General features: G+C 48.5%; 1 pseudogene; it reads right to left on the bottom strand.

Annotated features, from left to right (window-relative positions):
* Positions 1–26,530: 26,530 nt before the first annotated feature.
* Positions 26,531–37,586, bottom strand: LOC144763554 (vascular endothelial growth factor C-like; annotated as a pseudogene).
* Between the last annotated feature and the right edge of the window lie 34,503 nt (positions 37,587–72,089).

Below are 72,089 nucleotides of genomic sequence, written 5' to 3' on the forward strand. Positions count from 1 at the left end.
ATACATTCATCCCAGTACAAGGATCTGGGCCTAAATCCATCGTTTTTTTGCACTCCACACCACCCTGGGTTAGACACTGGCTATATGCAAATCAGCTCTGACCCTGTGCCTCATGGGAACAGTCCAGTCCGAACTACCAAGCCATGTCTTTCCCAGACCGGAATCAAGCATCCAAGGACCGGTTTCTGGCTATCAGCCTTCATCAGCCTGGATAGCTTGACTCCAGTGGTGTGGAGAGCATGGGACTCACGTCTGAGCATACCCAGCCCACTCGGGGTGAAAATTGCAAAAAACACAGTTGATGGACAGAATGTAGAACAATGTCATACATTCATCCCAGTACAAGGATCTGGGCCTAAATCCATCGTTTTTTTGCACCCCACACCACCCTGGGTTAGACACTGGCTATATGCAAATCAGCTCTGACCCTGTGCCTCATGGGAACAGTCCAGTCCGAACTACCAAGCCATGTCTTTCCCAGACCGGAATCAAGCATCCAAGGACCGGTTTCTGGCTATCAGCCTTCATCAGCCTGGATAGCTTGACTCCAGTGGTGTGGAGAGCATGGGACTCAAGTCTGAGCATACCCAGCCCACTCGGGGTGAAAATTGCAAAAAACACAGTTGATGGACAGAATGTAGAACAATGTCATACATTCATCCCAGTACAAGGATCTGGGCCTAAATCCATCGTTTTTTTGCACTCCACACCACCCTGGGTTAGACACTGGCTATATGCAAATCAGCTCTGACCCTGTGCCTCATGGGAACAGTCCAGTCCGAACTACCAAGCCATGTCTTTCCCAGACCGGAATCAAGCATCCAAGGACCGGTTTCTGGCTATCAGCCTTCATCAGCCTGGATAGCTTGACTCCAGTGGTGTGGAGAGCATGGGACTCACGTCTGAGCATACCCAGCCCACTCGGGGTGAAAATTGCAAAAAACACAGTTGATGGACAGAGTGTAGAACAATGTCATACTTTCATCCCAGTACAAGGATTCGGGCCTAAATCCATCGTTTTTTTGCACTCCACACCACCCTGGGTTAGACACTGGCTATATGCAAATCAGCTCTGACCCTGTGCCTCATGGGAACAGTCCAGTCCGAACTACCAAGCCATGTCTTTCCCAGACCGGAATCAAGCATCCAAGGACCAGTTTCTGGCTATCAGCCTTCATCAGCCTGGATAGCTTGACTCCAGTGGTGTGGAGAGCATGGGACTCATGTCTGAGCATACCCAGCCCACTCGGGGTGAAAATTGCAAAAAACACAGTTGATGGACAGAATGTAGAACAATGTCATACATTCATCCCAGTACAAGGATTCGGGCCTAAATCCATCGTTTTTTTGCACTCTACACCACCCTGGGTTAGACACTTGCTATATGCAAATCAGCTCTGACCCTGTGCATTATGGGAACAGTCCAGTCCGTACTACCAAGCCATGTCTTTCCCAGACCGGAATCAAGCATCCAAGGACCGGTTTCTGGCTATCAGCCTTCATCAGCCTGGATATCTTGACTCCAGTGGTGTGGAGAGCATGGTACTCACGTCTGAGCATACCCAGCCCACTCGGGGTGAAAATTGCAAAAAACACAGTTGATGGACAGAATGTAGAACAATGTCATACATTCATCCCAGTACAAGGATCTGGGCCTAAATCCATCGTTTTTTTGCACTCCACACCACCCTGGGTTAGACACTGGCTATATGCAAATCAGCTCTGACCCTGTGCCTCATGGGAACAGTCCAGTCCGAACTACCAAGCCATGTCTTTCCCAGACCGGAATCAAGCATCCAAGGACCGGTTTCTGGCTATCAGCCTTCATCAGCCTGGATAGCTTGACTCCAGTGGTGTGGAGAGCATGGGATTCACGTCTGAGCATACCCAGCCCACTCGGGGTGAAAATTGCAAAAAACACAGGTGATGGACAAAATGTAGAACAATGTCATACATTCATCCCAGTACAAGGATCTGGGCCTGAATCCATCGTTATTTTGCACTCCACACCACCCTGGGTCAGACACTGGCTATATGCAAATCAGCTCTGACCCTGTGCCTCATGGGAACAGTCCAGTCCGAACTACCAAGCCATGTCTTTCCCAGACCGGAATCAAGCATCCAAGGACCGGTTTCTGGCTATCAGCCTTCATCAGCCTGGATAGCTTGACTCCAGTGGTGTGGAGAGCATGGGACTCACGTCTGAGCATACCCAGCCCACTCGGGGTGAAAATTGCAAAAAACACAGTTGATGGACAGAATGTAGAACAATGTCATACATTCATCCCAGTACAAGGATCTGGGCCTAAATCCATCGTTTTTTTGCACTCCACACCACCCTGGGTTAGACACTGGCTATATGCAAATCAGCTCTGACCCTGTGCCTCATGGGAACAGTCCAGTCCGAACTACCAAGCCATGTCTTTCCCAGACCGGAATCAAGCATCCAAGGACCGGTTTCTGGCTATCAGCCTTCATCAGCCTGGATAGCTTGACTCCAGTGGTGTGGAGAGCATGGGACTCACGTCTGAGCATACCCAGCCCACTCGGGGTGAAAATTGCAAAAAACACAGTTGATGGACAGAATGTAGAACAATGTCATACATTCATCCCAGTACAAGGATTCGGGCCTAAATCCATCGTTTTTTTCCACTCCACACCACCCTGGGTTAGACACTGGCTATATGCAAATCAGCTCTGACCCTGTGCCTCATGGGAACAGTCCAGTCCGAACTACCAAGCCATGTCTTTCCCAGACCGGAATCAAGCATCCAAGGACCGGTTTCTGGCTATCAGCCTTCATCAGCCTGGATAGCTTGACTCCAGTGGTGTGGAGAGCATGGGATTCACGTCTGAGCATACCCAGCCCACTCGGGGTGAAAATTGCAAAAAACACAGTTGATGGACAAAATGTAGAACAATGTCATACATTCATCCCAGTACAAGGATCTGGGCCTGAATCCATCGTTATTTTGCACTCCACACCACCCTGGGTTAGACACTGGCTATATGCAAATCAGCTCTGACCCTGTGCCTCATGGGAACAGTCCAGTCCGAACTACCAAGCCATGTCTTTCCCAGACCGGAATCAAGCATCCAAGGACCGGTTTCTGGCTATCAGCCTTCATCAGCCTGGATAGCTTGACTCCAGTGGTGTGGAGAGCATGGGACTCACGTCTGAGCATACCCAGCCCACTCGGGGTGAAAATTGCAAAAAACACAGTTGATGGACAGAATGTAGAACAATGTCATACATTCATCCCAGTACAAGGATCTGGGCCTAAATCCATCGTTTTTTTGCACTCCACACCACCCTGGGTTAGACACTGGCTATATGCAAATCAGCTCTGACCCTGTGCCTCATGGGAACAGTCCAGTCCGAACTACCAAGCCATGTCTTTCCCAGACCGGAATCAAGCATCCAAGGACCGGTTTCTGGCTATCAGCCTTCATCAGCCTGGATAGCTTGACTCCAGTGGTGTGGAGAGCATGGGACTCACGTCTGAGCATACCCAGCCCACTCGGGGTGAAAATTGCAAAAAACACAACTGATGGTCAAAATGTAGAACAATGTCATACATTCATCCCAGTACAAGGATCTGGGCCTAATTCCATCGGTTTTTTGCACTCCACGCCACCCTGGGTTAGACACTGGCTATATGCAAATCAGCTCTGACCCTGTGCCTCATGGGAACAGTCCAGTCTGAACTACCAAGCCATGTCTTTCCCAGACCGGAATCAAGCATCCAAGGACCGGTTTCTGGCTATCAGCCTTCATCAGCCTGGATAGCTTGACTCCAGTGGTGTGGAGAGCATGGGACTCACGTCTGAGCATACCCAGCCCACTCGGGGTGAAAATTGCAAAAAACACAGTTGATGGACAGAATGTAGAACAATGTCATACATTCATCCCAGTACAAGGATTCGGGCCTAAATCCATCGTTTTTTTCCACTCCACACCACCCTGGGTTAGACACTGGCTATATGCAAATCAGCTCTGACCCTGTGCCTCATGGGAACAGTCCAGTCCGAACTACCAAGCCATGTCTTTCCCAGACCGGAATCAAGCATCCAAGGACCGGTTTCTGGCTATCAGCCTTCATCAGCCTGGATAGCTTGACTCCAGTGGTGTGGAGAGCATGGGACTCACGTCTGAGCATACCCAGCCCACTCGGGGTGAAAATTGCAAAAAACACAGTTGATGGACAGAATGTAGAACAATGTCATACATTCATCCCAGTACAAGGATTCGGGCCTAAATCCATCGTTTTTTTGCACTCTACACCACCCTGGGTTAGACACTTGCTATATGCAAATCAGCTCTGACCCTGTGCATCATGGGAACAGTCCAGTCCGTACTACCAAGCCATGTCTTTCCCAGACCGGAATCAAGCATCCAAGGACCGGTTTCTGGCTATCAGCCTTCATCAGCCTGGATATCTTGACTCCAGTGGTGTGGAGAGCATGGGACTCACGTCTGAGCATACCCAGCCCACTAGGGGTGAAAATTGCAAAAAACACAGTTGATGGACAGAATGTAGAACAATGTCATACATTCATCCCAGTACAAGGATCTGGGCCTAAATCCATCGTTTTTTTGCACTCCACACCACCCTGGGTTAGACACTGGCTATATGCAAATCAGCTCTGACCCTGTGCCTCATGGGAACAGTCCAGTCCGAACTACCAAGCCATGTCTTTCCCAGACCGGAATCAAGCATCCAAGGACCGGTTTCTGGCTATCAGCCTTCATCAGCCTGGATAGCTTGACTCCAGTGGTGTGGAGAGCATGGGACTCACGTCTGAGCATACCCAGCCCACTCGGGGTGAAAATTGCAAAAAACACAGTTAATGGACAAAATGTAGAACAATGTCATACATTCATCCCAGTACAAGGATCTGGGCCTAAATCCATCGTTATTTTGCACTCCACACCACCCTGGGTTAGACACTGGCTATATGCAAATCAGCTCTGACCCTGTGCCTCATGGGAACAGTCCAGTCTGAACTACCAAGCCATGTCTTTCCCAGACCGGAATCAAGCATCCAAGGACCGGTTTCTGGCTATCAGCCTTCATCAGCCTGGATAGCTTGACTCCAGTGGTGTGAAGAGCATGGGACTCACGTCTGAGCATACCCAGCCCACTCGGGGTGAAAATTGCAAAAAACACAGTTGATGGACAGAATGTAGAACAATGTCATACATTCATCCCAGTACAAGGATCTGGGCCTAAATCCATCGTTTTTTTTGCACTCCACACCACCCTGGGTTAGACACTGGCTATATGCAAATCAGCTCTGACCCTGTGCCTCATGGGAACAGTCCAGTCCGAACTACCAAGTCATGTCTTTCCTAGACCGGAATCAAGCATCCAAGGACCGGTTTCTGGCTATCAGCCTTCATCAGCCTGGATAGCTTGACTCCAGTGGTGTGGAGAGCATGGGACTCACGTCTGAGCATACCCAGCCCACTCTGGGTGAAAATTGCAAAAAACACAGTTGATGGACAAAATGTAGAACAATGTCATACATTCATCCCAGTACAAGGATCTGGGCCTAAATCCATCGTTTTTTTGCACTCCACACCACCCTGGGTTAGACACTGGCTATATGCAAATCAGCTCTGACCCTGCGCCTCATGGGAACAGTCCAGTCCGAACTACCAAGCCATGTCTTTCCCAGACCGGAATCAAGCATCCAAGGACCGGTTTCTGGCTATCAGCCTTCATCAGCCTGGATAGCTTGACTCCAGTGGTGTGGAGAGCATGGGACGCACGTCTGAGCATACCCAGCCCACTCGGGGTGAAAATTGCAAAAAACACAGTTGATGGACAGAATGTAGAACAATGTCATACATTCATCCCAGTACAAGGATCTGGGCCTAAATCCATCGTTTTTTTGCACTCCACACCACCCTGGGTTAGACACTGGCTATATGCAAATCAGCTCTGACCCTGTGCCTCATGGGAACAGTCCAGTCCGAACTACCAAGCCATGTCTTTCCCAGACCGGAATCAAGCATCCAAGGACCGGTTTCTGGCTATCAGCCTTCATCAGCCTGGATAGCTTGACTCCAGTGGTGTGGAGAGCATGGGACTCAAGTCTCAGCATACCCAGCCCACTCGGGGTGACAATTGCAAAAAACACAGTTGATGGACAGAATGTAGAACAATGTCATACATTCATCCCAGTACAAGGATCTGGGCCTAAATCCATCGTTTTTTTGCACTCCACACCACCCTGGGTTAGACACTGGCTATATGCAAATCAGCTCTGACCCTGAGCCTCATGGGAACAGTCCAGTCCGAACTACCAAGCCATGTCTTTCCCAGACCGGAATCAAGCATCCAAGGACCGGTTTCTGGCTATCAGCCTTCATCAGCCTGGATAGCTTGACTCCAGTGGTGTGGAGAGCATGGGACGCACGTCTGAGCATACCCAGCCCACTCGGGGTGAAAATTGCAAAAAACACAGTTGATGGACAGAATGTAGAACAATGTCATACATTCATCTCAGTACAAGGATCTGGGCCTAAATCCATCGTTTTTTTGCACTCCACACCACCCTGGGTTAGACACTGGCTATATGCAAATCAGCTCTGACCCTGTGCCTCATGGGAACCGTCCAGTCCGAACTACCAAGCCATGTCTTTCCCAGACCGGAATCAAGCATCCAAGGACCGGTTTCTGGCTATCAGCCTTCATCAGCCTGGATAGCTTGACTCCAGTGGTGTGGAGAGCATGGGACTCACGTCTGAGCATACCCAGCCCACTCGGGGTGACAATTGCAAAAAACACAGTTGATGGACAGAATGTAGAACAATGTCATACATTCATCCCAGTACAAGGATCTGGGCCTAAATCCATCGTTTTTTTGCACTCCACACCACCCTGGGTTAGACACTGGCTATATGCAAATCAGCTCTGACCCTGTGCCTCATGGGAACAGTCCAGTCCGAACTACCAAGCCATGTCTTTCCCAGACCGGAACCAAGCATCCAAGGACCGGTTTCTGGCTATCAGCCTTCATCAGCCTGGATAGCTTGACTCCAGTGGTGTGGAGAGCATGGGACTCACGTCTGAGCATACCCAGCCCACTCGGGGTGAAAATTGCAAAAAACACAGTTGATGGACAGAATGTAGAACAATGTCATACATTCATCCCAGTACAAGGATCTGGGCCTAAATCCATCGTTTTTTTGCACTCCACACCACCCTGGGTTAGACACTGGCTATATGCAAATCAGCTCTGACCCTGTGCCTCATGGGAACAGTCCAGTCCGAACTACCAAGCCATGTCTTTCCCAGACCGGAATCAAGCATCCAAGGACCGGTTTCTGGCTATCAGCCTTCATCAGCCTGGATAGCTTGACTCCAGTGGTGTGGAGAGCATGGGACTCACGTCTGAGCATACCCAGCCCACTCGGGGTGACAATTGCAAAAAACACAGTTGATGGACAGAATGTAGAACAATGTCATACATTCATCCCAGTACAAGGATCTGGGCCTACATCCATCGTTTTTTTGCACTCCACACCACCCTGGGTTAGACACTGGCTATATGCAAATCAGCTCTGACCCTGTGCCTCATGGGAACAGTCCAGTCCAAACTACCAAGCCATGTCTTTCCCAGACCGGAACCAAGCATCCAAGGACCGGTTTCTGGCTATCAGCCTTCATCAGCCTGGATAGCTTGACTCCAGTGGTGTGGAGAGCATGGGACTCACGTCTGAGCATACCCAGCCCACTCGGGGTGAAAATTGCAAAAAACACAGTTGATGGACAGAATGTAGAACAATGTCATACATTCATCCCAGTACAAGCATCTGGGCCTAAATCCATCGTTTTTTTGCACTCCACACCACCCTGGGTTAGACACTGGCTATATGCAAATCAGCTCTGACCCTGTGCCTCATGGGAACAGTCCAGTCCGAACTACCAAGTCATGTCTTTCCCAGACCGGAATCAAGCATCCAAGGACCGGTTTCTGGCTATCAGCCTTCATCAGCCTGGATAGCTTGACTCCAGTGGTGTGGAGAGCATGGGACTCACGTCTGAGCATACCCAGCCCACTCGGGGTGACAATTGCAAAAAACACAGTTGATGGACAGAATGTAGAACAATGTCATACTCTCATCCCAGTACAAGGATCTGGGCCTAAATCCATCGTTTTTTTGCACTCCACACCACCCTGGGTTAGACACTGGCTATATGCAAATCAGCTCTGACCCAGTGCCTCATGGGAACAGTCCAGTCCGAACTACCAAGCCATGTCTTTCCCAGACCGGAACCAAGCATCCAAGGACCGGTTTCTGACTATCAGCCTTCATCAGCCTGGATAGCTTGACTCCAGTGGTGTGGAGAGCATGGGACTCACGTCTGAGCATACCCAGCCCACTCGGGGTGAAAATTGCAAAAAACACAGTTGATGGACAGAATGTAGAACAATGTCATACATTCATCCCAGTACAAGGATCTGGGCCTAATTCCATCGTTTTTTTGCACTCCACACCACCCTGGGTTAGACACTGGCTATATGCAAATCAGCTCTGACCCTGTGCCTCATGGGAACAGTCCAGTCCGAACTACCAAGTCATGTCTTTCCCAGACCGGAATCAAGCATCCAAGGACCGGTTTCTGGCTATCAGCCTTAATCAGCCTGGATAGCTTGACTCCAGTGGTGTGGAGAGCATGGGACTCACGTCTGAGCATACCCAGCCCACTCGGGGTGAAAATTGCAAAAAACACAGTTGATGGACAAAATGTAGAACAATGTCATACATTCATCCCAGTACAAGGATCTGGGCCTAAATCCATCGTTTTTTTGCACTCCACACCACCCTGGGTTAGACACTGGCTATATGCAAATCAGCTCTGACCCTGCGCCTCATGGGAACAGTCCAGTCCGAACTACCAAGCCATGTCTTTCCCAGACCGGAATCAAGCATCCAAGGACCGGTTTCTGGCTATCAGCCTTCATCAGCCTGGATAGCTTGACTCCAGTGGTGTGGAGAGCATGGGACTCACGTCTGAGCATACCCAGCCCACTCGGGGTGAAAATTGCAAAAAACACAGTTGATGGACAGAATGTAGAACAATGTCATACATTCATCCCAGTACAAGGATCTGGGCCTAAATCCATCGTTTTTTTGCACTCCACACCACCCTGGGTTAGACACTGGCTATATGCAAATCAGCTCTGACCCTGTGCCTCATGGGAACAGTCCAGTCCGAACTACCAAGCCATGTCTTTCCCAGACCGGAATCAAGCATCCAAGGACCGGTTTCTGGCTATCAGCCTTCATCAGCCTGGATAGCTTGACTCCAGTGGTGTGGAGAGCATGGGACTCACGTCTGAGCATACCCAGCCCACTCGGGGTGAAAATTGCAAAAAACACAGTTGATGGACAAAATGTAGAACAATGTCATACATTCATCCCAGTACAAGGATCTGGGCCTAATTCCATCGTTTTTTTGCACTCCACACCACCCTGTGTTAGACACTGGCTATATGCAAATCAGCTCTGACCCTGTGCCTCATGGGAACAGTCCAGTCCGAACTACCAAGCCATGTCTTTCCCAGACCGGAATCAAGCATCCAAGGACCGGTTTCTGACTATCAGCCTTCATCAGCCTGGATAGCTTGACTCCAGTGGTGTGGAGAGCATGGGACTCACGTCTGAGCATACCCAGCCCACTCGGGGTGAAAATTGCAAAAAACACAGTTGATGGACAAAATGTAGAACAATGTCATACATTCATCCCAGTACAAGGATCTGGGCCTAAATCCATCGTTTTTTGCACTCCACACCACCCTGGGTTAGACACTGGCTATATGCAAATCAGCTCTGACCCTGTGCCTCATGGGAACAGTCCAGTCCGAACTACCAAGCCATGTCTTTCCCAGACCGGAATCAAGCATCCAAGGACCGGTTTCTGACTATCAGCCTTCATCAGCCTGGATAGCTTGACTCCAGTGGTGTGGAGAGCGTGGGACTCACGTCTGAGCATACCCAGCACACTCGGGGTGAAAATTGCAAAAAACACAGTTGCTGGACAGAATGTAGAACAACGTCATACATTCATTCCAGTACAAAGATTCGGGCCTAAATCCATCGTTTTTTTGCACTCCACACCACCCTGGGTTAGACACTGGCTATATGCAAATCAGCTCTGACCCTGTGCCTGATGGGAACAGTCCAGTCCGAACTACCAAGCCATGTCTTTCCCAGACCGGAATCAAGCATCCAAGGACCGGTTTCTGGCTATCAGCCTTCATCAGCCTGGATAGCTTGACTCCAGTGGTGTGCTGAGCATGGGACTCACGTCTGAGCATACCCAGCCCACTCGGGGTGAAAATTGCAAAAAGCACAGTTGATGGACAGAATGTAGAACAATGTCATACATTCATCCCAGTACAAGGATCTGGGCCTAAATCCATCGTTTTTTTGGACTCCACACCACCCTGGGTTAGACACTGGCTATATGCAAATCAGCTCTGACCCTGTGCCTCATGGGGACTGTCCAGTCCGAACTACCAAGCCATGTCTTTCCCAGACCGGAATCAAGCATCCAAGGACCGGTTTCTGGCTATCAGCCTTCATCAGCCTGGATAGCTTGACTCCAGTGGTGTGGAGAGCATGGGACTCACGTCTGAGCATACCCAGCCCACTCGGGGTGAAAATTGCAAAAAACACAGTTGATGGACAGAATGCAGAACAATGTCATACATTCATCCCAGTACAAGGATCTGGGCCTAAATCCATCGTTTTTTTGCACTCCACACCACCCTGGGTTAGACACTGGCTATATGCAAATCAGCTCTGACCCTGTGCCTCATGGGAACAGTCCAGTCCGAACTACCAAGCCATGTCTTTCCCAGACCGGAACCAAGCATCCAAGGACCGGTTTCTGGCTATCAGCCTTCATCAGCCTGGATAGCTTGACTCCAGTGGTGTGGAGAGCATGGGACTCACGTCTGAGCATACCCAGCCCACTCGGGGGTGAAAATTGCAAAAAACACAGTTGATGGACAGAATGTAGAACAATGTCATACATTCATCCCAGTACAAGGATCTGGGCCTAAATCCATCGTTTTTTTGCACTCCACACCACCCTGTGTTAGACACTGGCTATATGCAAATCAGCTCTGACACTGTGCCTCATGGGAACAGTCCAGTCCGAACTACCAAGCCATGTCTTTCCCAGACCGGAATCAAGCATCCAAGGACCGGTTTCTGGCTATCAGCCTTCATCAGCCTGGATAGCTTGACTCCAGTGGTGTGGAGAGCATGGGACTCACATCTGAGCATACCCAGCCCACTCGGGGTGAAAATTGCAAAAAACACAGTTGATGGACAGAATGTAGAACAATGTCATACATTCATCCCAGTACAAGGATCTGGGCCTAAATCCATCGTTTTTTTGCACTCCACACCACCCTGGGTTAGACACTGGCTATATGCAAATCAGCTCTGACCCTGTGCCTCATGGGAATAGTCCAGTCCGAACTACCAAGCCATGTCTTTCCCAGACCGGAATCAAGCATCCAAGGACCGGTTTCTGGCTATCAGCCTTCATCAGCCTGGATAGCTTGACTCCAGTGGTGTGGAGAGCATGGGACTCACGTCTGAGCATACCCAGCCCACTCGGGGTGAAAATTGCAAAAAACACAGTTGATGGACAGAATGTAGAACAATGTCATACATTCATCCCAGTACAAGGATCTGGGCCTAAATCCATCGTTTTTTTGCACCCCACACCACCCTGGGTTAGACACTGGCTATATGCAAATCAGCTCTGACCCTGTGCCTCATGGGAACAGTCCAGTCCGAACTACCAAGCCATGTCTTTCCCAGACCGGAATCAAGCATCCAAGGACCGGTTTCTGGCTATCAGCCTTCATCAGCCTGGATAGCTTGACTCCAGTGGTGTGGAGAGCATGGGACTCAAGTCTGAGCATACCCAGCCCACTCGGGGTGAAAATTGCAAAAAACACAGTTGATGGACAAAATGTAGAACAATGTCATACATTCATCCCAGTACAAGGATCTGGGCCTAAATCCATCGTTTTTTTGCACTCCACACCACCCTGGGTTAGACACTGGCTATATGCAAATCAGCTCTGACCCTGTGCCTCATGGGAACAGTCCAGTCCGAACTACCAAGCCATGTCTTTCCCAGACCGGAATCAAGCATCCAAGGACCGGTTTCTGGCTATCAGCCTTCATCAGCCTGGATAGCTTGACTCCAGTGGTGTGGAGAGCATGGGACTCACGTCTGAGCATACCCAGCCCACTCGGGGTGAAAATTGCAAAAAACACAGTTGATGGACAGAATGTAGAACAATGTCATACATTCATCCCAGTACAAGGATCTGGGCCTAAATCCATCGTTTTTTGCACTCCACACCACCCTGGGTTAGACACTGGCTATATGCAAATCAGCTCTGACCCTGTGCCTCATGGGAACAGTCCAGTCCGAACTACCAAGCCATGTCTTTCCCAGACCGGAATCAAGCAGCATCCAAGGACTGGTTTCTGGCTATCGGCCTTCATCAGCCTGGATAGCTTGACTCCAGTGGTGTGGAGAGCATGGGACTCACGTCTGAGCATACCCAGCCCACTCGGGGTGAAAATTGCAAAAAACACAATTGATGGTCAAAATGTAGAACAATGTCATACATTCATCCCAGTACAAGGATCTGGGCCTAATTCCATCGTTTTTTTGCACTCCACGCCACCCTGGGTTAGACACTGGCTATATGCAAATCAGCTCTGACCCTGTGCCTCATGGGAACAGTCCAGTCCGAACTACCAAGCCATGTCTTTCCCAGACCGGAATCAAGCATCCAAGGACCGGTTTCTGGCTATCAGCCTTCATCAGCCTGGATAGCTTGACTCCAGTGGTGTGGAGAGCATGGGACTCACGTCTGAGCATACCCAGCCCACTCGGGGTGAAAATTGCAAAAAACACAGTTGATGGACAGAATGTAGAACAATGTCATACATTCATCCCAGTACAAGGATCTGGGCCTAAATCCATCGTTTTTTTGCACTCCACACCACCCTGGGTTAGACACTGGCTATATGCAAATCAGCTCTGACCCTGTGCCTCATGGGAACAGTCCAGTCCGAACTACCAAGCCATGTCTTTCCCAGACCGGAATCAAGCATCCAAGGACCGGTTTCTGGCTATCAGCCTTCATCAGCCTGGATAGCTTGACTCCAGTGGTGTGGAGAGCATGGGACTCACGTCTGAGCATACCCAGCCCACTCGGGGTGAAAATTGCAAAAAACACAGTTGATGGACAAAATGTAGAACAATGTCATACATTCATCCCAGTACAAGGATCTGGGCCTAAATCCATCGTTTTTTTGCACTCCACACCACCCTGGGTTAGACACTGGCTATATGCAAATCAGCTCTGACCCTGTGCCTCATGGGAACAGTCCAGTCCGAACTACCAAGCCATGTCTTTCCCAGACCGGAATCAAGCATCCAAGGACCGGTTTCTGGCTATCAGCCTTCATCAGCCTGGATAGCTTGACTCCAGTGGTGTGGAGAGCATGGGACTCACGCCTGAGCATACCCAGCCCACTCGGGGTGAAAATTGCAAAAAACACAGTTGATGGACAGAATGTAGAACAATGTCATACATTCATCCCAGTACAAGGATCTGGGCCTAAATCCATCGTTTTTTTGCACTCCGCACCACCCTGGGTTAGACACTGGCTATATGCAAATCAGCTCTGACCCTGTGCCTCATGGGAACAGTCCAGTCCGAACTACCAAGCCATGTCTTTCCCAGACCGGAATCAAGCATCCAAGGACCGGTTTCTGGCTATCAGCCTTCATCAGCCTGGATAGCTTGACTCCAGTGGTGTGGAGAGCATGGGACTCACGTCTGAGCATACCCAGCCCACTCGGGGTGAAAATTGCAAAAAACACAGTTGATGGACAGAATGTAGAACAATGTCATACATTCATCCCAGTACAAGGATCTGGGCCTAAATCAATCGTTTTTTTGCACTCCACACCACCCTGGGTTAGACACTGGCTATATGCAAATCAGCTCTGACCCTGTGCCTCATGGGAACAGTCCAGTCCGAACTACCAAGCCATGTCTTTCCCAGACCGGAATCAAGCATCCAAGGACCGGTTTCTGGCTATCAGCCTTCATCAGCCTGGATAGCTTGACTCCAGTGGTGTGGAGAGCATGGGACTCACGTCTGAGCATACCCAGCCCACTCGGGGTGAAAATTGCAAAAAACACAGTTGATGGACAAAATGTAGAACAATGTCATACATTCATCCCAGTACAAGGATCTGGGCCTAAATCCATCGTTATTTTGCACTCCACACCACCCTGGGTTAGACACTGGCTATATGCAAATCAGCTCTGACCCTGTGCCTCATGGGAACAGTCCAGTCCGAACTACCAAGCCATGTCTTTCCCAGACCGGAATCAAGCATCCAAGGACCGGTTTCTGGCTATCAGCCTTCATCAGCCTGGATAGCTTGACTCCAGTGGTGTGGAGAGCATGGGACTCACGTCTGAGCATACCCAGCCCACTCGGGGTGAAAATTGCAAAAAACACAGTTGATGGACAGAATGTAGAACAATGTCATACATTCATCCCAGTACAAGGATCTGGGCCTAAATCCATCGTTTTTTTGCACCCCACACCACCCTGGGTTAGACACTGGCTATATGCAAATCAGCTCTGACCCTGTGCCTCATGGGAACAGTCCAGTCCGAACTACCAAGCCATGTCTTTCCCAGACCGGAATCAAGCATCCAAGGACCGGTTTCTGGCTATCAGCCTTCATCAGCCTGGATAGCTTGACTCCAGTGGTGTGGAGAGCATGGGACTCAAGTCTGAGCATACCCAGCCCACTCGGGGTGAAAATTGCAAAAAACACAGTTGATGGACAAAATGTAGAACAATGTCATACATTCATCCCAGTACAAGGATCTGGGCCTAAATCCATCGTTTTTTTGCACTCCACACCACCCTGGGTTAGACACTGGCTATATGCAAATCAGCTCTGACCCTGTGCCTCATGGGAACAGTCCAGTCCGAACTACCAAGCCATGTCTTTCCCAGACCGGAATCAAGCATCCAAGGACCGGTTTCTGGCTATCAGCCTTCATCAGCCTGGATAGCTTGACTCCAGTGGTGTGGAGAGCATGGGACTCACGTCTGAGCATACCCAGCCCACTCGGGGTGAAAATTGCAAAAAACACAGTTGATGGACAGAATGTAGAACAATGTCATACATTCATCCCAGTACAAGGATCTGGGCCTAAATCCATTGTTTTTTGCACTCCACACCACCCTGGGTTAGACACTGGCTATATGCAAATCAGCTCTGACCCTGTGCCTCATGGGAACAGTCCAGTCCGAACTACCAAGCCATGTCTTTCCCAGACCGGAATCAAGCAGCATCCAAGGACTGGTTTCTGGCTATCAGCCTTCATCAGCCTGGATAGCTTGACTCCAGTGGTGTGGAGAGCATGGGACTCACGTCTGAGCATACCCAGCCCACTCGGGGTGAAAATTGCAAAAAACACAATTGATGGTCAAAATGTAGAACAATGTCATACATTCATCCCAGTACAAGGATCTGGGCCTAATTCCATCGTTTTTTTGCACTCCACGCCACCCTGGGTTAGACACTGGCTATATGCAAATCAGCTCTGACCCTGTGCCTCATGGGAACAGTCCAGTCCGAACTACCAAGCCATGTCTTTCCCAGACCGGAATCAAGCATCCAAGGACCGGTTTCTGGCTATCAGCCTTCATCAGCCTGGATAGCTTGACTCCAGTGGTGTGGAGAGCATGGGACTCACGTCTGAGCATACCCAGCCCACTCGGGGTGAAAATTGCAAAAAACACAGTTGATGGACAGAATGTAGAACAATGTCATACATTCATCCCAGTACAAGGATCTGGGCCTAAATCCATCGTTTTTTTGCACTCCACACCACCCTGGGTTAGACACTGGCTATATGCAAATCAGCTCTGACCCTGTGCCTCATGGGAACAGTCCAGTCCGAACTACCAAGCCATGTCTTTCCCAGACCGGAATCAAGCATCCAAGGACCGGTTTCTGGCTATCAGCCTTCATCAGCCTGGATAGCTTGACTCCAGTGGTGTGGAGAGCATGGGACTCACGTCTGAGCATACCCAGCCCACTCGGGGTGAAAATTGCAAAAAACACAGTTGATGGACAAAATGTAGAACAATGTCATACATTCATCCCAGTACAAGGATCTGGGCCTAAATCCATCGTTTTTTTGCACTCCACACCACCCTGGGTTAGACACTGGCTATATGCAAATCAGCTCTGACCCTGTGCCTCATGGGAACAGTCCAGTCCGAACTACCAAGCCATGTCTTTCCCAGACCGGAATCAAGCATCCAAGGACCGGTTTCTGGCTATCAGCCTTCATCAGCCTGGATAGCTTGACTCCAGTGGTGTGGAGAGCATGGGACTCACGCCTGAGCATACCCAGCCCACTCGGGGTGAAAATTGCAAAAAACACAGTTGATGGACAGAATGTAGAACAATGTCATACATTCATCCCAGTACAAGGATCTGGGCCTAAATCCATCGTTTTTTTGCACTCCGCACCACCCTGGGTTAGACACTGGCTATATGCAAATCAGCTCTGACCCTGTGCCTCATGGGAACAGTCCAGTCCGAACTACCAAGCCATGTCTTTCCCAGACCGGAATCAAGCATCCAAGGACCGGTTTCTGGCTATCAGCCTTCATCAGCCTGGATAGCTTGACTCCAGTGGTGTGGAGAGCATGGGACTCACGTCTGAGCATACCCAGCCCACTCGGGGTGAAAATTGCAAAAAACACAGTTGATGGACAGAATGTAGAACAATGTCATACATTCATCCCAGTACAAGGATCTGGGCCTAAATCAATCGTTTTTTTGCACTCCACACCACCCTGGGTTAGACACTGGCTATATGCAAATCAGCTCTGACCCTGTGCCTCATGGGAACAGTCCAGTCCGAACTACCAAGCCATGTCTTTCCCAGACCGGAATCAAGCATCCAAGGACCGGTTTCTGGCTATCAGCCTTCATCAGCCTGGATAGCTTGACTCCAGTGGTGTGGAGAGCATGGGACTCACGTCTGAGCATACCCAGCCCACTCGGGGTGAAAATTGCAAAAAACACAGTTGATGGACAAAATGTAGAACAATGTCATACATTCATCCCAGTACAAGGATCTGGGCCTAAATCCATCGTTATTTTGCACTCCACACCACCCTGGGTTAGACACTGGCTATATGCAAATCAGCTCTGACCCTGTGCCTCATGGGAACAGTCCAGTCCGAACTACCAAGCCATGTCTTTCCCAGACCGGAATCAAGCATCCAAGGACCGGTTTCTGGCTATCAGCCTTCATCAGCCTGGATAGCTTGACTCCAGTGGTGTGGAGAGCATGGGACTCACGTCTGAGCATACCCAGCCCACTCGGGGTGAAAATTGCAAAAAACACAGTTGATGGACAGAATGTAGAACAATGTCATACATTCATCCCAGTACAAGGATCTGGGCCTAAATCCATCGTTTTTTTGCACTCCACACCACCCTGGGTTAGACACTGGCTATATGCAAATCAGCTCTGACCCTGTGCCTCATGGGAACAGTCCAGTCCGTACTACCAAGCCATGTCTTTCCCAGACCGGAATCAAGCATCCAAGGACCGGTTTCTGGCTATCAGCCTTCATCAGCCTGGATAGCTTGACTCCAGTGGTGTGGAGAGCATGGGACTCACGTCTGAGCAAACCCAGCCCACTCGGGGTGAAAATTGCAAAAAACACAGTTGATGGTCAAAACGTAGAACAATGTCATACATTCATCCCAGTACAAGGATCTGGGCCTAATTCCATCGTTTTTTTGCACTCCACGCCACCCTGGGTTAGACACTGGCTATATGCAAATCAGCTCTGACCCTGTGCCTCATGGGAACAGTCCAGTCCGAACTACCAAGCCATGTCTTTCCCAGACCGGAATCAAGCATCCAAGGACCGGTTTCTGGCTATCAGCCTTCATCAGCCTGGATAGCTTGACTCCAGTGGTGTGGAGAGCATGGGACTCACGTCTGAGCATACCCAGCCCATTCGGGGTGAAAATTGCAAAAAACACAGTTGATGGACAGAATGTAGAACAATGTCATACTTTCATCCCAGTACAAGGATTCGGGCCTAAATCCATCGTTTTTTTGCACTCCACACCACCCTGGGTTAGACACTGGCTATATGCAAATCAGCTCTGACCCTGTGCCTCATGGGAACAGTCCAGTCCGAACTACCAAGCCATGTCTTTCCCAGACCGGAATCAAGCATCCAAGGACCGGTTTCTGGCTATCAGCCTTCATCAGCCTGGATAGCTTGACTCCAGTGGTGTGGAGAGCATGGGACTCACGTCTGAGCATACCCAGCCCACTCGGGGTGAAAATTGCAAAACACACAGTTGATGGACAGAATGTAGAACAATGTCATACATTCATCCCAGTACAAGGATCTGGGCCTAAATCCATCGTTTTTTTGCACTCCACACCACCCTGGGTTAGACACTGGCTATATGCAAATCAGCTCTGACCCTGTGCCTCATGGGAACAGTCCAGTCCGAACTACCAAGCCATGTCTTTCCCAGACCGGAATCAAGCATCCAAGGACTGGTTTCTGGCTATCAGCCTTCATCAGCCTGGATAGCTTGACTCCAGTGGTGTGGAGAGCATGGGACTCACGTCTGAGCATACCCAGCCCACTCGGGGTGAAAATTGCAAAAAACACAATTGATGGTCAAAATGTAGAACAATGTCATACATTCATCCCAGTACAAGGATCTGGGCCTAATTCCATCGTTTTTTTGCACTCCACGCCACCCTGGGTTAGAACTGGCTATATGCAAATCAGCTCTGACCCTATGCCTCATGGGAACAGTCCAGTCCGAACTACCAAGCCATGTCTTTCCCAGACCGGAATCAAGCATCCAAGGACCGGTTTCTGGCTATCAGCCTTCATCAGCCTGGATAGCTTGACTCCAGTGGTGTGGAGAGCATGGGACTCACGTCTGAGCATACCCAGCCCACTCGGGGTGAAAATTGCAAAAAACACAGTTGATGGACAGAATGTAGAACAATGTCATACATTCATTCCAGTACAAGGATTCGGGCCTTAATCCATTGTTTTTTTCCACTCCACACCACCCTGGGTTAGACACTGGCTATATGCAAATCAGCTCTGACCCTGTGCCTCATGGGAACAGTCCAGTCCGAACTACCAAGCCATTTCTTTCCCAGACCGGAATCAAGCATCCAAGGACCGGTTTCTGGCTATCAGCCTTCATCAGCCTGGATAGCTTGACTCCAGTGGTGTGGAGAGCATGGGACTCACGTCTGAGCATACCCAGCCCACTCGGGGTGAAAATTGCAAAAAACACAGTTGATGGACAGAATGTAGAACAATGTCATACATTCATCCCAGTACAAGGATTCGGGCCTAAATCCATCGTTTTTTTGCACTCTACACCACCCTGGGTTAGACACTTGCTATATGCAAATCAGCTCTGACCCTGTGCATCATGGGAACAGTCCAGTCCGTACTACCAAGCCATGTCTTTCCCAGACCGGAATCAAGCATCCAAGGACCGGTGTCTGGCTATCAGCCTTCATCAGCCTGGATATCTTGACTCCAGTGGTGTGGAGAGCATGGGACTCACGTCTGAGCATACCCAGCCCACTCGGGGTGAAAATTGCAAAAAACACAGTTGATGGACAGAATGTAGAACAATGTCATACATTCATCCCAGTACAAGGATCTGGGCCTAAATCCATCGTTTTTTTGCACTCCACACCACCCTGGGTTAGACACTGGCTATATGCAAATCAGCTCTGACCCTGTGCCTCATGGGAACAGTCCAGTCCGAACTACCAAGCCATGTCTTTCCCAGACCGGAATCAAGCATCCAAGGACCGGTTTCTGGCTATCAGCCTTCATCAGCCTGGATAGCGTGACTCCAGTGGTGTGGAGAGCATGGGACTCACGTCTGAGCATACCCAGCCCACTCGGGGTGAAAATTGCAAAAAACACAGTTGATGGACAGAATGTAGAACAATGTCATACATTCATCCCGGTACAAGGATCTGGGCCTAAATCCATCGTTTTTTTGCACTCCACACCACCCTGGTTTAGACACTGGCTATATGCAAATCAGCTCTGACCCTGTGCCTCATGGGAACAGTCCAGTCCGAACTACCAAGCCATGTCTTTCCCAGACCGGAATCAAGCATCCAAGGACCGGTTTCTGGCTATCAGCCTTCATCAGCCTGGATAGCTTGACTCCAGTGGTGTGGAGAGCATGGGACTCACGTCTGAGCATACCCAGCCCACTCGGGGTGAAAATTGCAAAAAACACAGTTGATGGACAGAATGTAGAACAATGTCATACATTCATCCCAGTACAAGGATCTGGGCCTAAATCCATCGTTTTTTTGCACTCCACACCACCCTGGGTTAGACACTGGCTATATGCAAATCAGCTCTGACCCTGTGCCTCATGGGAACAGTCCAGTCCGAACTACCAAGCCATGTCTTTCCCAGACCGGAACCAAGCATCCAAGGACCGGTTTCTGGCTATCAGCCTTCATCAGCCTTGATAGCTTGACTCCAGTGGTGTGGAGAGCATGGGACTCACGTCTGAGCATACCCAGCCCACTCGGGGTGAAAATTGCAAAAAACACAGTTGATGGACAGAATGTAGAACAATGTCATACATTCATCCCAGTACAAGGATCTGGGCCTAAATCCATCGTTTTTTTGCACTCCACACCACCCTGGGTTAGACACTGGCTATATGCAAATCAGCTCTGACCCTGTGCCTCATGGGAACAGTCCAGTCCGAACTACCAAGCAATGTCTTTCCCAGACCGGAATCAAGCATCCAAGGACCGGTTTCTGACTATCAGCCTTCATCAGCCTGGATAGCTTGACTCCAGTGGTGTGGAGAGCATGGGACTCACGTCTGAGCATACCCAGCCCACTCGGGGTGAAAATTGCAAAAAACACAGTTGATGGACAAAATGTAGACCAATGTCATACATTCATCCCAGTACAAGGATCTGGGCCTAAATCCATCGTTTTTTTGCACTCCACACCACCCTGGGTTAGACACTGGCTATATGCAAATCAGCTCTGACCCTGTGCCTCATGGGAACAGTCCAGGCCGAACTACCAAGCCATGTCTTTCCCAGACCTTAATCAAGCATCCAAGGACCGGTTTCTGGCTATCAGCCTTCATTCAGCCTGGATAGCTTGACTCCAGTGGTGTGGAGAGCATGGGACTCACGTCTGAGCATACCCAGCCCACTCGGGGTGAAAATTGCAAAAAACACAGTTGATGGACAAAATGTAGACCAATGTCATACATTCATCCCAGTACAAGGATCTGGGCCTAAATCCATCGTTTTTTTGCACTCCACACCACCCTGGGTTAGACACTGGCTATATGCAAATCAGCTCTGACCCTGTGCCTCATGGGAACAGTCCAGGCCGAACTACCAAGCCATGTCTTTCCCAGACCTTAATCAAGCATCCAAGGACCGGTTTCTGGCTATCAGCCTTCATTCAGCCTGGATAGCTTGACTCCAGTGGTGTGGAGAGCCTGGGACTCACGTCTGAGCATACCCAGCCCACTCGGGGTGAAAATTGCAAAAAACACAGTTGATGGTCAAAATGTAGAACAATGTCATACATTCATCCCAGTACAAGGATCTGGGCCTAATTCCATCGTTTTTTTGCACTCCACGCCACCCTGGGTTAGAACTGGCTATATGCAAATCAGCTCTGACCCTATGCCTCATGGGAACAGTCCAGTCCGAACTACCAAGCCATGTCTTTCCCAGACCGGAATCAAGCATCCAAGGACCGGTTTCTGGCTATCAGCCTTCATCAGCCTGGATAGCTTGACTCCAGTGGTGTGGAGAGCATGGGACTCACGTCTGAGCATACCCAGCCCACTCGGGGTGAAAATTGCAAAAAACACAGTTGATGGACAGAATGTAGAACAATGTCATACATTCATTCCAGTACAAGGATTCGGGCCTTAATCCATTGTTTTTTTCCACTCCACACCACCCTGGGTTAGACACTGGCTATATGCAAATCAGCTCTGACCCTGTGCCTCATGGGAACAGTCCAGTCCGAACTACCAAGCCATTTCTTTCCCAGACCGGAATCAAGCATCCAAGGACCGGTTTCTGGCTATCAGCCTTCATCAGCCTGGATAGCTTGACTCCAGTGGTGTGGAGAGCATGGGACTCACGTCTGAGCATACCCAGCCCACTCGGGGTGAAAATTGCAAAAAACACAGTTGATGGACAGAATGTAGAACAATGTCATACATTCATCCCAGTACAAGGATTCGGGCCTAAATCCATCGTTTTTTTGCACTCTACACCACCCTGGGTTAGACACTTGCTATATGCAAATCAGCTCTGACCCTGTGCATCATGGGAACAGTCCAGTCCGTACTACCAAGCCATGTCTTTCCCAGACCGGAATCAAGCATCCAAGGACCGGTGTCTGGCTATCAGCCTTCATCAGCCTGGATATCTTGACTCCAGTGGTGTGGAGAGCATGGGACTCACGTCTGAGCATACCCAGCCCACTCGGGGTGAAAATTGCAAAAAACACAGTTGATGGACAGAATGTAGAACAATGTCATACATTCATCCCAGTACAAGGATCTGGGCCTAAATCCATCGTTTTTTTGCACTCCACACCACCCTGGGTTAGACACTGGCTATATGCAAATCAGCTCTGACCCTGTGCCTCATGGGAACAGTCCAGTCCGAACTACCAAGCCATGTCTTTCCCAGACCGGAATCAAGCATCCAAGGACCGGTTTCTGGCTATCAGCCTTCATCAGCCTGGATAGCGTGACTCCAGTGGTGTGGAGAGCATGGGACTCACGTCTGAGCATACCCAGCCCACTCGGGGTGAAAATTGCAAAAAACACAGTTGATGGACAGAATGTAGAACAATGTCATACATTCATCCCGGTACAAGGATCTGGGCCTAAATCCATCGTTTTTTTGCACTCCACACCACCCTGGTTTAGACACTGGCTATATGCAAATCAGCTCTGACCCTGTGCCTCATGGGAACAGTCCAGTCCGAACTACCAAGCCATGTCTTTCCCAGACCGGAATCAAGCATCCAAGGACCGGTTTCTGGCTATCAGCCTTCATCAGCCTGGATAGCTTGACTCCAGTGGTGTGGAGAGCATGGGACTCACGTCTGAGCATACCCAGCCCACTCGGGGTGAAAATTGCAAAAAACACAGTTGATGGACAGAATGTAGAACAATGTCATACATTCATCCCAGTACAAGGATCTGGGCCTAAATCCATCGTTTTTTTGCACTCCACACCACCCTGGGTTAGACACTGGCTATATGCAAATCAGCTCTGACCCTGTGCCTCATGGGAACAGTCCAGTCCGAACTACCAAGCCATGTCTTTCCCAGACCGGAACCAAGCATCCAAGGACCGGTTTCTGGCTATCAGCCTTCATCAGCCTTGATAGCTTGACTCCAGTGGTGTGGAGAGCATGGGACTCACGTCTGAGCATACCCAGCCCACTCGGGGTGAAAATTGCAAAAAACACAGTTGATGGACAGAATGTAGAACAATGTCATACATTCATCCCAGTACAAGGATCTGGGCCTAAATCCATCGTTTTTTTGCACTCCACACCACCCTGGGTTAGACACTGGCTATATGCAAATCAGCTCTGACCCTGTGCCTCATGGGAACAGTCCAGTCCGAACTACCAAGCAATGTCTTTCCCAGACCGGAATCAAGCATCCAAGGACCGGTTTCTGACTATCAGCCTTCATCAGCCTGGATAGCTTGACTCCAGTGGTGTGGAGAGCATGGGACTCACGTCTGAGCATACCCAGCCCACTCGGGGTGAAAATTGCAAAAAACACAGTTGATGGACAAAATGTAGACCAATGTCATACATTCATCCCAGTACAAGGATCTGGGCCTAAATCCATCGTTTTTTTGCACTCCACACCACCCTGGGTTAGACACTGGCTATATGCAAATCAGCTCTGACCCTGTGCCTCATGGGAACAGTCCAGGCCGAACTACCAAGCAATGTCTTTCCCAGACCGGAATCAAGCATCCAAGGACCGGTTTCTGACTATCAGCCTTCATCAGCCTGGATAGCTTGACTCCAGTGGTGTGGAGAGCATGGGACTCACGTCTGAGCATACCCAGCCCACTCGGGGTGAAAATTGCAAAAAACACAGTTGATGGACAAAATGTAGACCAATGTCATACATTCATCCCAGTACAAGGATCTGGGCCTAAATCCATCGTTTTTTTGCACTCCACACCACCCTGGGTTAGACACTGGCTATATGCAAATCAGCTCTGACCCTGTGCCTCATGGGAACAGTCCAGGCCGAACTACCAAGCCATGTCTTTCCCAGACCTTAATCAAGCATCCAAGGACCGGTTTCTGGCTATCAGCCTTCATTCAGCCTGGATAGCTTGACTCCAGTGGTGTGGAGAGCCTGGGACTCACGTCTGAGCATACCCAGCCCACTCGGGGTGAAAATTGCAAAAAACACAGTTGATGGACAGAATGTAGAACAATGTCATACATTCACCCCAGTACAAGGATCTGGGCCTAAATCCATCGTTTTGTTTGCACTCCACACCACCCTGGGTTAGACACTGGCTATATGCAAATCAGCTCTGACCCTGTGCCTCATGGGAACAGTCCAGTCCGAACTACCAAGCCATGTCTTTCCCAGACCGGAATCAAGCATCCAAGGACCGGTTTCTGGCTATCAGCCTTCATCAGCCTGGATAGCTTGATTCCAGTGGTGTGGACTGTTCCCATGAGGCACAGGGTCAGAGCTGATTTGCATATAGCCAGTGTCTAACCCAGGATGGTGTGGAGTGCAAACAAACGATGGATTTAGGCCCAGATCCTTGTACTGGGGTGAATGTATGACATTGTTCTACATTCTGTCCATCAACTGTGTTTTTTGCAATTTTCACCCAGAGTGGGCTGGGTATGCTCAGACGTGAGTCCCAGGCTCTCCACACCACTGGAGTCAAGCTATCCAGGCTGAATGAAGGCTGATAGCCAGAAACCGGTCCTTGGATGCTTGATTCCGGTCTGGGCAAGACATGGCTTGGTAGTTCGGACTGGACTGTTCCCATGAGGCACAGGGTCAGAGCTGATTTGCATATAGCCAGTGTCTAGCCCAGGGTGGTGTGGAGTGCAAAAAAACGATGGATTTAGGCCCAGATCCTTGTACTGGGGTGAATTTATGACATTGTTCTACATTCTGTCCATCAACTGTGTTTTTTGCAATTTTCACCCCTAGTGGGCTGGGTATGCTCAGACGTGAGTCCCAGGCTCTCCACACCACTGGAGTCAAGCTATCCAGGCTGAATGAAGGCTGATAGCCAGAAACCGGTCCTTGGATGCTTGATTAAGGTCTGGGAAAGACATGGCTTGGTAGTTCGGACTGGACTGTTCCCATGAGGCACAGGGTCAGAGCTGATTTGCATATAGCCAGTCTCTAACCCAGGGTGGTGTGGAGTGCAAAAAAACGATGGATTTAGGCTCAGATCCTTGTACTGGGGTGAATGTATGACATTGTTCTACATTCTGTCCATCAACTGTGTTTTTTGCAATTTTCACCCCGAGTGGGCTGGGTATGCTTAGACGTGAGTCCCAGGCTCTCCACACCACTGGAGTCAAGCTATCCAGGCTGAATGAAGGCTGATAGCCAGAAACCGGTCCTTGGATGCTTGATTAAGGTCTGGGAAAGACATGGCTTGGTAGTTCGGACTGGACTGTTCCCATGAGGCACAGGGTCAGAGCTGATTTGCATATAGCCAGTCTCTAACCCAGGGTGGTGTGGAGTGCAAAAAAAACGATGGATTTAGGCCCAGATCCTTGTACTGGGGTGAATGTATGACATTGTTCTACATTCTGTCCATCAACTGTGTTTTTTGCAATTTTCACCCCGAGTGAGCTGGGTATGCTCAGACGTGAGTCCCAGGCTCTCCACACCACTGGAGTCAAGCTATCCAGGCTGAAGGAAGGCTGATAGCCAGAAACCGGTCCTTGGATGCTTGATTCCGGTCTGGGAAAGACATGGCTTGGTAGTTCGGACTGGACTGTTCCCATGAGGCACAGGGTCAGAGCTGATTTGCATATAGCCAGTGTCTAACCCAGGGTGGTGTGGAGTGCAAAAAAACGATGGATTTAGGCCCAGATCCTTGTACTGGGGTGAATGTATGACATTGTTCTACATTCTGTCCATCAACTGTGTTTTTTGCACGTTAGTCTCTTAGCACCAATGTTCAGAAATGCGGTCACTCCAGTAGACAATGAGGCCTCCCTTTTCTGGATTCAGGCCCCTGGGCTGCCAAATTTCTTTCTCGGTGCTGACTGGCTCGGTCACAGGTGCTCGTAGGCTCTCAGGTGCTTCGGAAGGCAGTAGCAAACAGAGTCACTATAGTAATAGTTGTTCGGACATCGTGGCCTCCTCCTTGGGCAAGGTAACCTGTAGCAGCTACAGGAGTGAAGGTCGAATTTACTTCCTCTGCGGGTGCAGCCTAGGCTCTTCTCCTGGCACTCGCACTGGCAGCTGTTCATGTTCAGTGGCTTGTTTTTGGGGCAACTCTTCTGGCATACACAGCCGCACTTCTGCTTGTCCCAACCCCAGTCAGGTTTGCAAGAATGTTTCTGTGCATGCTCAGGGCATACACAAGCACATGTGTTGTCCTGGAGGAGCATGGGACGCTCACAGCTTGCATGAGCAACGCCGCTACAGCCGCAACTGCAGGAATCCTCGTGGAAAACTTTGTGATGTTCACAGCTCGATTTGTGAAGGCCATTCTTGCAAATGCAACTACAGGTCTCCTCACTGAACATCTTGTGGGTCCCACACCTTGATCCGTTGAGGGCATTCTTGCAGACCCAGCTGCAGGTCTCCTCACTGAACGTTCTGTAGGGACAACAGCTTGGCCTGTCAAAACTGTTCTCACAGGCACAGGTACATGACTTCTCATTGAACATTTTGGGGGACTTGCAGCTAAATTTGTCAAGGCTGTTCTTACAGACACAGCTGCAGAATTCATTATTGAACACATTGTAAGGACCACAGTTGAAGTTCTCAATGCTGTTCTTACAGACACAGCTGCAGGATTCATTATTGAACACATTGTGAGGACCACAGTTGAAGTTCTCAATGCTGTTCTTACAGACACAGCTGCAGGAATCTTCACTGAACACCCGGTGGGCTCCACACACACCGGATCCTTCTGTTGTATCCCCTAAATTCTGCACTTTCTGATCCTTCATGCAGAGGCTCAGGAGTGGGTCCCAAGACAGACCATTCCTGCAGCTACCATTATGAGTGTTGCATCGTGCATCACCTACTCAGCAGACACTCTTCGCAAATTGGCAACAAACACCCCGGATCTCTGTCTTCATTCAATCTCTCCTGAAGACCCCCATACCAAATGCAATCACTGCACATACAAACGCACGCAGCAGCCTAACCCCAAACTACGGACAGTCAAAATGGCTCTGCTTAACTGCAGGTCACTTCCTAAACACAGCACCGAAATAAACTCACTAATCCAGAATTATGACATTGAAGTGCTGTTTCTCACGGAAACGTGGATCAACTCCGCATCCAACCCAGATATAATCCAAGCCCTCCCCCCATGGTATACAATCAAACATCTGGATAGACCGCAGGGATCAGGTGGCGGACTTGCAATAATCACGAAAGCCGATCTCACCTGCCACTTCAAGGATAGTCCAATCATCAACTGTGAAAATGTTCATTTTTCACTACATCTCTCGCCGGAAAAAACTCTGTCGGGTATACTTATATACAGACCCCCGGGACCCCTTGAACAGTTTCCTAACTCTCTTATAGAAATGGCCACTTCTCTAGCCTGTGTATCGCCCAACTTTACAGTGCTAGGAGATTTAAACATCGACTTCGACGACCCTGAGAACAAAACTGCGGATTACCTCAGGGAAGATCTCTCTGGAATTAGCCTATCACTGAAAAACCTCCTGCCCACTCACAAAAAGGGCAACCTTTTGGACCCCATCTTCTCAAATATCCAAGAACTCTCCACGTCCTCCCCCCTACCTATCCCCTGGTCTGACCACCACCTTATCCTCCTCAGTATCCCTATCTCCTATCAAACCAGGCCCAGCCTTCCACCCCAAGCGCCTTTGCGCCCGTGGAATAAACTCAACACTGATGCCTGGACCCACCAGCTCTTAGCCTCCACTCCTACCTTGAACCAAGATCCTTGTCTAGCAGACATCCAATTTAGAGATTGGATAGATTTGTTGCTGGACGCAGTTCTCCCCGTTAAACAGCTCACTAGTAAGAGAAACTCATTCAAATCCCCCTGGTTCACCTCGGAACTTCTTGACCTTCGCAAAAAATGTAAAAAACTGGAGCGTATCTGGAGAAAAGACTGGACCATGAACAACAAAGAAACCTATAAATCGGTTATGAAACAATATAAAACTCTGATCAAAAAGACTCAAGCCTTCTATTATGAACAGAAAATCTTGGCTGCATCCAACTCCTCCAGGGAAACTTACCGCGTGGTAAAAAGTCTTTTGAAAATCCCTGAGCCGCAGCCAGCCGCTGATCCCACCGGCACCAGGTGCACCCTACTCGCGGAGTTCTTCTCAGCTAAAATTTTAAAAATCACAATGACCTTCCCCAACACTTCTCCTCCAACTGTCCCCCCAGCGGGTCCCTTCAACCCCGACGCACCGACGCTGAGAGCCTTCCTCTCCGTCTCTACTGAGAAGCTGATGGATACTCTCAACCGGGAGAAGAGTGGATCCCCAGATGACCCAGCTCCTATGAGCAAACTTAAATTAATAGCCCCTACTATAGCTTCCCATCTCACGAGACTGATCAATGCCTCCCTCTCCTGCGGCATAGTCCCCGCTAGTTGGAAAAAGGCAGTAGTGCGTGCACTCATAAAAAAACCTCACCTAGACCCATTGGACCCTTCTAACTTCAGACCCATCTCCCTCCTCCCAGGCATCTGTAAAGTGGCTGAGAGAATTGTAAATGAACAACTCTCATCATTCCTAGAGTCTAACAATCTCCTTCGACACTCTCAAACTGGTTTCAGACCTGGACAGGGGACTGATACCGCCCTTCTGGCTGTGACTGAGGAAACAAGGTCCATTCTAGACGCAGGAGGATCAGTGGCAGTGATCCTCCTGGACTTGAGCGCAGCCTTCGACACGGTGGACCATATCATCCTTCTCCACCGCCTCAGAAAAACGGGCATTTCAGACACTGCTCTGGCATGGTTAAAATCCTACTTGGAACACAGGACCTTCCAAGTGGCCGATAGTCACGGCCACTCTAAATCTTTTCCCTTGAACTGTGGAGTCCCTCAGGGCTCCTCCCTGAGCCCCACTCTTTTTAATGTTTACATGGCCCCTCTGGATGACATCGTCTCTCCATTTGGCATAAAAGTGGTCATGTATGCTGATGACACTCTATTAGTTGTCTCAATCAACCAGGCCAATCAATCAATGTATAATCTAGTCTCCTGCCTGCACAACATATCTGTATGGATGGGCAACTCCAGGCTCAAACTTAATGGCGAAAAGTCTGGAATCATGCTGCTGGGCAACCCAAACAATCTCCCCAAAACCCTTGCCTGGCCAACTAGCATGGGCACTCCTCCGATACCAAAACAAGAAATCAAAAGCCTAGACATCTGGCTAGACCAAGACCTCAGCTTCAGAGCCCAAGCGAGGAAAACAGCCGGCACTTGCTTTGGGCTCATGCGAGCAGCCCGTAAGATCCTACCGCTCATTCCCCCCCAATCCAGAAAAATTCTGATTCAGGGCCTCATCTTGGCTAGATTGGACTATGGAAACGCCCTATACCTAGGGGCACCTGTAGCGGTTATAAAAAAAACTGCAACATATCCAGAACGCTGCAGCAAGACTTCTGACGGGAACAAAATCTAGATGCTCAGCCAGACCCTCCCTCAAAGCCCTTCATTGGCTTCCTGTCCAAGAACGCATTTCCTTTAAAGCCTTGTGCATCTCTCACAAAATCCTACAAGGCAAAGGTCCACCAATACTGAGACCCCTCATCAAACCACACAAATCATCTCGACAGCTCAGGTCGGACTCTCTGGTTCTAGCAAACGTTCCCAGAATAAGAAAAGTCCGTGCTGGCGGGCGCCGCTTTTCCTATAACGCGTCAAAGCTATGGAACAGTTTACCCCTTAACATCAGCAAAGAAAACAATCTTCTTTCATTTCGCAGATTATTGAAAACCTGGTTGTTCCCCCAATAAACCATCTCCAGGAGTACTGTCAAGGTTTCATGATAGCGCTGGGACGCCCGAAGGTAGCTACGCGCTCTAGAAATCCTAAAAACAAATCAATCAAACCAAATCGTGCAGGACCTGTTCCATGTCTCTGTGCTTTGGCCCCAATTTGTGACGGGAATGTTCCAGCGTAGGTGACATGCCTATCAGCAGAGGCCCTCTTCATGATGGAGCGCCGTTGGGCCAGGTAGCTGGTGCATCCACAATTGGTGTGATTGAGGAACAACTTGGACACCGTTCTTGGCTCCCGGATTGGAGGAATGGTTATCTCAATAAGGGTTCTGAGGATGAATTTCTGGCTGGTATTAACGCAGTTATTGCCTTCTCCATTGCAGCAGCCTCCACACCGGTACACTGTCACGCACTTGGGCTTATAGAAGGTGCTGGAGGAAGGTGGGTGCTCGTCAGACACTTTGATGCACACCTCACGGGGCTGGCAGTGGGTCTTCTCCAACTCTGCCTCCAAGCTTTTCATGTCCTGAATCCAACTGCTCATCTGGGTCTTAAAGCTTGGGCGGTGGTAGGGTGTGCCTCTGTGAAGGGTTTCTTGTTGCTGGGCCTTCTTCCTCTTCAAGCAGAGCAGGAATGGGGCGTAATCCCTTAGTCCCTCATTCATGTCTGACTGAAGTCAGTGACTGCCAATTGCTAAAGCTCAGCTGGGTCCTGAGGTGAGTCCTCCTGCAGCCTGGGATCCAGTTCAGAGTCCAGTTTTTGGTCGTTCGTGGAGGGTAAACCCAGGGCCAGTGCTAGGCATGGGCAGCGTGGGCAGCTGCCCAGTGCCTCGCACTCAGCCCACCAGCATGGGGCCACGCACTGGTGATGTGTCCTGTCGGTTCCCTGGCGATCCATTTTCAAAGAAAGGTGTCACCTTTCTTTGAAATGGAGGGGCCTCCCTCCCCGGGCCTCTCAGGGATGGTATCTGGATACATAAGGGAGGGAGACGCTCCCTTCAATTGAAAGGAGACCCATTCACAGACACTGTGGGAGGCCCATTGTCCATCATTTTGGCACCCCCATAGTTTTTACTTTTAGCCCGCAAGCAATTCTCACACCTATCGGACTGAAGGTGTGAGAAATGCTTGTGGGCTCAAAGTTAAAACTGTGGGGGGGCGACAAAATGTTGGACAATAGGCCTCCCACAGTGTCTGTGAATGGTCTCCTTGCAAGGGGCCACTTATCTACATTAGAGGGGCCTTGTACATTCCCTTTCAGCCCTGGGCCTCACAAATCCTAGAACCGGCCCTGGGTAAACCCTTATCCGCATAGGCGTTTGGCAGGGTCTGCAAGAGGGCAATGGTGATCAGCAGCATGATCAAAGCCCACATGACTAGCAAAAAATGTCCTGGGTGCCGTTTTCCGGTGAAAAAGGTCTACACAGGATCACAAATTGCTCTGCAATGTTCTGTCAAGGGATTCGGCTCAATACTTATTCTGAAGGCAAAGTACAATCAGGAAGAGAGGTCTTTTCTCACCAAAAATCTAAAACTTCTACCAGCAATGGTAAAATAGTGGACTGTAGATACAGCTGAAGAGATCTGTGCGTAAGCCGCGGGCCAGTGGTTGAACTGCTGACAAGGGATGTTGGCTCCTTCACAGGTCCATGAGGCGAAATGACTTCCTCTAGGTTAGCTAATGTCAGAGGCAACGAGAGACAGTGGTCCATGGCATGCAGAGCACCATTAAAAGAGCGATGGGAAGCTCCCTCATTCAATGTCAGCCGAGGTCACCAGGATCTCGCACCCTCGCCTACTTTTCTTGTTCTGTGTTCAGTTTATTCACTAACGACATGACGTGGTTTCTGACCCGACTGAGGCTCCACCATCCGCACAGAAGAGGAGATGCCGTCTCTCCTCTCCGCCCTCCTCTCACGCGCTGTGACGGCGCACGTGCGGGTCTCCATCTTTTTGAGTCTTATCTGCTGCTGGCAGGGACTTGGTCGTCGACAGGGTGAATTGGAGGGGAATTTCCAGTTCACGTGCACGTGTCGTACGTAGTTAGTTCATGCGAAAATATGAGCTCATTCTCTGGGTTTTCCTCTACCAGCCCATCTCTGCCCTGTGCTCTCCCAGTACCACGCATGGTCTAAAAGGTGGCCACTGGCAAAGTATAAACACGTACATGCCAACAGACCCGATGCAGGAGGGAGAGTTCCAGTTATACATACCAACGTTATAGAAGAGGCAGTGGGAGATTTAAAAAAATATAATCGGGAGAATGTACTTCTCCCATTGACTTCTACTGAATCAGAGTTAATTTCAGGCGGGAGACAACTGAGATAAAGTCATTTTCTGCTTCAGAAATGGGAAGTTTCCGGCCTGAATCGGGTCTATTGGCATGTATTCGGCTTTTTAAACCAAAATGCCTCTAGTTTAGCGGTCTCCTTCCTAAAATTGCCTCTGTGTTAATGTTTGTCAATCAGTAAAATACATTCCCCTGATTCTTTTCTGAAATCTCCCACTTGCCAGTTGTCAAATGTTGGCAAGTATGTAAACCTGCGAGGCCCTTCTTTTATCTTGGCCGCGCATTCATATAAAAACAAGCATTTACAATGCAATGGTCCCTGTATTATTAAAGTTAGAGCTATTGGCATTGCTTATGACTTTTTTTTAAATCATAAATAAATAGCATTGTCATTTACATTGCCAATAGCTTAATCGTTAAATAAATGGCATTGTCATTTACAATGCCAATAGCTTATTCGCTCGCATATGCATGACCTATTGCATTTACACACACACACACACAGCCCCACACACACTCACAGAGCCCCACACACACACACACAGAGCCCCACACACACACATAGCCCCACACACACACACACAGAGCCCCACATACATACACCCACACAGCTCCACACACACACACACAGAGCCCCACACACACAGAGCCCCACACACACAGAGCCCCCCACACACACACACAGAGCCCCCCACACACACACACCGAGCCTCACACACACACACAGTTATCAATTGTTTTAAATTTATTCTGATATATTCAATGCATCAATACCAAATTATAACCACTTTTTTTTCTTACTATGCTTTCACAATCATCATGAATTTTATCCAATGCCCTCAACTAGACATCGACACTCCTATCTATGTACACAATAACAAAAAATAACCATAAATACACATATTAAAACAATATAGTTGTTGCTTAGAAATCCATTTTTTTCTGGTCCCAAGGCATTTCGGGAATGAATCCCTTCTTCAGGGGAACTGTAAAAAATGTGCATAAACAAATATATGTATTTTATAATTACTATTCACAGCACATTAATTTGCAGAACAAGTTACATTTCGCTTTCACCTTATAGTTGAGAACCATGAACCCATCACCACGTGCATTAAATGAAGAAGTGCTGAAAAAATCATAGAAGAAACAAAACCAAAACAAGCTAAATCTACTCATCTTCAGATACTACTCACCAACTAACTTGCAACCAACAAGTATTTCTGCTGGTTCCACTGGCGGAAACGAATGTCTGTAAAATTATAACTGTATTAATCTGTAGTTTGCCATAACATCCTACAAGATGCTCAAACTGTACTGTGCTTGTAATCCCCGCAATCCATCATTCTACCCTTTGCCAGCTGACAATCAGGTAACCCCCATTACTACCAATTTCAAAACATTGATCTTAAACAACTGCTAAGACTACATTAATGCTCAACTGTCCTTTCCCCTTATATACCTGCTGGTGTAGTCAGACTCTGAGTTGTAACTCGTCTCAAGATCGCTGAACTGTGATTGATACCGTTCTCTCCTGTCAATGCTCCAGTTTCTGTAACAAGAAGTACCCGTCTGGTTAACTCCCTTGTTTACTCATGTGAAACTGAGAACCTAATAAATGGGACGTTCTTTACCTATTGCAGCTCCACTCTCCTCCGCAACTTTGCTTTTTCAAAATCACCACGTTCTTGTAAATAATGGTCTCTCTTCTCAATAACACTTAGTGGTAAAGCAGTTTCCTTTCAAGCAGAAAATGAGAATATATGTCTACATTAAACAACCGCCACAAATACTTCCTAGTTCCACTACTCTTCATGTAAAAAAACACTCATTACCTTAAAGAAAAAACACCCTCCCACGTAGCAGCTTCTCTCGCTGTAAAATACTGCCTCTATCAATTCTTCGCCTATGAACACATCACCAAAAGATTGCCATTATTCAAAACATCTATATCATCACCCACTACCATTCCCGCGGTCACTACCACATACCTCTGTGATGAAACACGCGTGTTCGTACCCTCCATACACCCAGCTTCCCGACGCAATTCATTACAGCTGCTTGCTCAAGTATCATTGCTGAGAACTAGACATTAATGACGGACTCCTAAAACTACAAACCGACGGTGGACATCTTTGAAGAGTATCTTTGAAGAGTAAACAGTGTTGTGTACTTTACTCTGCATATTCAAGGCTGACCATACAGCACGCATGCAGCCAATGCACAATGCCCAAAAAAAAAACCTCTGTGCACTCTACTACACGTTGCAACACTTCTACGTAGATCAATACCATAACCACCATCTGGAGCAGTTCTCGCAGCTCAGCGTTGTTGCAGCGGGACGAGGAACAGGGGGGTGGGGGGGCCGAAAAAGCAAGCTAGCGAGACGGGGAACAGGGGGGTGGGGGGGTCGAAAAGCAAGCTAGCGGGACGAGGAACAGGTGGGGTCAAAAAGCAAGCTAGTGGGACGAGGAACAGGGGGGTCGAAAAGCAAGCTAGCAGACTTACCTAAACATGCGACCTCCGGCTGATCACCACCATCTTTCTCCGAGGCGAGGCAGAAATGCCTCGGAGAAAGCACGGTCATTTTTCGGATTGAGGGGCGTGTTTTCGTTCTCTCCTCTTCCCATTGGCTGGAAGGTACAATTCCAGTCAATGGGAAGAGGAGAGAAAGTAAATAGAAAGAAGCGTAAAAAAACGCCCCCGAATCCGAAAAAGACGGGGCTTGAACCGAGTGACGCCCCTCTCCTCCAATGGTTGGCCTCCGTTTAGGAAGCCAGCCAATGGAGAAGAGGGGTGGGTTCCAAGCCCCCTCTAAGAAACATTAATTCTTCGGAGCTCCGCCCACTGCTTACGCAATGCGACGGAGTCCTCGACCTAAAAATGGCCCTTGTTGCAAAACACGGGATTAAATTCATCCTCCATGGGTAATATGTGGTAAATATCTCACCCCATCCAGCTAATTTGTAATCTGGACACTAGGCCTTGCAAAAAAGCTGTGGATTAAATTCCGATACCGGTGGAGACTGGAGTGTGCACTGGGACTTGGGGGCTTATATCACACCTTCCTGTTTTCCCCTTAGCGATATCTGCACATTAGTCCTGTTTAAATTAATCAGAGTAAAGGGCCTGGAAACAAAGGTAAAACATGCGGAATTTGTTCTCTAAAATATATCAATTTTGCTTGTTTTACCTAATTTCCAAGAGAAATACTGGAAAAATAAGCTATTTAACACATCGAGTAAGTGCTCCTCCCTTTTCTGACCTAGCCCGAACGTAGACGGGGTCTTTATGAGTCTACCTATTATTTATTTATTTATTTATTTATTTATTTTGAGTCCTCATTTACTACCCAGGTTAAGCAATTAACGTCTACCAGGGCGCGACACACCATCTCAGACATCTGGGTGACAAAGCTCTAGATCATGGGTACTCACAAACTTTCTCTCGGGGGCCAAATTTACAGTGTGGTTTGTGGCTGAGGGCCGCACCGGTGGGGGCGGGGTCAGTGGAGGAGGGGGCGGGGTTAGAGTAACAAAAAAAACTGTGACCATGAGGTTGAACACAGGTCCCTGCAGCGGATGCCTTCGTCCACTGAGCCACCAGACCCGGCATACACATATCTCTCTCTCTCTCTCTCTCTCTGTCACCCTTCCTCCATCCCTCTCTCTCTCTATTTCTCTCTCTGTCTCCCTCCAGCTCTCTCTCTCTCTGTCTCCCTCCATCCCTCTCCCTGTCTCCCTCTGTCTCACTCACTGTCTCACTCCCTCTCACTCCCTCTCTCTCCCCCTCACTCTCCCTCTGTCTCACTCCCTCTCTCTCCTTCACTCTCCTTCCCTCTCCCTCCCACCCCCTCTCCTTCCCTCTCCTTCCTTCCCTCTCCCTCTCCTCCCCTCTCTCCTCCCCTCTCCCTCACACCCCTTCCCTCTCCCTCACTCCCCTTCCCTCACCCTCCCTCACCCTCACTCCCCTTCCCTCACCCTCACTTCCCTTCCCTCACCCTCCCTCACCGTCACCCTCACTCCCCTTCCCTCACCCTCACTCCCCTTCCCTCACCCTCACTCCCCTTCCCTCACCCTCCCTCACCCTCACTCCCCTTCCCTCACCCTTATTCCCCTTCCCTCATTCTGCAGGATGAGGGAACTCATTTTTGCATCTGCAAAATGAACGAGACGCCCTTTCACTCGTTGTTTTATGTTTTTGTTTGATATCATATTTCGGATAGTAAACCATTATCAGATCTCTCCAACAGCTCGTGACGGATTCTTGTCAAACTGTAATGTGGCAACTGCTGTAAGCGACATTTAATGTCTGCCTAGTGCCCACATTACTTCTGAGATGTTATTTTGGCAGGGCCTGCGTGGACTGTGAGGGTATGGAAGGAGGGGAGGGAGGGGGGCACCGGGGAGTATAGGGTAGGCGCTGAGGCTCACGGTCTCCACTGCTGACCGTGTGAATCACTCTTTCTTCTTATGGGCAGGGGGAAGCTGCGGCCCAGAAACGGCATGTATGGATGTGAACAGAGAATTTATTGCAGGAGTGGATGCTGAGTAAACGATTTGTTGAGAGACAGAGGTGATGATCACCCATGCTATATAGACAGGGCCTACACATTAGGTAGTGTGTTACAGGTCACACAGGCGTTTTTTGGCAGGGTGACTCAGGTATGCAGCCTTCCCAGGTTGAAAATTGAGTACAGTTACATTGGGTGACATGGTGACCTGATAGCAAGCACTACATAAAAACATGTACTTGTCACAAAGATGAGTGCAGCTGGCCCCCACCGGCTCATATTAAGCATTGCCAATTGCTGTGTCCCCCAGGTTCACATGCCGTGTTCTCTCCTAAACAACATACCTCCATCCTCGGCCCTAATACGAACCTACAAAACGGCACCGCACAAACTACCTCATCCACCTCTCGCTTCCACCACATGCTTTACACACCCACTCACCAATTTATGTGTGCTCAACCCTGACACTCAAACCACACCTCGCCCCTCAAGCTCACCCTTCCTCTCTCCTTCAGCCAGTTTCACATCCATTCACCTTTCACTTTCACTTTCACCACATGCACACCCTTGCACTCAACCACCAATCTACGTGTGCCACACCCTCCCCCACATCATACATCCCCACCTGCTCTCCCCTCACGCTCAACCCCCTCATCCCTCAAGCTTACCTTCCCTCTTTCACTCTCTAAGCCTCACACCCACCGCTCACTTCCACCGCATAGACACACTCGCACTCTCTCAAGCACCCCTACGCGTGTTTGTAGTGGGAACGCTCCCAGTAAGTAGTAATGAAAGAATGAAATATCCAGAAAGTAAATCGTATATCTGAAATACGAGTTAAGGCAAAGATTGGAACGCAAGCATTCCAGAACACATACTATGTCATTAGGAACTATAAACATACAACGTACTTTAAAGACATAGTGCAACAGGGTTTTGAATATTACTTACATGCTACAGTGTTCCACCCTCAAACCTGCTCTCTTTCCCTCGCTCGGCCTCGCGCTCTCCCTCACAAACACCCCTCCCACTGCCATTCACCTGCACGCCCAAACCCCACTTAATAATGCCTCAAGCTCCCTCTCCCTCGCCGCCTTGACTACGGGAACGAAGCCATGCGCAGAAGAGTTTTACAGCTTTCACGGCGCGCCCTGTGGCAAAGTAAACAAACATTGTTATTTTATAATATTCGCTTTTAATTTTAAGCCTTGGTTACACAACTCACCTTCAGTCCATCAATGCCCCTGCGACCTTTTCTCCCCTTTGAACCTTTGCCGCCACGTCCTCCCTTTTCACCTCAACCACCTTGGTCCCCCTTTGAGTCTCTCAGAGTCTGGCTTCGGTTACACACGCTCTTTAAAAATGCTTTTTTGAATCACGGGTACAATGTCTGCAAGGCCCGCGGGACGCCAGGGAAGGCTTGCCGGGCCGCTGGCGGCCCGCGGGCCGTACTATGAGTACCTGTGTTCTAGATCAACCTAGGCCGTGCCGGTAGTTGTGTCGCAGAAACCCATTCGACATACAAGCAATAACCAAAAACGGGTAAGCTGCTGAGCCAGATATTTAGCCCACCACAGGACGCCTCCTGTTAAAACTCAAACAAGGGCCAAGGCAGCGTAATCATCGGACAGGGGAAAAAAAAAAACCCCGCCAGAGACTCTCGGAATTAACCCCAATTCAAAAGATGCCAGAAGGCTCGCTTATTCTGGTTTCCCGGCCTTGCTAGGTCTAATTTAGTGACTTGTAGTAGTGATGCTTGCCATTCCTGTACAGTTGGTGGTGAAGAGTCTTTCCACTTTCTGCAAATTTGTCTTCTAGCCAGCAAGCTAGAATAAAACAAAAGATTTTTCGCTGGCCCTAAGACTTCATTTACTAATCCAAAGATTATGTGTGTTGAATTTAGCATAATTTGCAGATCAAGAGAAATTGACAAAAAGCGGCTTACCGATCCCCAAAAAGGGGACAAAGTTCGACACTAAAAAACATATGCAGATCCGAAGCCGCTCTTTTTCCGCATCTCATACAGGATACCGGTGAGCCTTGTGAGAATTTAGAGAGCCTCTGTGGTGAATCGTATGCCCTATGCAATGTAAAGAGATGGTTGCGACGTAGCCAAGCTGGTTTTACAATATTCCACAGTGTTTTAAAAGAATCCAACCAAAGATTAGTAACGTCTAGGGCTAAAAAGAGGCTTCCCCAAAGTTTATCGGCCAATTGGAATTCGCCGTCCAATTCCTCCAACATTGTATGGTACCAGAAGGAGACCTCCTTCTTGAAGGGGCTTTAATCTAGTAGCTGGAACTCAAGCTGGTTTCCTCCTCCCACTAGGAACCTACTCTTAGTCACTGTCTGTGCCTGACCCCAGCTAGTCATCTGCAGGTATTTAAACTTTGAAAGCTCTAATCCAGTCCTGTCCCTAATTGATTTCCATGATAAAAGATCTCCTTCTAAAAACAGGTCGCCCCATTCTTTAAGCCCTGCCTCCCTCAAAGGTAAAGCAAGGTATCCTTCAGCCAAGCCGGGGTCCCTGGTGAATCCTAAAGAGGTGCTTTACTGGAAAAATAGCCCAATGAGACCGAACTACGAAGTTTAAACCAGGTTTTAGTCATCCCTTGTAGGACTTTTAATTTTATTTTCTTAAAGAATTTGGGGTCCCCGAAATTAAACAAAAAACCTTCCAAGGAGAGTCTCGCTCCACTCAGCATGGCTCTAAACATGCTGCCTATCCCACTACTGGTAGGCATCTTCAAAAGCATGCGGGAATGAGTAAATTGGAATGCCCATGCATACAGTTGAAGGTCAGGGGCTGCTAAACCTCCCTTTTCCCTACGCCGCCTCAGTTTTTTAAAGGCAATCTTGGGTGTGTGTTGTGCCCAAATAAATGAATTAATGTTGCTCTGCAGCTTTAATAAAAGTGAGGGTTCAAAATATAAAGGAATAGTGTTAAACAAAAAAGTGACCTTTGGCAAAATGGACATCTTAACGAGGTTAACCTTCCCCAGCATGCATGGAGGTAAGGAAGACCATGTTCTCATTAGTTTCTTACAGTCCCTAGCTACTGTTAAGAAATTTGTTTCAACTATTTTATTGATATCTTGTACGATGGTGATCCCCAGGTATCGCATTTTAGGACTGGTCTGCATACCCCCGTCCCCACAATTCTAGACCATGATCTCCGTTTTCGAAGCATTAATCTCGTAACCTGAGATTTCTCCAAATTCCTGAGCGAGTTTAATCACCGCGGGGAGGGCCGAAGCCAACTCTGATGAAAAAGATCATAATATCATCGGCGTACAGGGCTACTTTTTTTTCCCACTCTCCATATTTGAACGACTTGATGTTAATGTCGTCCCTACGTTTTTGAGCAAAGGGTTCAATATATAAATCAAAAAGGAGAGGGGAGAGTGGACATCCCTGACGCGTTCCCCGCGTGATATTAAACGGGTCAGACACAGCTCCGTTCACTAAGAGGCACGGCAAAGGGTTTTGATAAAGCAAACTCACCATGCGCCGAAACCTATCTCCGATGTTAAATTTATCTAAGACCCCCGACTGGTATGACCAATTCACTGTGTCGAAGGCCTTAGTAGCATCAAGGGTGAGCACAGCCAAAGGAATGGAGCATGTGGATGCTACATCAATGGCCCCTATCAGATCATACTTTAATTCAACAGTTGCCTGCCCTTAACAAACCCCCTTTGGTCGTGATGTAGAATGTCTCCCGCCACTGACCCCAATCTATTAGCCATCACAGAGGCAAAGATTTTGTAATCGACATTCAATATCGAAATTGGTCTGTATGACCCACAATTTGATGCCGATTTACCTGGTTTTAGTATCAGAGTTATCGAGGCTTCATCCCATGAAGCTGGAGGTGACAACCCATCTTGGAGAATCTGGTTAAATAATGTGGTTAAACTAGGGACAGCGACCGATTCTAAAGATTTATAAATCTCGGCAGGCAGGCGATCCGGTTCTGCCGCTTTCCCCTTCTTAATACCCTTAATAGCCCTTTTCACCTCTTCTTGTGTGATAGTTCAATCTAACCAGTCCTGCTGCTCCAAGGTTAATGAGGGAAGTTGAATTTCGCTCAATGAGCCATCTATAAGACTCGGCTCTATGACTCTGTTCTCTCTATAGATTTATTGGAAGAACATTCTAAAAAGCCTCCGAATGTCCTCATCAGATGTATATTCCACATTATCCTGGATAATAAAACTGATATTGTTTCGCACTTGATCAGTTTTTGACTTCCAGGCTAAAAGTTGGCGAGCCTCTTCACCATACTCAAAACGGGCAATTTTACTGGCCTCCCACCTGAGCATTATTCGAGTGTTCAGTACTGAGTCCAGGTGCCCTTTTGCTCTCAACAGCTCTTGTTGTAGGTCCTGTCGGATGTTAGCGGGAGCATCCAGGTGTAAGTCTATTTCCCTTCGTATTCTTTCAATCTCCGCCTCTTTAGCGGCAAGCTCTTCTCTATGTATTTTATTCTTATACGTACCCCTACTGGTTAGTTGTCCCCTTAGAAAACCTTTATATGCATCCCAGACAGAGCTTAATGAAGCCGAGCCTAGGTTAACCTTCATGAAGGATTCTGATTCATTAATTAGGAATGCAATCTCTTCAAGTTCCAACAAAAGGAAGCGGTCAAATGACCACATCCTAGGAGAGACCTTAGACAAACATTCCAATCTTAAACAAACTGCAGCGTGATCTGATAAGTGTATAGTAGAATAATTAATCGATTTTACTACATTCTTCAAAGACTGACTGACCAAGATGAAATCAATCCTTGATTTGTGGTGATATTTAGGATTGTAAAAGGAAACACCTAGCTGCTGACCTGACCTAACTCTCCATATGTCCAAAAAACCATACTGTCTCATACTTTCTAATAGAAAAGACCTAGTTTTAGAGGCAATTTGCGCACGACTATTAGGAGATTTATCCAAAAAAGGATCTAACACAATATTAAAATCACCTGCAAAAATAATCGGGCCTCAGTAGAGCAGTAAATGCGAAAAAATGGTTTTAAGGACAGAGGGATCATCATGGTTTGGGCCATAGTAACCCACTATTGTTACAGATGTTCCTGTAATACTCGCAGTAACATTCACCCATCTACCTACAGGGCTACCAACTTTGAGACTAACCGAGCTTTTAGCGATTTTTAAAGAGAACCGCTACTCTTCTAATATTCATGGTCTGGGTTGTAGCAATACAAAGGTCTATCCATCTGTTTCTTTTTACTAGGGAAAGCATCTCGGGTTCAGTCATGTGTGTCTCCTGGAGGATAATGACCTGCGCACCTGAATCTCGCAAATACTGCAATAGCTTTTCTCTCCTAGGTCTGGTGCGAAGGCCATTAATATTCCAGGAGAGAACTTCAAGACTATTCATAGCAGAAGCTCCCCCCACCTATCTTATATGCCCTATTTAACATAGACCCATAGAAAATGTAGAGACTCTCAACCTCGCACACAGATGTCATCTTTACAAAAGCCACCCCATAAAAAAAAAAATAATAATACAGGGAGGAAAATGAGGAAACTTTACTGTTTTATCCATAACAGTGCCCACCCACTTACCCCGTGCCCTACTCCAACCCACCACCCCCCATGGGAAACCCTTCCCCTATCTATCCGGACCGAGTCCAGAGATAGTGCCTCCCCCCCCCCCCCGGGTCCCGTAATGCTTGTGCAGTAAAAAAATATTATTTTTATTTTTCTAGAATAAAATAGGGGACTATGGTGCCTATGAGGTGCCTCTAGCTAATATTAAGACCATAGTATAAACTCAAAACAAAGAGAGGTGTAAAAATATATTCTTTTCATTATTATTTATTATTTATATGTTTTTACTTTTATATTTCTTTCTAGGTTGGTCACCTCGACCATATCTATACACCTCTCAATACTCCATCGGAGAGCACAGAACCCCAATCTATCTATAACCAATGAAAAATCAATAACTTAGACTTAGGGACCCCCTTTTTTCCCCCAATCTAAGAGGAGCTCATCTGCCATGTCTGCCGATCTAACCTTGTACATCTTATTGTTGTACTTTATTTGCAGTGCTGCTGGAAACTTAAGATGTACGACTGCACCTAGCTTCCTGAAGGCCTCTAATCTCCTCCCCAACTCCCATTGTTTATCGAGGGTCGTCCTAGATAAGTCTGATCTGATCTGGAAGGTAAACCCCTTACCACTAACAGATTTTTGCTTAAGAGCTTGATTTAAAATAAGCTCTTTGATGGAGTAGGTGAGGAAATTTACAAGGACTTTCCTAGGCTTTGTTCTCTGAGGATTCTTCCTAAAGGGGTCTCTATGAACTCTTTGGATGTCAGTGTCTAAAACCTCCGCTGACAGCTCAAGCCCCAAGGAATCCTTTAAGAGCGTGACTACAAACTGCTTAATATTGGAGCCTTCACTCCCTTCAGGGATATTCAAGATGCGAAGATTGTTGCGACGTGCGTTGTTTTCCAAAACTTCCATTCGCTCAGATAAAACCTGATCTTCTCTTCTTAGATTAACTACATCTGCCTTGGCCTTTTCCAGGGGAGGGAAAGCCCAGCCACAGTCTCTTCAAGCGCAGCCGTCCTTGAAGACAAACCATCCAATTTACTGTCCAAAGATTCACAAAAATTCCTGATTTCTGACTGATTGGCCGTGGATGTTTCGAACCCCTTTTTAAAATCCATTGGAAGAGAAGCAAACATAGCTTCCAGGGAGACTGCTTTGTCTGCCCCAATCTGAGCTTCCTCAGGCAAACTACAACTCTCAGCCATGTGCTCTTGCTGTACTGCCCCCAGGTCCAATGTCTCCGTAGACAGATATGCGCCTGAAGAAAACTCCTCACCTGACCCACTAACCTCATGTGGCATTCTATTCACCGTAACGATGACTGCGGACTCTAACCCTTTCGCCCCCTCACAGCTCTGAACCTCCGCAGAGGGATCATTGACCAATGGAACATCCTCCATGTCTACAGTTACACCTGAACCAAAAGAAGGAGAAAAAAGGAGAGGGATAATCAGGCGATGAAATAGTGATTTGCTCAAGAGAAGGGGTAGTATTCTGTAACTCCAAAACCTGGGGTATTACCTTAAAGTAAGATCTTAATGAAAGAGTCAACTTAGAAGCGAGAGTGGAGGTTGATTTTCCTTCTTTAATTATTTTAGGGTCCTTTGTACGCTTAGCTTTTATCTCTCCATACAAGAAGGTAGAGGCTTTCAATTTTAGTTTCGGGATACTATGGCCCAACCCTTGTGTCCTCGTATTGGTACTTTTTGGTGACACTGAGGGAGGGGCCTTTTCCTTAGACAGAACTTCCACCTTGGGCTGCGCTTTTGCCCCCGCCTTCCCCTTTTACATGCCTTTCTTGATTGTAGGACTCCTTTCTCTTCCCCATAAGCACTAACTACTGTTTCAACTGTGTCAACTGTATTCACTGTGCCCCCCCTCACCACCTCACCAGATTCTTGAACGGTGGTCGCAAGTCATCTGTGCCTGTGGTTCCATTAATTGGTAAAATGTCCAAGCTTTCTACCTGCTCAGCCGTGCTGACCCTGCTGAGCCTGCTGCTACCGCTGTCCCGTGTGGTGAGGAGAAGGCTCCGGAGCTTCCTACCTCTCCGGAGCTCCAGGGCGGCTGGCCCCCAGTGCAGCAGCCCGGGGGGTAGAGAGAAGCAGTGTCGGCCAGGCACATGCGCTCAGTTCAACTCCGCCGCACCACACACGCGGAGACGCCGAGTCAAGCCGCAGAAATGTCAGCGCGGCGGTTGACCAAAGCACGCCACACAATGAGCCGCAGCGCCAGGCGCCGACCAGAAACACCCAGGAAATCTCCGCCGTACAACAAACGGGACCGCCGGACCGAGAACGCCAACTCCGCCGAACACCTAGCCGACGCGATGAGTGCCAACTGGGGGACACCCAGTGAAAGCTCCCATCGCTCCACAAGCGCCGGGACCAAGATGCAGAGTCAGCGCAAGGCAGGACAAACACGCCAGCCCAGCCGAGAGCCAACGCGGTGAGCATACACCAAGGGCTTCCAGGGGGGTGGAATCGCTAATTAGGCATCAGGCTAGAGCAACAAAATTCCGCCTAAGACACCACACAAACATAGTGTGCCTCAACCAAGTCGCATTACGGGAGACACCGGGACGGAGCACTGCAGCAGCTCAACATGCTGCCGCCATGTTTCCCATTCCCATTTCCATCGTCCTAACATTCTTGATTATGGGCAAATAACTTAAGCTCCCCGAGCCTACACAAATGAATGTGTCCTTGTGTAAAGGCACTTGTGTGATTGCAAAGCGCTCCAATACCTTTGGGTGGTGTTGGTGCTATATAAAACTGCACACAAAAACTGAAAGAATCACAGTGTTAGGCTGCTTTTCAGTAGTGAACATGAAGAAATACATTGCATCTGCAACCACATTAAAAGGACTACTTTTGCCATGGACACTGAGGGGCAGGCAGACCTTGATGACAGTCAAGACTCAGCCTGGCTCCTTTGAAGAGAATTCAAGTTAAGCAACAAAGGCGCATGGAAACACTTTACCGGTAAATGCAAAAAAAGTAGGAAAGTGTCCCACCCTATGAAATGAGAACCAGCAGGGTGAGACACACACAGTTCAATTATTTAGCACAGGAGAAACGTGGCTATGCAATTACAGCAGAAGACACAGGTACTTTAGAAGTTCTGACATGCACTGTGATAACACATACCTGATTCACTTGAGGTTTCATTTCCCAGCTATAAACACTAGTGCTGAACGGCCACATATGGTGTAAACACTCCACACACCTAGTACCCACACGTGTGCCAAGTAGAAGCAGCCATACACACATGCTCCAATCAGCTTGTCAGATATACACTAACAGGACATTAAAAGGCAGAACACTCCAACTCACTAGACTTAAATGGAAGCTTAATGAATGAAATGAAATGAAAAGATAATTTATATAGCGCGATGGCTACCCTGGGGCGTCCCAGCGCTGCAGAGGTTGGGCTAAGGGAGAGTACGCTACATCTTATATCGGTTTATTAAAAAGCCAGGTTTTAAGGAGCTTTCGGAAGGTCAGTAGTTTAGGCTCTGATCTGATTGTGAGGGGGAGCGTGTTCCAGATCTTGGCTAGGTTGTAGGAGAGTGAACGGCCTCCACACCTCGCTTTCTTGATTCGAGGCACTGTGGTGAGATAGGATGTCCCGGATCTGAGGTGTCGGTAGGGATGATAAGCTTTTACAAGGGGACGATTGATATCGGGGCCTGTTCCCCAATAGGAACGATGGGTAATACACATGGCCTTGAATTCAATCCTCGATTTTACAGGGAGCCAGTGAAGGTCTTTCAGTCGGGCTTTGACTGAGACTCGTCGGGGAATATTGAGAAGAGTCCTGGCGGCACAGTTTTGGACAATTTGGAGTCTGTTAAGCGTGGACTGTGGGGCCCCGAGGTATAGAGCATTTCCGCAGTCAAGGCGAGATAGAATCAGCCCTTGGACCATAATCCGTCTTGAGTGGAGAGGAAGAAGGGGGAGGATCTTACGTAGTAGCCTCAGGAGCCCTGAAGCAAGTGGCGGATAGCTTGGTTGCCTGGTAGTTAAAATTGAGTGTTATGTCCAGCCAAATGCCGAGGCTTTTGATTTGTTCTTTGGGTACGGGGGGACAGCCTAGGCAGGGGGGCCAGATGGAATCGATGGATTTGGTGATGGTATTTCCCAGGAGCATCATCTCTGTTTTCTCCCCGTTTCGTTTTAAGCAGGAGGTCGTCATCCAGGCGGCGACTGCTTCCAAACATTTGTGTAGGCTGTGGTGGGAATTGAGAGGGGGATCCAGTGCTACCACTAGCTGTGTGTCGTCCGCATAGGTGATAATTTTCACTCCAAAGGGGTGGACGACATCAGCCAGTGGGCTAAGGTAAACGTTAAAAAGGGTGAGGCTCAGGGAGGAGCCCTGGGGCACCCCACAATTCAGGGGTTTGCTGAGAGAAGTGAAATCTTTCTCGAATATCTGAAAAGAACGATCTGTGAGAAAGGATCTCAGCCAAGTGATCGCCGTTCCCGAGATGCCTATCCTACTGAGACGGTGAAGACGGATGTTGTGATTTACAATGTCGAAGGCGGCACTAAGGTCGAGGAGAACGATGGCCGATGACCCACCGCTATCCAGGATCCTTCTTGCCTCCTCCGTCACTGCAACCAAGGCTGTTTCTGTTCCGTGGAGGGGCCGAAAGCCCGTCTGTGAGGAATCAAGTATGGCATTCGATTCCAGAAAATGTGTCACGACTGAATTGACATACTTTTCTAATAGTTTGCTAAGCCAGGGTAGCAGAGAAATAGGTCTATAGTTGGAGGGGTTGTTTTGATCAAGGCTTGGTTTCTTTAATAGGGCCTTGACCATTGCTCGCTTCCATGGGGGCGGGACGATGCCAACATGGAGAGAGGAGTTAAGCAGGTCCAGAATAGTGGGTGAAATCTGACTAGTGATCGGGATGAGAGCTCGCGGGGCGGCCGGGTGAGTGGGTGATCTTGATTTGACCTGCTGCATGATACTCTCTAAATGACTGAGGTCCAGGGGCGGGATATATGTGAGGGTGGCGGGTAATACTGACGCAAGAGCTGTGTCTGGGGGGCAGCTAGTCGGAGGGGCGTTTTGCGTAAAAGAGGAGTTAATGATTTCTATTTTACGATAGAAGAAGTCCGCTAGCTCATCGCAGTGAGCTTGAGTGTTGCAGTGCTCCTTAGGTGTCTCTGGTAGTTGAAGTAGAGATTTTGCTATCCGATAGATCTCCTTGGGTTTAGAGGCTGCCTTGTCAATTTTTTCCTCAAAATACTTTGCCTGCGATAGTTTAATACTAGTTTTGTAAGTTTTGATTGCTGCCCTGTAGGCTGTTTTGCCCGTTGGTAAGTAGTCGAGGTGCCATTTCCTCTCAATTCTCTTACAATTTCGTTTGCCGTCTCGTAGATCAGTGGTGTACCACGGGGCGGTCGCGTTCCCCCGCTTGGGGTTGGTATATTTGAGTGGGAGTACCAGATCTAGAGATTTGGTGATGCAGATGTTATAATTCTCGTTGCCCTCTATAGGGTTGGAGGTTTTGGTAGGTTTGGTCGAATCAAGGTTCTCCAGCCATAGCGGCTGGGGAAGTTTGGACCAATTACGTGACTTTTGGACAGTCGAGGGTTTTGGTAAGGGGTGATTGGGGAGGGTCCATGTGAGAGGAATAAGGAAGTGATCTGTCCAGGGGAGGGTAGAGGGGTTTCAACTTGTAGGTTCGGGCAATTACTGAATATAGGATCCAGAAGATGGCCTTTTTGATGGGTGGGCCCAAGGACTAGTTGCTGTAGTTCGGGGGCACCTAGACTAGAGGATAATTCTCTGGCTTTTAAGTCATTAGGGTCATCAAGGTGGGTGTTCAGGTCCCCCAGGAGCGTGAAGTTAGCAGAGCTGAGAACAAAGTTTGCAACCGTTGGGTCAAGGTTAGAGAGGAATTGTCCTTGCGTCCCGGGTGGGCGATATATAAGCATGCCTGAGAACGTGTTAGTGGGACTGAATTTTATAGTGAAGGGAAGGCATTCACTGTCTGGGACATGGGTGGGGGTGCTAGTGATTTCATAGCCTATCTTGTGGATCACTGCTAGTCCACCACCGATTCCTGTTTCGCGGTCACGGCGGAATATTTGGTATCCTTGTGGGAGAGTTTGCACCAGATCAGGTACTGATTGTTCATGCAGCCAAGTCTCTGTGAGGAAGAGGATGTCTGGGTTTGCATCCTCTATCAGTAAAGAGATTTCCAAGGTGTGCTTGGGAAGGGATCTACAATTGAGCAAGAACATGGAGTAATGTGTAGGTTCCATTTTTGCATGAGGTGATAGATAGAATCCGCACTGACTGCAAGTGGGGTGTTGTATGGATAAATCCCGGGAGTGGTGACATGGTGGGACAGCATCCTTTCTTAATTGGAGGAGGGAGCGTGGGCTATATTTTCTGACCCGGTGGGGTGACCGGACAGGGGGGGTGGCCCCTTGCCCCGGCCGGCCGCAGACGGGCGCAGACGGGCTTGCCTTCCATTGCGCGCGTCCGTTGCGCGCGTCTGTTGCGCGCGTCCGTTGCGCGCGTCTGTTGCGCGCGTCCGTTGCGCGCGTCCGTTGCGCGCGTCCGCTGCGCGTTCAGTGGAGGCACATTGTTTTTATATGAGAGGCGGGGGCGTGGCCTCAGGGCCGTGGGCGTGGCCTGTGGGCTCAGGAAGAAGAATGGCGGCGAAAATCACAGTGCCGTGGCAGCGTTAATATCGGGGAGGGAGGAGGTGGCAGAAATGAAAAGCTGCAACAAAGGGAAAAGTAGTGATGGGGAGGGGACGGGGTGATTTGTGGATGGGGCAAGTGCTGGGAGGTGTGAGGGAACAAGCAGTGATGGAAGGGAGAAGATAGGGAAACAAAAAGCAGCAACAATGGGAAAAGCACGGATGGTGGAGGGTGTGATCTGTGGATGGAGCAAGCACTGGGAGGTGCATGGAAGCAAGCAGACAGGAGAAAAGAGGTGGGGGAATGAAAAGCAGCAACAAAGGGAAAAGCAGTGACTGGGAGAGGGTGATCTGTGGGTGGGGTATGAGGGCGGGTGTGAGGAGACGGGCTGGAAAAATACAAACACTGTGTAGAGAGCTGAAAAAGAAAGAAAAAGGTAGATACTAAAATGATTGTAAAAACTGGAATAGTGGATGTTTACAAGTACTTGGTCCATGCTCTGGGGGAAGAGCTAAACACAAGAAGAGGCATGAATACATGCATGCCAGGGACAAATGGTGACAAAGAATAAAAGACAGATGATGGAGTGAGCAAATGGGAAGCCTGTGGGCAGGCTAAAACCCACAGATTAAACACTACATGTTTCTTCTAGACAGCAAATGCGCTGCCTAGCTGAGAACTAAAAACCTCTTCCTCGAAGTGATGCTGGACTGAGAAGAACGTCAACCTTCTACAAAAAGAGTTGCCTTCTGGACAGTTACCAATAACATACTATAGACATACATTATCAAACTGTTTACTACTACGGGTGTAATACAGGTCTCTGCAGCACTGCAGCGCAACAACCCCCCCCCCTTCTGGAAGCCCCATTCTGCTTCGGTCTATGAATATCCGCGAACTATGGAAGACTGAGGCTCATCACCACGTTCTACAAGGGGGGACAATCATTTTGTAACACCATTGTTTTCTATCTAATAGAGGGAGATTGTTCTAATTATTTCCCAAGTACTAATGCATTAGCCACACTTGATGGAGCAGTTCAATTTGAGTATTGCATTTCTCACTGCGTCTGGGAAAGCAATAGTGTGGGAGGTATTGTCAAATGTATTTGTAAATGACACGCATATAGTACAGAGTAATACCACTTTTGAGGAATTGGTATTATTTTGTGAGTTCACCTGGACTTGTGCCCCCAAGTTACAGTTAGGACTTTTGCAAATATGTCTCCACTCTCACCACACAAGCGTCTCTGTCAGAGCTTGTGCTGGACTCCTTCACGGTCGGGGTCTGCTGAAACATGGCATTTGATCTGACTCCTGTTGGCATCTGTTCCTGACTCCTAGTGGCATCTGTTCCTGACTCCTGGAGACATCTGTTCCTGGAGGCATCTGTTCCTGACTCCTGGTGGCATCTGTTCCTGACTCCTCGTGGCATCTGTCCCTGACTCCTGGAGGCATCTGTTCCTGACTCCTGGAGGCATCTGTTCCTGACTCCTGGTGGCATCTGTTCCTGACTCCTGGTGTCATCTGTTCCTGACTCCTGGAGGCATCTGTTCCTGACTCCTGGAGGCATCTGTTCCTGACTCCTGGAGGCATCTGTTTCTGACTCCTGGAGGCATCTGTTCCTGACTCCTGGAGGCATCTGTTCTTGGCTCCTGGTGGCATCTGATCCTGACTCATGGGGGCATCTGTTCCTGACTCATGGTGACATCCGTTTCTGACTCCCGGAGGCATCTGTTCCTGACTCCTGGAGGCATCTGTCTCCTGGAGGCCTCAGTTCCTGACTCATGGTAGCATGTGTTCCTGACTCCTGGAGGCATCTGTCTCCTGGAGGCATCTGTTCCTGACTCATGGTGGCATATGTTCCTGACTCCTGGAGGCATCTGTTCCTGACTCCTGGTGGCATCTGTTCCTGACTCCTGGTGTCATCTGTTCCTGACTCCTGGAGGCATCTGTTCCTGACTCATGGTGGCATCTGTCTCCTGGAGGCACCTGTTCCTGACTCCTGGAGGCATCTGTTCCTGACTCCTGGTGGCATCTGTTCCTGACTCCTGGAGGCATCTGTTCCTTACTCGTGGTGGCATCTGTTCCTGACTCCTGGAGGCATCTGTTTCTGACTCCTGGAGGGATCTGTTCCTGACTCCTGGAGGCATCTGTTCTTGGCTCCTGGTGGCATCTGATCCTGACTCATGGGGGCATCTGTTCCTGACTCATGGTGACATCCGTTTCTGACTCCCGGAGGCATCTGTTCCTGACTCCTGGAGGCATCTGTCTCCTGGAGGCCTCAGTTCCTGACTCATGGTAGCATGTGTTCCTGACTCCTGGAGGCATCTATCTCCTGGAGGCATCTGTTCCTGACTCATGGTGGCATATGTTCCTGACTCCTGGAGGCATCTGTTCCTGACTCCTGGTGGCATCTGTTCCTGACTCCTGGTGTCATCTGTTCCTGACTCCTGGAGGCATCTGTTCCTGACTCCTGGAGGCATCTGTCTCCTGGAGGCACCTGTTCCTGACTCCTGGAGGCATCTGTTCCTGACTCCTGGTGGCATCTGTTCCTGACTCCTGGAGGCATCTGTTCCTTACTCGTGGTGGCATCTGTTCCTGACTCCTGGAGGCATCTGTTTCTGACTCCTGGAGGCATCTGTTCCTGACTCCTGGAGGCATCTGTTCTTGGCTCCTGGTGGCATCTGATCCTGACTCATGGGGGCATCTGTTCCTGACTCATGGTGACATCCGTTCCTGACTCCCAGAGGCATCTGTTCCTGACTCCTGGAGGCATCTGTCTCCTGGAGGCCTCAGTTCCTGACTCATGGTAGCATGTGTTCCTGACTCATGGAGGCATCTATCTCCTGGAGGCATCTGTTCCTGACTCATGGTGGCATATGTTCCTGACTCCTGGAGGCATCTGTTCCTGACTCCTAGAGGCATCTGTTCCTGACTCCTGGAGGCATCTATTCTTGGCTCCTGGTGGCATCTGTTCCTGGCTCATGGTGGCATCTGTTCATGACTCATGGTGACATCTGTTCCTGACTCCTGGAGGCATCTGTTCCTGATTCCTGGAGGCATCTGTCTCCTGAAGGCCTCTGTTCCTGACTCATGGTGCAATCTGTTCCTGACTCCTGGTGGCATCTGTTCCTGACTCCTGGAGGCATCTGTCTCCTGGAGGCATCTGTTCCTGACTCATGGTGGCATCTGTTCCTGTATCCTGGTGGCATCTGTTCCTGACGCCTGGTGGCATCTGTTCCAAAGCAAACTGCACCCATGTCGGTGTATGTCCATATCAATTGACAATTGTTTTTAGGTAGTCAAAAAAGGCCCTCATCATGTTTTACAATGCAAAGAATTCATTCAAAATAAGCACGTCTAATCGCAAAACTGTGCATTGTACCTGCTATGTTTTTGCTCCCGTGCAGTAGTGAAATAGCTCAAGTTGCTTGTGCATTAGTATAAAATACTTTTGAACAACCAAAAGGTGTGTAAATGGTACTCAACTGCTCGTGTTGTGCAACACAATTTTTGATTAGAGTAGCTTATACTAATTCTTTGCTGAATTGGTGCTTTCGGGTCTTGGTCTTGGGTCTCAGCATTTTTGGGTGTACTGGCTTGGAATGTTCTGTGGCTTAACGTTGGTGAAAAGGTTTATATATTAGGCTTTCTCTTCTTAATAGGTGGGAACAAATGTGGCAATCCTTCAATCTAACCCATGTTTTAGCTGTGTCTTATATTATTTCTATGGGCCGCTTTGCATGTATTGGAAAGGTTTAGGCCTTGCAGCCCTTGGTGTAAATATACTGTGTCAGCTACGGTGACGCTACTCCCTGCACAGGAGAACGCTTGTGTGTTCTTCCAACAAATTATGTAGATGAGATGTCTGTAACTCTTTTTATTCTTTTCCCGTAGTGTTCCATAGCTAGTTTCTGATGAAGCCATATCACCCTAACTATTTTTAGATGTCCTAATTTGACACCCTGGGCAGATTTACAAGGAACTGACGTATCTGCATAGTTGCGTCCGTTTCCTTGCACCAGTGCCAAATGTCCTTGTGCCACCATGGATGCGGTGTATTTAGAATATGCTCCATGGTGCAAGGATTAACAGGTGGGTCAGAAATACTGACGCATCTGTTGGCACATCAGTTGCCACAAAAGTGACGCCTAGCTGGAGTTGCTCATGAAAGTGACGCAACTCCAGCAATGTGCCAGAACAGATAGATCAGTCCCATACAAAAAGCCATGCGTCGTTCTTTACGCCTGGTCTGAGCAGATGTAGGGAGTTTGACTCAGTGAAGGCATAGAGTGATGCAGTGAAATGTTGTAAATTTCACTGCATCAGTTCTACATGGCTTTTTGCGTGGGAGCGCCTATCCTGCATACATTACACCTGGCGCAGATATAATGTGACGCATGGCTTTACAACGTGATGCATACCCCTTGATGTGTCACGTTGTAAATTGGCCAAATGTTTGGACCACAGTTGCAATTAAAAAAAAGGACACAATGGCGGCGCAAGGTGGCGCAAGGAGGCGCAAGGTGCTTGTAAATCTGTCCCCCAGTTTCCCTTGATTTCCAATCCCTTGTCCTTATATCCATCGTCTGACTTTCACAACTCGGTGTTGTACTTTCTCTGAGTTTCCTTGACCTCATGCCTCCTTTTCCTGGGCCTTGTTGGCTTCCATTACCCGTAAACATGCCACTTAACCAAACTACGGAACCACCCTGCTACCCTGAGAACATGAGCTGCAGGAGCACCAGACTGGTGTGTCTGCAACTACTGCTGAACTCACTTCCTGATATGTGCATGCTGCAATATGCTGCGTTTATTTCAGTCATTGTCATTACAACAAAGACCGAATAATTAGAAAAATACCAGTAATGGTAGCCCAGGAAGATCAATGTTTCCTTCTGACTTCTGACATGATCTGCAGGTCTCAAGTTCGAATCGCCATCTCCAGCTGCCTTACTTCCCAGACCAACAAAGTGAACACCAATAAACTGGTTAAGAGCGACACCTGTTATTTGCAGGGCTTAGAAACTGCAAACGTGCTATATCATGTGTTGTAAGAAAACTCATTATTTCTATAATTGAGTGTTTGTTTTGTTTTGTTTTTAAATTGGATTATATGGTGCTACGGGAGTAATATGTGGATATTTATATATAGTCCAGTGCTATTTTCAGTTCTCATTTTTCAGTCTGCCCCTGAGATCTTAGCAAGTGAACAGAATTGAAAAAAGGTATATACATCTCTAATTTGTAAAGGAGTACTCGGAGGCAATGGAACAATAGCAAATATTGCATGCGAGGAAGAACTTTGGAAACATCCCTTATGGCTACACATCAAACAGCGATCTATAAAAATTCTGGAATCATATCAAGGAAAGTGATGTTGCATCTTTTAGCCAAAAAGCCAAACACATACAAGAGAATGAGGAATGCTGAACGAAAATGCAGCAAAAAACATGTAAAACTGTTATAGTTCCGAAGAAAGTTAACACTACTAATCCACGGGGAAAATAGGAAAGAAGCACAGATCAGACAAACAAATTACCGAGTAAAGGACACAATTGCCAGTCGGTTCCATTTTACACGTGACAAATCGAGCAAGTCCTGGGTTTAAATTAAAACACTTTGTAATACACTAGGTAGCATGCTGCCATTCAATATTGTGACTGATGGTTATAAACTATTACAAAATGCAAAGGCGCCAGACTACAGAGTGAGCATGTGCTGGGAACACAGGCACACCCACTCAAACACAGGTTAAGTGGGTCTATCAATGTCACATTTTCTGTGAGGTCTTCCCAGATGCTTTGCCTATTTATGGACTATTTTGTAATAGCATTTTGATTATGTCCTCTGTGACATTGTCGATCAGTACCACAATGCATGTGCCGTCTCCCTAGAAGAAAAGATTGGTTCCAACTAACTGGGTAATTTAACATCCCAGGAAGTCCCCTGTAAGTTGTCCAGAAAAATCACCAGTTGCATTGCTTTTAAATATCGCAGGTAGCGTATATTTAAACAACCCATACGACTGAGAGGTCGGAATGGCTATTTTTCCAACGGACATTTTTCTGAAAGGTTGAAGCTTTTGGAGGTCTTTTTTTAGGACAAGGAGCTACTGTAAGACCCACTGTCACTTTCTCCAGCTTCCCCAAGTAATTACGGCAGGCACAGGGCGGCCTGAAGAGAGGTGGGAAGAGAAAGAGAGAGAGAGACAGAGCGAGAGAGACTGATTTGAATATTTTTGGCAGGGCTTCTTTTGGTTTCCAATCTGGCCGTGACATCTGACTAAAAGTATGTTGTCACCTGTGATACCATCGTGTCCTGGCTAGTCCCTTGGTTAGTCAACAGAAGGTAGTCAGCTGACCCTTGGACAGAGGTTCCAGACCCTGGCTGCAAGTGCAGAGCAGAAGTCCTTCAGGTTTCTCACAACAGGTCAGTCAGGGTTCTTCTTCCTTCAGGTGTTTCTTTTTCCATATATTTTCTCCCAGGTCCAGGAACATTCTGAGAAACTAGTGGTGGGGTGCATTTTATTTCATTTACACTGACCAGTGGCTGGAGACTTCTTAGGCCCAATTTCTTCAGAATTCTTACCAAGGTCCAAATCTTTTTTCATCACTTTCTGTCTCACTTGATTATAATCATTCCCATAAACCTCTCTCCAAAGTAGGAGAATTAAGGCTTCACGCTCAAGAGCTGAGTCCCTACCCAGATCCGCTGCAACATGGATGACAGAGTGAACTCTATCACACCTAATGGTACCTTCATGTGAAAGAGAAGGTCTGGTTCTAGTCCTTTGGGCAGCCGGGTGTTCTTGACCCTCGCAAATCACTCATCTAAACATTTGAGTGTGTGGTTCGCTACAGTATTCCTACCTTTCGAAGTGATTGTTTTCTTTCCAGGCAACACATTACTCTACACTGATGCAAATGTCTGCCTAATGTTAACTTTCTTAAGAGCTAAAAGAAGAAAGCAGAAGTGATTCATCCCCCACTAGGTCTTTAAGTTACACAAAACATGATTTCAGAAGTTACCTTTTCAATACAAATAAAGAACCTGACGAAGCTGAAAATTTTAAGAAAAATTTCACCACACCATAATCTCGAAAACGAACTAAATATGAACATTGAAAATGCATGATAAGTTATACCTTAGAAAATGTGCCTTTATTTAATGTGCAAACGTGAAACATTTATTTCTGCAGAAAGCTTTCATTCTCTACTTACTAGGCCTCACTATTGTTTTATTCCACTCTATCCCTTTTAAAAAAGTAATGCTTTTACTAAAATTGTGATTAGCGTTATAATGAAATTCAAAGGCTTGACTTTTCGTAAATGTGCTGCTTACTGAAAAATGTATTCCTTCTATCCTCGCTCCATATGACCTCACAGTATTTAGATTGCTTTCTTTGCCACATATACATAATGAGCAATTGTAGTAATGAAAAGAAAATGCTTGCTGCAGCTTACATTCTGTGATCTTACCAGGACATACTAGAATGTTAATGTTTAATTTCATAGGTTAGCTCATTGATATACAATGGGACACCAAACAGCTAACAGAGTAGGCTTGCAAAAGGTTATCATTAGAACCTTTATGGATGTAACTTTTTGTAATACGTTGTAGCCATCTCTAACTGATTTACATGTTATTGACATGAACGTTTACCTATCATGGGAATCAAGGACGAAGATGGTGGACCATCGAAAGATCTCTCATCATCGTATGCTGATGACACATTAATCTGTCATTGCAACATGTTTAGCTATTTTCTATATAGTAAGTGATCCTAGGTAGAGAGGCACCTCACCTCACACTCTACTTTACTCACCTCAAGAAATTTCATACATCCCTACCCTGCCGTGTCTCTAAGCACTTTGCTGTGCTAGCCCAAATTGCCATAGGCTACTCCTTACTGTGATTTCTTCATTTTCTTTATGCTTTGTGAAGAGGCGTTCTGTTTTTATGCTGATCATAGCTACAGCTGTGATTCTCTCCTTCCATCTGCATAGATGGTTGCTGCTACCATTGTCCAGAGAACTCGGCTGAGTCTTCAGACCTACCCTGTATGGAGAGTTTGATCTTTTACTTAGTTATCTGATTTTACACATAAATCTACTTGCTCTTTTCCAGAAGGAACTTTTTATGGGTTCTTGTGAGTCCTTTAGTTTAGAATAGGGGCTATACTCTGAATGACACACACTGTTTTTATTTCTCTATGCCTGTTCTAACCAGTCTTATTTCCTATCATTTCTGTAATCGATTTGCCACTAATTTGAATAAGAACAAAAATAGTGACTAATCTACTAAATGAGAAAATAAACTTTAAAAACATCACCAAAACCTCTCTTTAGTGACTGAGCGTCAAATACAATTATTAATGTCATTGATGTGTAAAACTCTATTCTAAAACAGTGGCAATGATTCATCGACCTAGAAAAGCACAGAACTTCCAGGTTCTCTAAGTAAGTTTAAAGTGACACACTTGTGGAAAAATGATATAAGATTTTCACACTCGCAAATCTGGTAGCAGAGGATTGGTTATACACCCTGAATGGAGCTATACAATAGTACCCAGACGATACATATAAAACCCTCGGCTCCTGAATCCAATGTCCAGAACTTGAAGAACGGCAAAGCGGTACTCGAAGGTGGTGGCGGTATGAAGGTGTGAGTATTAATAGGGTAAATGTTTTGTGGCTGTGATTGTGTACATTTTGTGGTGTGGATGAATGTTGATGAGAATGAGTGGGTGAGGACGGTCGGGGTTGATGGCAGATGCCTCCCAGAGGGTGTCCCGGCTTGTGCTCCCGTCCTGGCCACACCCCAGGAAGCAAAGGTTTGCGGCCGCTCAGCATCGTCGGAGGACGCTGAGTTAGCGGAGTTATTGTCCCCACCGAACATGAAATCAAAGACTATGGCCTGATTCTGCAGCAGCCTGGCTTTGGTGCTGCAGTGAGATTCTCCATGATATGGGGATGTTTATCCATCTTTGAAACTCCATATGCTGACAAGCAGCTACAAGCCCAGAGCTCCAGTGGCTACAAGAGATGCAGGTGAGCGACGCATTATACATGGAGCTTCATTACCATCCTACACCATTGACTTGCAGGTTCTGCACTGCCCCCCCCCCCTTTCCTTTTTTTTCTCGTCTTCCTCTCCTCGCATTCAGGGCATATCAGTGCACAGTGTGGTGGACTTCCATTGAATAAAATAGTACCCTTTACTTGCTGGGCTACGACTGGAATTGAATTCATCTGCGAAAAGGGAGGTCAGCAGAAGGTAGGAACTAGCTGTTGGTTGCTGCTGCAACTACAGCATTACAAAAGGGGATGATGGACGGAGCGTTTGAGCAAATCAAACACTCACCCCCAGTCAACTGATCTGGGTTTAATCCATCACCATTCTTTAGCTCACTCGGCCACCCCAGTTCAGACATGGCTATATGCAAATCAGTCTGACCCTGTGCCTCATGGGAACAGTCCAGCCCGAACTGCCAAGCCATGTCTTCCCTGGACCGGAAACAAGCATCCTGGGACCGCTTTCGGATTCATAATCCTCATCAGCCAGGCTATCTAGGCAACTACAGCATGCGCACACTCATGCACAAGCCTCACGGTGTCAACGTAGCCCTCTAGTTTGTAGGCCACGCCAAAAGGGTACCGCAGAGAAACAACCTACGAAAATATGAGCACTGCAACATGCACAGCAGAGAATGGATACAAAAGTGCAGCAACTACTAGAAGCTGGGTGCTTGGAGGCCCCTATCACTTAGATAGAAGGTGAAAGTGGGGCAGAAATTGATAACAGTATAGATACCAGCTTGGTACGCGTTGAGAATGTAAAAAATGCAGAACGCAGCAACCTACTGGAAGACTGTCTAAAATCGACTATAGCAATGCCCTTTTCAACGCCCACCTGCTGCAAGCAGTGCCCCCTTTTGTCTAAATCTCACATAGCTCCGACAGGTACAATTGCCAGTGATCAGGCACAAGCTCTGTTGTTACTTCAGCCTGCTTCAATCCTGCCCCAGCAACATCTCCAACATATAGAAAGTGGATTGGCAATTGATACAGTCTCAGTACTAGCATCAGCCAGAGAAAAAGCTCCCTTTCAGGATATACAACAAGATCCGCTTCTCACAGACGGTGAAAAATATGTTCAAGCTCATTCTTTCCGAGATAAAAGAGCTCTGCTTAAACCGATCTCAGGAAATTGCTTCCCTTCAAGCAAGAATGTTGAATGCGAGAGGAAGCAATGGGTAAACTTACAGAGCGGATGTCAGACGCTGAGGAACAGGTCTCTGCCTTGAAGGATAAAGTGGGTAGCTTTCAACATGAGATTATGCAGATAAAGCAAAGTAAAGATGCCCTGGAGTCTAAGCTTCATTCAAGATTTGGAGAACTTCAATAAACACTCAAATCTCCGCTTGGTGGGGGTTCCAGAATCACTTGAAGGACCTCAAGTACAGACCTGGGTAGAATCCCTACTGAAAGAAGCTATCCCAGAGCTAGCAGGGGATTTAACGATTACAAGGGCACATGGGATACCCTCTCAGCGTCTCATTAATGCAAACTGACCTGGAATAATTTTGTTTAATTTTGCCAATTTTCGAGTTCGGGAGAAAATATTGACTAGAGCCATTGGAAAAAGATCCTTGATGACACAAACAGTTTCTCAATTTAAGGTTTTTTCAGATATGACTGCATTAGCTGCAAAATGGAGAAGAGAGTTTGTGTGGATGATTGGTTCTTTCAAAACAAAGGGGAGGCATGCAACCATTGTGCAGCAATTCAAGTTGAAAGTTCTTGCAAAAGGTAAATTGCATTTTTGATGATGTAGGGAAAGCACAGGGGATCCTATAGCAGATCAATCAAGGCATTTACAGAGCACGCTACTCACCCGTGAGGGTCTCAAGGTGCTGGGGGGGAGCTGCTACTGCTCGAACAGCCAGGTCTTGAGTAGTCTCCAGAAGGTCAGAAAGTCTTTGGTCTGCTGTAGGAGGGTGTGTAGGGAGTTCCAGGACTTGGCGGCGAGGTAGGAGAACGATCTGCCACCAGTGGTTGTTCTTCTGATGCGGGGGATGGTGGTGAGGGCGAGGTCGGCGGAGCGGAGCTGGCGATTCGGGGTGTAGAAGGGGAGTCGTCTGTTGAGGTATGTTGGACCGGTGTTGTGGAGTGCCTTGTATGTGTGGGTGAGGAGCTTGAAGGTGATCCTCTTGTTGACGGGAAGTCAGTGCAGGTCTTTCAGGTGGGGGGTGATGTGGCTGTGTCGAGGGATGTCGAGGATCAGGTGTGCCGAGGCGTTCAGTATGCGTTGCAGTCGCTTCAGTAGTTTGGCCGGGGCTACCGCGTAGAGGGCTTTTCTGTAGTCCAACCTGCTGCTGAAGGCCTTGGTGACCGTTCTTCTTGTGTCTGTGGGGATCCACCTGTAAATCTTTCGGAGCATGCGGAGGGTGTTGAAGCATGAGAATGAGATAGCGTTGACTTGCATGGTCATGGAGAGAGTTGAGTCGAGGATGAAACCCATGTTGCGTGCGTGGTCGTGGGTGTAGGGGCTGCACCCAGGGCAGTAGGCCACCAAGAGTCATCCCAGGCTGAGAGGGTGGAGCTGAGGATGAGGACCTCCATCTTGTCTAAGTTCAGTTTCAGACGGCTGTTCTTCATCTATTCTGTGACGGCTGTCATTCCTTCGTGGAGGTTGGTCTTGGTGGTGCCAGGGTCTTTGGTGAGGGAGAGGATCAGCTGTGTGTCGCTGGCGTAGGAGGGGATGTTGAGGTTGTGCAGTCTGGCGACGCGGGTGAGCGGGGCCATGTAGATGTTGAACAGGGTTGGGTTGAGGGATGATCCTTGGGGTACGCCGCAGATGATCTTGGAGGCTTTGGATCGGAAGGGGGGGAGTCGGACGCTCTGTGTTCTGTCGGAGAGAAAGGAGGAGGTCCAGTCCAGCGCTTTTCCAAACTTCCTGCGTCGTGGAGAGGAGTGTGTAGGGTGTGGTGGCAGACCGTGTCAAAAGCGGCTGAGAGGTCCAGGAGAATGAGGGCCGCAGTCTCGCCGTTGTCCAGCAGGGCCCTGATGTCATCGGTTGCGGCGATGAGGGCCGTTTCGGTGCTGTAGTTGCTGGGAAGGGTCCAGGATGTTGTTCTCCTCGAGGTAGCGTGTCAGCTATTTGTTTATGGCCTTTTTGCTGACTTTCCCCAGGAACGGGAGCAGGGAGATGGGCTGGAAGTTCTCGAGGTCCCTCGGGTCTGCCTTGGGTTTCTTGAGCAAGGCGATGATTCCGGCGTGCTTCCAGCTCTCCGGGAAGTTCCCGGTCTCGAAGGAGAGGTTGATGACCTTGCGGAGGTGGGGTGCGATGGTGACGCTGGCTTTGTTGTAGATGTGGTGAGGGCAAGGGTCTGAGGGGGTTTTGTATAGCGTTTTAGGATTCGAGCGAAATTTACTGATTCATGCCCTTATGTAGGTACAATTCACATTGCCCTTATATAGGCATAGAAATCATAACCATATTTAGACATAATCCATGCAGTCCAAATATAGGCATGGCTACTTCCACTCGTTCCAAAAAGCCACAATGATTTCTTGGAAAACTCGGCATCAGCAGTCAGGGACATCCCCTTGCTTAAATATTGATTTGTCCAAGAACTCATGGAGTTTTCAAAGAACCACCATTCCCTTGGGATTCTTTGATGACGTTATTATGCCCGACTTTACGTCAAACTAGGCACCTTGCAGGTATAAATATGCCTGCACTTGCCCTAGAAAAGACATGGTGGTTCGGAGCAGCTCGACTATCTACTTGCCCGATGCAGCTCACTACAGCAAGTGCCGAAAGAAGCCGACCCTCCAGCTGACGCACTGATCGAGAGGGAAGCTGTCCTTTCTCTCGCTGGGAATCCAGCTCCAGTGTTTCCAAGCTCCCCTTGCGGGGTGTTGGGAAATCGAGTCCCGAGACAGAGATACCAGACCTCCTTAATTCTAAAACCAAGCTACGGAGCTGATTAGACCCCAAGAGAAATCTTGGAGAGATTCATGGCAAAGAAAAACTAAACCTATGCTACACCACACTTACTTCTTCCTTCGTACTAGACTTAGGTTAGGTACATTGGGGTAGGTGTATTTTAGAAGCACCAGTTGAGTACTTTAAGCTTTTGTTATTTATGTATGTATTTATCTATGGATTAGAAACCATACAATGCTTTTACAGTATTATTTTATAACACTCTTCTTACTGTACGCATTATACTTTACAACCAGTATTGCGATTGTAGCAGTTCACTTTACTTGCATGAGAAAGAAGAATGTTCAATAAATCCTTTTATTGAAAACGCCCGTCTCTCTATTTCTCTGCACCTCTGATGAAACGAAGCATGCACGATTGACTGAGTAAAATATCTATCTATTGTTTCCACGACTCTGAAGATACGTTTATTCTTGGAGAAACAAAGTTGTCATGTTTATGTGGTTGTCAGAAACTAATCCCTTCTTGTGTATTCAAGAAAGTTTCTAGTGAGGAGGAGCTTCACGCGCAACCAAGATGGCTGCGTGAGCTTAGGGCTCCCGAGACCCTCGTAACCTCCCGCATCTATCCTGTCGTCTATCCTGTCCTTTATCGACGTTATCGTGAAGGTGAACCACGACTGAGGCGAAACCTGCATTCCGATTTCGAATCAGACTCCGGGAACCGGTGTTATGGCGCTTTGAAGATTGAGGCCTTCATATCTGTGACGCCCGGCTGTGGAGTTGGCATGGTGCCCGAGCTGTAGTTGAACAACAACGGCCTGTTGGGGTTGAGTCGACCGGTCTTGTCACTTTCACTTTCGCTTTTGCCAGAGAGACCTGTGACTTGTGACTGTGTCTGTGTCCACCCCCTTGCCTATATACTACCGCGCTGTGCCACTCTCGATTGTACTTTCGCCTTGCTTGGTCCTATCTGGACAGTGTTTGGCCTGTTTTTAACCGTGACTGCTTCTGCCAGTGGGGATTTGGCTCCGCCATCATCCTGACTTGATTCATTGGACCGAGTTGCCCTGTCCTTCGCAATGGCGGGGAAACCGGAGAGTGAAAAGCAGAAAAGTAAACCCACCCGGCGGGGCAGCTATATCCAAACTAACGTCATGGATAGATATGCCCAGGTCAGGGGGTCTCCCGGTGGATCGGGCAGGTCGCAATATGACCCGAAAGACCCGCCATCATCGGTAACTGAGTTGACCCTGCAAGATGTCATGGCGGCAATCGACGGGATTAAATCCTCATTGGGGCAGCAAATGGATACTCTCTCCCATAAGCTGGACACTGTGGCGATTGACGTCAACCTGATCCGTACGGACCTGGCCAAAACTAACGAAAAGGTCAAGTCTTTAGATATTAAGACTTCCAGTCTAATGGGAGATGTCACTGACCTACAGACGGAGGTCCGTCGCTTGAAGACTACCAGTGATCTCCTTACACGACGTCTGGAGGATTATGAAGGACGGGCCAGGCGGAACAACGTCCATATTATTGGGGTCCCGGAGAAGGCGGAGGACCCGGCTGCTGACCTCTTTGTTGAGAATCTTATTGTCAGCCACCTTGCACCTAAGGTACTCAGTAAGTTCTTCACGGTGGAACGCGCTCACATAGTACCACGGCCTATAATCGCGAGAATTTTTAATTTTCGTGATAGAGACGCTATCCTGCAGGCCTCACGGATGGGTGGACCTACAAAGTATGAAAACACGACTATTAGCTTTTACCCAGATTTCACCCAATCGGTCCAGAAGCCAAGACTTGGTTTTCTTGGCGTTAAGAAACGTTTGCGTGATATGGAACTTAAGTATGCCATGCTTTTCCCCGCCAAGTTGAGGATTGAACATGCGGAGCGGACTTATTTTTTCGATCGACCAGACGTGGTGTCCGACTGGCTGGACAATTTACCGAATCAGTGCTCATCGGAGGAGCAATTTGGCAGAGCGGAAGGTGGACCGATGGAACGGGAATAGGCGCCTGCTACTTGGCTACTGGGGACTCTTGTAGGCCTCAAACTGTGGTTCGACAATCTTTACATTTGATTTGACATACACTCGGGGGTTTGGGGGGCTATTAGAGGGTCATATTCCTCCTCTAAGTTTCTTTTTGTAGCTTAGTTAGATGTGGGGGCGACAGGCACACTGCACTTTTGGGTGGTTTTCCAGTTTTATGCAGGGGTGCAGGGTGGGGGGTTTTGTAACAGGTTGTTGGTGGGGGTTGGGGGGGTTTGTTGGGGTGTGTGTTTGTTTCTTGGCAAGGCAATGTGTTCTTTATTTATTTGGTCGAGGTGCTGAGTTCTTCTTGGGGTTGGATTCTTTTTCTTTTTCGGGATGGGGTAGAGGGCTGAAACTAATGAGTTGGAATGTAAATGGGCTGGGGGATAGGATAAAACGTGGGGTGGTGTTGCAGCTTTTGAAACGACTTACTCCTGATGTGGTTCTACTTCAGGAGACACATTTGATTGGCAATGCTTGTCATGCTATGAACAGGAGGGGGTACCGGTTGGCTGCACATGCTGGTTTTTCCTCTGGCTCCAGGGGGGTTGGTATCCTCATTAGGAATTCTCTTCCGCTAGAGATTGATAACGTTGTCTTGGATGATAGAGGGCGCTATGTTGCTCTTACGGGTAGGTGGGAAGGCCGAAACCTTTCCCTGATCTCTGTATATGTTACCCCTGGCTTGCAGTCGACTACTTTCGCTGATTTGGGGTGGGTTATCCTAGCTCTTCCTAAGGGATCATTGTTTCTAGGGGGTGATTTTAACGCAGTTGTCTCCGGTAGGATTGATCGACACCCGCCTAGAGATTTAAGGGGAGCACAGAACTGGCTCCCGGATTTCCTTGACACCTTGGGACTGGTAGATTGCTGGAGACTGTTGCATCCTACTCAGCAGCAATATACGTTTCACTCTGGTGCTCATGGTAGCCTCTCCAGGATTGATTAACTTCTGGTGCCGGCTGCTCAGGCTCTTTCCATTGTTGAAGTCAGGCATTTGGCTCAGGGAATTTTTGATCACTCTCCATTGTGGCTTCGGGTGGAGTTGGATTCCGGTACTGAGGGACGGATCGCTCCAATTAACCCTTGGTATCTTCGGGATCCTAAAACTCGTTCTGCCCTGGTGAAGTCGCTTGACCTGTATTTCTTTGAAAATGAGGGAACCGTATCGTCCGCTGTATCGCTTTGGGAGGCTTTTAAGACGGTTCTCAGGGGTCAGGCCCTGTCGTTGATAGCGGGTGTTAAGAAGCAGAGGGATGAGGAGGTGGTTAAGATCGAGACAGAGATCGCGGACTTGGAGCTTGATTTGGTGCGTCACCCGTGTTAAGACGCATGCTTTGCGACTGAAACAACTTGATTACAGGGCATTGGTTACCGACGTGGCTAAGGCTATGAGTAGGGAACAACAGGGACATTTGTATGATGTGGGGGATAAAGCTGGTAAATTGATCGCATGGCTTGATAAGAAAGACAGAGCCAGTCGGGTAGTGCCTGTCATTGAGGCAGCGGATGGTGCTCGGGTTTCGGAACCTAAAGAGATTGTCCAGTGTTTTGCAGAGCACTTCCGAACTGTGTACTCCTCTGTTTCAGACAGACCGGAAGAGGACCCCCATCTACTGTTGCGAGATATTGCTTTGCCACATCTCTCTGAGGTTGATAGAGAGCAAATGGATAACTGCAGATGAGGTGCTCTTGCGATTCGCTCCCTACGTTCGGGAAAAGCCATGGGTCCCAACGGTTTGCCTATTGAACTTTACAAATTGCGCCCAGATAAGATGGCCCCCTATCTACATGATATGTTCTTGGAGTCTTTAGAGTGCGGTATTCGCCCCCGTGACCAACGTCTGGCGACCATTGTGGTGATACACAAGGATGGGAAGCCGAGAGATAGATGTGCGTCGTATCTAAGCATGGGCGTAAAATCCGTTCCGCTCGCGGATTTTGCGGATTTTTGGCAAATTGGCAATCCGCGAACTCTCGCGAACTTGCCGAAAATTCGTAAAATCCGTGCGAAGCGGATTTTTTGCTTGGTCGCACTTGCCAACTAGAATACTATACAATTTCGCGGGAGTAAACACTTGCGAACACATAGATGCGGCGGGCAGCGACAATCTCGCAATTGCGAGATTGCAAAATTTGCAATTTCGCACAAGAAATCCACCAGCAGGCAGCATAAACCTTGAAAATTATGATTTTTATCAGAATAACTCCTCAGGTTGACATTTGCCTGCACTTTTTCTTTGCAAGGAGTCCATTTTGGGGGGGGGGAGGAAGTGCTCCACAGTCTCCAACTTCCTGTTCCTGTCCAGCAGGCTCCTCCCTGTGCTTTCTTCATGTGCTGGTCACTTTGATTTGGATCTTGACCTGGAAGGGTTATTTTTTGTGGATGCTGCTGGATATTTGGATTTTTGCAAAACTGAAAGCACTCAGCAGGTGCAAAAGCTCAATCTTATCATTAGTAACCTTTCCCTGTAGTGCTTCCTGAGGGGCCCCTTCAGAGTTCATTTGCCTACTTGCAACTATTCTATGACCCTGCTCTGACCCTCACAGCAGGCTCAGAGAATAGCTACAAGTATACAACAAAGGTCCTGTTAAAAAATTACACTGCAACAGAAAGCAATTACACACAAAACTGAAAGCACTCAGCAGGTGCAAAAGTTCAATCTTATCATTAGTAACCATTCCCTGTAGTGCTTCCTGAGGGGCCCCTTCAGAGTTCAGTTGCCTACTTGCAACTATTCTATGACACTGCTCTGACCCTCACAGCAGGCTCAGAGAATAGCTACAAGTAGGCCACAAAGGTCCTGTGAAAAAAATTGCACTGCAACAGAAAGCAAATTACAGATAAGGAAGCAGATGCCAGCCAGACTGGAAGTTTAAATTCAGTGACACATTAATCAACCCCAAATTAATTCATGTCAGTTGAAGCAGGGCAGGTGTGCTTGCTTTTTTTCACCCCCATAATCTACAGTGATAAACCAACCAGAGGGTGGCAGTGATGTACCAGAGGGTGGCATGGGTGTACCAGAGGGTGGCAGTGGTGAAACAGAGGGTGCTGTGAACCTGTGATGATGAATCAGACGTAGAAACAACATAGTCGTGGCCGTTGCGAGCCGACAAGTAAGTTCGCAATTGCGAACTGGTACACAACCCTCACAAACTGGCAGAAACCCTTGCGAACAAAAAAAAAATCCGCAAATTCGCAAGAGTTCGCGGATTTTGCGGATTGCGAATCCGTAAATACGCAAGTTCGCGGATTGCCAATTCGCAAAATCCGCCCATGCTTAGTCGTATCGACCTATTTCTCTTTTGAATGCCGAGCCTAAGATTCTTGCAAAAGTACTAGCCAACCGATTGATCACGGTTATCAGTGAGTTGATCTTTCAGGAGAACTCGGGGACGGCGTCCTCCAGGGCACATGACTGGGATGCTTTTAAGGTTGTGATACGGGGTGTGTGTCTCTCATCCACAGTGGGGGCATGTCAGACCTTGTTACGCGACATAGAGCGGGAGGAGACCTGCCTGCGTCAGGCGGAGAAGGATAGTCATGTCGCAGCGGGCAATCAGGAGGAAGTGTTAGCGGCAAGAGAGCGGGTGGCCCCCCAGGTTGAGAGACTTCGTTGCCTTGATTACAAAGAGTACATGGTTCGGGCGCATGCGGAGAGGGACAGAGTGGGAACGCTGCTGGCATGGCTGGCCAACCCACACTCCAGAGGTACTCCAATAGTGTCGCTGGCTACACCCACGGTGGGCCTGGTCTACTCACAGAAGGAGATCAACAACCAATTCCTGGATTACTACACGACACTCTATCAGAGCAGGCTGAAGGTACCTCCGGATGGTCTTGATACCTACCTGGAGGCGGCGGAGTTACCACGACTAGAGTCGGAGCAGAGCGACGTGCTGGGGGCTGGTATCTCACTAGGGGAGCTTAGAGCGGCGGTTAAGCACATGGCCAGGAAGAAGACGCCGGGGGCGGACGGCTTGCCGGTGGAATTTTATGCCTCATATATCGATCTTCTTGCACCACAGTTACACCAGGTGTATGGAGAGGCTTGGGAGCTGGGTAGGTTGCCGCCATCGGCCAGAGAGGCGATTATAGTCCCACTACTGAAGAAGGGCGGAACACCCACCGCAAGGACGGCTTATCGCCCGCTCTCTACGCTTACAGTGGATTATAAGGTACTGAGCAGAATTCTGGCCACGCGGCTATCGGACCACATGCAAACACTAGTGCATCCGGATCAGTCGGGCTTCATTCCCACGCGGAACAGAGCGACGTGCATACTGCGGCTGGTGCGAATCATGGGAATAGATGGAGAGGGCTCACCAGGCGCGGCGGTGCTGTCGGTAGATATCGAAAAAGCGTTCGATAGTGTGGAGTGGTCGTACTTGTTTCGCGTGCTTTGCAGTTTTGGACTGGGGATAATTTCATCCGCTGGACGCAACTGCTGTACAACTCCGCTATGGCCAGGGTTCGTACGGGCCGTTCGGTGTCAGCAACATGCCCGGTGGAGAGAGGTACCCGACAGGGCTGTTCCCTGTCTCCACTTCTATTCGCACTGGCGATCGAACCGCTAGCAGCACGGGCCCGGCAGGGTCAACATTATGAGGGGGTGTTGTTTCATGGTGAGACACATTATATATCCTTGTACGCCGATGACCTCTTTCTATATCTGGCTGACGTGGATGCCTCAGTGCGGGGGCCCAAACCCTCCTCCGGGAGTTTGGTGCACTATCAGGGTTGCAGGTTAACTGGACCAAGACTTGTCTGTTCCCATTGGCTCCGGGTTGCGCCCGACCCTCGGTGCTGGAGGGCCTGCGCTGGGAATCGGAGTGCCTGCCATGTCTGGGTGTCCGTATCTATCATACCCACTCGCACCTTTATGAGGGAAATGTAGGCGGAGCGCTGAGGGGACTTAGAGGCAAGATGGGGTTTTGGCGTACCCTCCCACTATCAGTAGCCGGACGAATAGCTTTGCTAAAGATGGTGGTTCTCCCGCGGTTTCTATATTTCTTTCGCACATTACCGGTGTGGATTCCGGCTTCCTTTTTCAGGACGTTACGGTCAATGGTGATAGGGTTCATCTGGGGCACGGGCAGAAGACGTGTGGCGTTGAACACCCTGTTGTGACCTCGGAGGAAGGGGGATTGGCGGTGCCGGATTTCGAGTGGTACTATCTGGCAGCACAGCTGCAATGGCTCATGCAAGCGGTGGCACGGGAGTTTAGAGGCCCAGACGGCCCGCAGGGCAGAGTTATTCAGCGCCATGTACTATCTTTTATAGTGCTCCAGCAGAAACTCAGGCTGGACCAACTTACTCTCGAAGAGCGCACCATCAGAAAATGCTGGCTGCGTAGTCATAAACGAGCGGGAATCCTTGTCCCGTATGCACCTGAGATCCCTCTGGGCATGTGTACCGCCATCCCGCATGGTGGGGATTGGTCGGCACTAGCTGGCTGGGAAGAGTGTGGAGTCCACATGATAGGGGAATTATATAGTGACGGTGCTATGTTACCATTCCAAGAGCTGCAGAGCACCATTGACTTGCCAACGGGAGACTTTTTGCTGCATGCCGCTCTGATATCTGGAATCCAGAAACATTGGAGGATGGGCTTGGAGAAACCCAATACATTATGATGGCTGCTGGCACCCACAAGGCTATCACCTGCTTATACAGGAGATTGGCTCTGGAGGGACTGCCGCCCCTGGATAGGTTGAAGGGGCGGCCAGTTAATACCCGAGACGACCTGGCCACAGCTAGTACGGAGGGCCTGGAAGGGCACGCGCAATGTCCGGTTTCAATTGGTCCAATATTTTACGCTCCACAGGGCCTATTTAACGCCGGTCAAAATTCAACAAGTTTTTAGGGGAACAAACTCAATGTGTCCCCGATGTAATGCGGAGGGGGCTGATTTTGGCCATATGTTCTGGTTTTGCGCGGTGCTGGGTACATATTGGTCTGATGTCGTGGCATGCTTGAACAGGGTAACGGAGCGTCGGATCGAAGTAAGCATGGGGACTTGTCTTTTACTTTGGTTCCCACACACACCCGCCACAAAAATCACAAGTAAATTCTTTGACTTGGGGCTGATTATGGCAAAAAGGTAGCTCACCATGCACTGGAAGTCCAGGGGGGGACCTAGTTTTCTGAGATGGCGAGGGAGTTTCCAGCAATGGGCGAGCAGCGAAGGGACACTCAGACTACAATTAGCCAGACGCACCTCCAATGACAAGGCGATGGAGGCGGCCAGGGCGTGGGGCGCGCTGGTAGTAGACCTCCTGTCAGTGGCAGAGGCGGATGAGGGGGATGGGATGGATGCACCAGCGAGTCAGGCACCGGGGACTGGGGGGGCACCGGGGAGCGCGCAGGGAATGGGACCGACTAGACCCTAGAACCTCACCACATGGGATGGTTACCGCACATCAGGCCAAGGGGGAAGGCGAACATGATATGGAGCCATGGAGAACATATGAACACTTACTTGGGAACACCGGACTCCTGAATGGACGTAGTTGTATGTGACCTCGAGAAGGAGTTGGGTACTGGAGCACTAGGGGTTGATGTTAGTCCGCAGGAGGGGTAGAAGCAAGCACACTGGCAAGGGGGGGTGGGGGTAGAGGGGGATGCGGGAGGGGGACTTAGATAAGGAGGTGGGGTATAGCATAATGTTGATTCACATTCTGAATAGAGACCTGTTGCAACGATGGTCCAACGGCACTGTATGATTGTAAGCTGACTGAAGAAAAGTTAATAAACATTTGTTTAAAAAAAAAATCAGTGAGTTGATACATCCGGATCAATCCGTATTCATCCCGCATAGGAACACCGCTTTAAATCTTAGGCGTCTGCATGGTGTTCTCGCGAGAGCCGCGACGGTGCGTGAGCCGGTCATCTTGGCGTCCTTGGATGCCACGATGGCTTTCGACACCGTTGAATGGCCGTACCTATGGGCGGTTTTAGCTAAATTCGGATTTGGACCTGGTTTTATTAGCTGGGTGAGGCTGCTTTATGAAGACTCCCTCGCGCAAATTGTTGTTAATGGTCGAGTTTCCGCTTCTTTTGGTCTTGAGAGGGGAACACGTCAGGGTTGTCCTTTGTCGCCCCTTTTGTTCGCCCTGGCACTCGAACCCCCTCGCTGCTTGGTTCAGATGGGAGCCTTCGATGAAGGGTATTCGGTGGTCATCTGAGTTTGAAGATCGCATCTCGCTTTATGCAGATGATATCTTACTGTATTTAACCTCCCCCCGGAAGTCATTGATAGTTTTATGTGATGTTTTGAATTAATTTGGTAAGAACTCAGGTCTAATTATTAACTGGACAAAATCCTATTTATACGTCCTTTCTGGTGAGGTCCCACTTCTTCCAAGTAATTGTCCTATTCAAATTGCACTAACGGGGTTCAAATATCTTGGTATCTACGTTTCATTGGACCCCGCAATTAGGTACAACCGTAATCTTCTCCCACCCTTGGCTAGATTGAAGCAGGACGTCGCGGGTTGGCGTAGACTTCCGCTTTCGCCCCTGGGTCGTGCGGCCCTCTTTAAGATGATGTCTTTGCCTCGTTTTCTGTATGCTCTCCAAAACACTCTTGATATCGTCCCG

This window comes from Lissotriton helveticus, chromosome 1_1 (genome assembly GCF_964261635.1).
Source record: "Lissotriton helveticus chromosome 1_1, aLisHel1.1, whole genome shotgun sequence".
In the NCBI taxonomy this organism is placed as follows: domain Eukaryota; kingdom Metazoa; phylum Chordata; class Amphibia; order Caudata; family Salamandridae; genus Lissotriton; species Lissotriton helveticus.